This window comes from Myotis nattereri (assembly GCF_964212035.1).
Source record: "Myotis nattereri genome assembly, chromosome: 3".
Lineage (NCBI taxonomy): Eukaryota > Metazoa > Chordata > Mammalia > Chiroptera > Vespertilionidae > Myotis > Myotis nattereri.
In genome coordinates, this window is record NC_138077.1 from 117676858 (window position 1) to 117748677 (window position 71820).

The 71820-nt window shown below is 46.8% G+C and overlaps 1 protein-coding gene across 1 annotated transcript; it reads left to right on the forward strand.

Moving 5' to 3' along the window:
* The first annotated feature begins 11674 nt into the window (after positions 1–11674).
* SPMIP9 (sperm microtubule inner protein 9) lies at positions 11675–56609 on the forward strand. The gene is made up of 5 exons (XM_081088190.1): positions 11675–11853; positions 51480–51606; positions 53074–53110; positions 53706–53798; positions 55141–56609. The coding sequence occupies exons 1-5, from the start codon at positions 11820–11822 to the stop codon at positions 55561–55563; spliced, it is 714 nt and encodes a 237-aa protein (XP_080944316.1). The 5' UTR covers positions 11675–11819; the 3' UTR covers positions 55564–56609.
* The last annotated feature ends 15211 nt before the right edge of the window (positions 56610–71820 follow it).

Here is a 71820-nt window from a genome sequence, read left to right on the forward strand (position 1 = left end):
AGTCCACAGGCTGACACTCTATCCACTGAGCCAAACCAGCTAGGGCTCCCACTGCTCTTAAGATAAAGTCCAGCCTGGCCAGCGTGGCTCAGTGGTTGAGATCCAAGCAATGAACCAGAAGGTCATGGTTAGATTCCTGGTCAGGGCACATACTCAGCTTGTGGGCTGATCCCTGGTGTGGGGCATGCAGGAAGCAGCTGATCAATGATTCTCCTCATCTCTACCCATCTCCCTATCTCTATCTCTATCTCTACCCATCTCCCTATCTCTATCTCTATCTCTATCTCTATCTCTATCTCTATCTCTATCTCTATCTCTGTCTATCTCTCTATCTCTCTCCCTTCCTCCCTCCTCTCTGAAATAAATAAAAGAAAAGAATAAAGTCCAAACTCTGTAAGTGATCCTGGGAGAGGCAGCTCATTTTGTAAGCTGATCCAAAACTGAAAATAAATTCCTCAACTAATGATCAGCTTAGTAACAGTGATGCTCAGCTTAATGGTGCTTATTTTAAAATTAAGATGAAGACAAATTTCTACATTAGTAAAACAGTTTTAACCATCATGACAAATTGCAACTTACATGGGAATGGAAAAAGGCACATAATTGCCCCATTTATAGGTTTGGCTGTTATTCACAAAGGTTGATTCAAGAAGCCATCTGAAGTAATCCTTAGGATCTGTCGTAAATTTGTGAAGACATAATCCAAGATTACATTCAAAACGGAACAGAGCAAGGATTCTTGTGCCCTGACTACTGCCGCTGGATGCTGCCTGTGAAATCCTGACCCCAATCCTGTCAAGTGTTTTTCACCCTCTTCAAAATATTTCCGGCAAATATTTCAGGTGAGTTTATAACCCGGTTCGCTTATAAATTCAAGAAATAGTTATTGAGAAGGACAGACCCTGTCCCTGGCTCCAAACAGGATAAACCATGAGTCCCTACTCCCACATAGCCTCAGACAAGGAGGAATTTCCACCCAAAATGGCCCAGAGGACCAAGGGACCTAGGCTACAGGTTTACAGTTGTCAAGGTCACTGTATCTGGCTTGAGAATACTGAAATAATCTTGTCTTTTAAGGGTAAGTTGGGCTTTCAGAGGAGGAAGACTTATCTGTAAAATATGCTAACTTGCAAATCCTCACCAATCATGCAGATGATGTCCATGGAGACAGAAGTTTTCTTATAAAGATTTAATTCTTCTCCTATCTCAAAAAGACAGACCTGGCGCTGCATATGAAGCAGTAGTCACTGCCCAACACTTCATAAAGTTGAAAAGATTGAGAAGACAGTGACCTATGGCTAACATAACTTGACAATTTAACTGCCTGGTGGATCCTCTGGCCTCTCTGCTGTGCCAAGACTTCCCCAGTGCACACAGTGGATCGTGTTGGCTCTCCAGCCTGAATGAAGGGCGTTCATTCCTTTACTGAACCAGCCACAACCCCAGCACCCTCCGTGCTTTTCCTAATGCATTGTTCCCATGTCTTCTCATGTTTTGCTATGAATGAATCAATAAATTAAAAAAATTACTGCCGTGGACAGTGTGTCTCAGTTGGCTGAGCTTTGTCCTGTGCACAGAGCTTTTGATTCCTGTTCAGGGCACATGCCTGGGTTTCGGGCTGGATCCCCAGGACAGGGCATACAGGAGGCAGCCAATTGATTCTCACATTGATAATTCTCTTTGAAATCAATAAAAACATATAAATATTTTTAAGTTAAAAAGTCAGTTCTCTTCCTCAGATGTAGTGGGCAGGTCAAGATATATCTATGAGCCCTAGCTGGTTTGGCTCAGTGGATAGAGTGTCAGCCTGAAGACTGAAGGGTCCCAGGTTCAATTCCGGTCAAGAGCACATGCCTGAGTTTCAGCTCGATCTCCAGTAGGGGGCATGCAGGAGGCAGATGATCAATGATTCTCTCTCATCATTGATGTTCCTCTCTCTCCCTCTCCCTTCCTCTCTGAAATCAATAAATATATATATATGATATGTCAAAGATATATCTATGATCCTAATTCGGCCTGTCTGACACACAGATGAGCTGATTTTATAATATTCATGGCTTCGGCAGTTTGCTAGCCTCCGTTACATATAAAACCTTCGTATAAGCTTCAGATGCATTTTACTGGTTTACTGCCCCTCTTTTTAGCCAACCTCCAGTGGAACCCAGATTCATTCTTCTAATTTCAGCCCCCACAGCCTTTCTGTCCTGGAGCCCTTTACTTTTTTTCCTACTTTTTAAGATTGGTAATTGCCTTTCATATAATAGGTACCCCATAGATAGTTTTTGATGATGATGATGATGATAAACTTGACCTTATGGCTGCTTCCTGACTCTATGATTACTTGGGTCAACCCCACTCAGCCAGGCTGAAATTGAAGCTGGATTGACCTAATTTTTCAATCAGTATTTCCCAGTCTGTGGTAGAGCTTGTTAAAATACAGATTCCTGTCCTAGCCGGTTTGGCTCAGTGGATAGAGCATCAGCCTCCAGACTGAAGGGGTCCCAGGTTTGATTCCGGTCAAGGACACATTCCGGGTTGTGGGCTCGATCCCCAACAGGGGGTGTGCAGGAGGCAGTCATTCAATGATTCTCACTCATCATTGATGTTTCTATCTCTCTGTCCCTCTCCCTTCCTCTCTGAAATCAATAAAAATATATTTTTAAAAAAATACAGATTCCTTGGTCCCACCCCCATGTAGTCTGACTCTCTAGGGTGGGGTACCTCAGGCTGTATAACCTCCATTCTCCCCCTCTCCCCATTACCCTGACACTTGAGTTTGGGAGCATAATTACCTACTCAAAACTTTTAAAATGAGAGAAAATATTGCTTTATAGATACACATAAATGATAAAGCAGTGATTCTCAAGTTGGGGAGATTAGAGAGAACCATCAAAAATCAAAGTGTTGCCCTGGCTGGGTGGCTCAGTTGATTGGGACGTCCTCCTATACACCAAAAGATGGTGGTTCCATCCCAGGGCAGGGCACATATTTAGATTGCAGGTTTGATCCCCAGTCAGGGCAAGTACAGGAGGCAACCTGATCATTATTTCTCTCTCACATTGATTTTTTTTTTCTTACTCTCTTTCTTTCCTCTCTCTCTAAAAATCAATGAAAATATATCCTCAGTTTGAGGATTAAAACAAAAATATCAAAATCTTTTTCAAGTCATAAGTCCTGCTCCTTGTCCTTGTCTCTTTTGGAGAGGACTGCCATGCGGGCCTGGACCAGTAGGTGTGTGCCTGTAGCACCCCCCAGAAAGTCAGGGGCAGCGGGAGACAGCTGACAGCCATGCTGAGGAGCAAAGAGCATACAAGGGGCAGAAATAATCAAGGAACACTTCTTATAAATGTGTTTGTATACATTATTTTTTTTTTTTAAAGAAGGGAAGTGTTTTGGGGGGAGGGGGAATTTTTTAATCCATAATAGAGAGTTGGAAGGTGAAAATGGAGTGAACTTGAATGCATAGAAAAATCATCGTGGGAAGCTAGTTAGATCTACCCTCCTAAAGCAGATCCCCCCGCAGACCGAGAATGCAGCCTCAGAAGCATTTGGGCCCTAGAGCAGCATGTCCCAGGTGTCTGGTTTCTGCAATTGAAGAGACCTGGGCTCAGGTCTCAGTTTTGCTGCTTATGAAGCTTAGGGAATAGAACCACCAGTAAGAATCTGAGTCTTGATTTTCTCATGAGTAAGATGGCAGCTGAAATTGTTAAAAAGATTAAAAGTGATCATGTGCATAAAGCACTAAGTGATAGCTTTTATTATTGACTATTTTTAATTTTTTAAATTGATAACCTGAGAATGAAGTGTACTGCCTTTGATCATAGTTAAAGCATGGACTAAAGACTTATTAATAATTACTAGTAGTAAAGTTACTAGTAATTATTAGTAAACTAGAGGCCCATTGCACGAAGAGATTCGTGCAATAGGCCTTCCTTCCCCTGGCTGCCGGCACCGGTTTTCCTCCGGCACCTGGGACCCAGGCCTTCGCTCCAGCCGCAGTGGAGAAGCCAAGCCTCTTCAGTCTTCAGTCGTCTTCAGTCTTCAGTCTTCACTTGGCAGAGCCTTCAGTCTTCTCTCCATGCCTGCATATGCAAATTAACTGCCATCTTTGTTGGGTTAATTTGCATACTCATCCTGATTGACTGGTGAGTGTAGCAGAGTGACACCAATTTGCATGTTTCTCTTTTATTAGTGTAGATAGTTATTAGTAACAAAATTAGCAATTTCATTATTTTCTAGAGCTCCTTATATTTGGGGGAGATTGAGTCTGTAATGTGAGTTATAATTTTTCCCAATATTCTCTTATGACTTTGTAGTGTTATGTTTTATTTTTACTCTGCAGATGTCATTTTACATCATCTTATTTAAGGGCTTCTGGGTGTTGCATCATACTTGTCAGGCTTCCGCATTCTGAAATTAGGAAGCAGTTCTCCCATGCTTCCTTCTAGTTCTTTTGCAGTTTCTTTTATTACATTCAAATCTCTGTTCCACTGTGACTCATCTGGGTGTGAGATAAGGCTTCAGTTTTATTTTTCCAGAAGGCCACCCGGATGTCCTAACACCATCTCTTGATTAGTCCCCTTAGGTTGTTTGGGCTTGTAGATCAGATAAAACAGTTTGGTGTTGAGTTCTGATGGCAGAGTGACTGATATTCAATAACGATGAACCTGAGTCTTCAATAAAAATTAAATCATGTTGTTGTGTAGCCTCTTTTAAGAGGGAAAGGAGTGAATGATTTATATAGAATGATTTTAAATACTCATTTACCATTTTGTTATTGTTGTTTAAAGGCATTTATTTGAAAGTTTACATCTCATCGCCCAATAGCCAAAATAAATCTTATACAAAGTAGAAAATGAAGCACTCTTTTTCTTATTTTTAAGCTCTGAGATGGTAAAAATTCCTTGGTAACTAAAATGAATATGAAAACCTCAGAGAAAACCTGTCCTCAGTGATGAACCACTGACAGCTGAGGCTGCGTGGGGCCTGGCCAGCAGGCCTCACACACCAGTGTTCTGAGATCAGAGCCCTGAGATTCAAGAATTCTGAAACTCTCAGTAGAAAGAAGCCTGGGGCCAATATATAGGCCAATCAACAGTGTGATTTTTCTCCCAGCCCTTATCAAGACTGAATATAAACAAAGTTTGCTAACATGATAAATAAAAAATATCTTATTTATTATTTTACCTTGCTGCTTTAAATTTTAGTAATCTATGTATATAAAACTCTAAAATGCAAATAGACCGAACAGCAGAACAACCGAACAACTGAACAACCAAACAACTGATTGCTATAATGTGCACTAACTACCAGGGGGCACACACAAAACATGGCAGGCGTCAGCCATGACAGGATGGTGGAGCAGGTGAGTGGGGGTGCCAGACCAAGGCGGGGCACCAATCGCTGTCATTGGGGTGAGTCTCTGGTGGTTATTGAAAATTCTTTGCTCCTGTGCGCACTGCAGTCCCACCTGGAGCTTGCACCTGCTGCCAGTGCTGGCCCTGCTCACACCTGCTGCTGGTCCTGATAGTTTGGCGCCATCAGCAGGTGTGAGCAGCAGCTGCTGGCCCTGATCACCCCTGAGGGCTTCTCCACCTCCCCCTGCTCCTGAGGGGTGATCAGGGCAGCACTGTCTGCTCACACTTGCTGCTGGCACTGGCCCCAATCATTCCGCACCATAAGCGGGTGCAAGGAGGACCCGGACCATCAGCATGTGGGAGCGGCAGCAGCAGGAGTGGGGCTGCCGACAGACAGGGGACCAGGGGCTGCGGTGGGAGGGGCCAGGTGGGGTGCAGAGGATGGGTCGAGACCTACCCCTGTGCCTACTGCAGCCTCATGGCCCACAGTTCCTTTCAAGGTGCATGAATTCATGCACTGGGCCCCTAGTTTCATATATGTTTTGATGTGTGTTCTTTTTCTATGAATAATGTCCTTTGTGCATTATTATTGAACTGCTTGACTTTTGTTATCTATACTAATAATAGGGTAATATACAAATTGGTTGAAATGCTGCCACATAACGACTGATCAGCAGGCTGCATGCACAAGAGGTGCAGGTGGGCTGGGACTTGCTGCGTCGGGTCGGGGGCAGGGGTAGGGCTGCAGCGGGGGCCTCCGTGCACCTGCACCGGGGTTCCACAGGCCTCTGCTGTGGCCTGGTCCCAGAGGTTCGCAGGCCTCCCCAGGCTCTGGCCTACCATCGAGGAACCCCAGATGGGTGGGCGGGGCCTACCTCTTTGGGGCGATGGATCGCAGGGTTCCGCACTGTGACAGGGCACAGACCAGGCTGGGGGACCCCCCTCCAAGTGCATGAATTTTGTGCACCGGGCCACCAGTGTGTTTATAGGAATCTTTGCATTAAGTCCATGATAGACAAATCACTTAGCTTCTCTAAGCCTCAATTTTCTCATTTGGAGAATGAGAACAATAATGCTAAATGTGGATTTTAATTGTTAACCTGCATTGAGCACTTGGTGCAGGCACTTTGCTAAGCAGTTATCCTGGTTCAGGATACTAGTCCATAAGGTCCCTCTGTAAAAATTAGGAAAGGTGCCCCCTCCTCATGGGGGCACCACCCTGCACTAGGGCACAGGGCTTGTAGAGCAGGCAGTGGATTTCAGCCCTACTTATCGTCTTAGTTACTTGCCCTCATCCAGGGCTCACCTGCCCAGCTACTCATGGAGCAAGTCACAGAGCAAGTCAGTGGTGACGTTGTGGCCCTCACCGCACTCCGCATGGTGCCTGACAGATAATATACGCTTATGAAATGTACTAATGGGAGCCTTCAGTCTGCTGTGTACTGCAAGGATTGCTTCCAGTGTTGGCATTTGGCATTTGATTTTGCTTGTGGTGTTTGCTAACCTATCCAATTTTTATGCAATCAGATTTCTTTAGGTTGCCATTATGAGTTAGGTTATGACTTTTGTTTCGGTTAGCATTATAACAACAAAACAATTAAGATAACCACTCCAGTGTTAATTAGGGAGCAGGCTAGCTTAAAGAGACCCCAAAATACAAGATTGTGCTGTGTATGTCTCTCACAGAACAGCCTGAGCTTGGGAAGCGGCTCTGCGCCAAGGCTTCCGGTGACCCCATGTTCTGTTAGAACATGGAAAGGCCAAGGGAGCGGAAATAGAAAACAAGCAATTTTCTTTAAAAGAACAGACATTCATTTCCACTTAAATCCCACTGGAACATAGTCATTTGGACACGCCTGACTACAAAGAAAGCTGGAAAATTTAGTCCCCAGTTGGGTGGCCTGTGCCCTGCTCAAGCCGGTTGCCTGGCAGTCAGAGGCCTGGCTCCCGTGCTAAAAGAAGAAAGGAAAGCACACCAATCCACACCACACCTCCCAGACCCTGTGTTCTCAGGTGTGACAGTGCTCGCTTGCTGAACTCACTTCTGGATAACTTTTGCTCAAGCTGCAAGAATTTCAGTTCTTGTAGATGAAGTTTTTTTGGTGTGTGTGTGTGTGTGTGTGTGTGTGTGTGTGTATGTGTGTGTGTGTTTCCTCCCCAACACTCCCCTTCCCCCCGCCCAAGCTCTTTTGTTGGGGTTAGTTATAAGAGGTAAGTCAGAGTTAGGAAAAGAAAAGAGAAATAATACTCCTTGCCTTCCGAGGGTCATGGCAAATTCTCCTTCCTGGGCCTGGACCACTTCCCAGTCTGTCAGCCAGTTAATTGCTACCTGCTCTTCAGATGCCAGTTCAAAACCCCATCCTCAAAACAGTGCCCAGCTCCTTCCCTCCTCTGTCTCCCAAAGTAAATGAGAGCCCCGTTACCATCAGCTCATGTTACGTTTATTCACAGCACTCTCACACAGAGTAGGTGCTCAATGAATGTTTGCTGGATGAATGAACGAGTGAATGTTGAGAGAGAAAGACAGAGGAGCTTTGAGAGAAGGAGGCTGAGATAAACATAACTGATACCTTAGCATGGCCATGGGTGGCCTGTCACAGGGTCAGGTGGGCTGGACGTGGGGAGGGGCAAGCAGAGCCGGACAGGCCTGTTGGGCGCTGCTGAGCTCCACGTGCTCTGCACTGCAGTCCCAAGTTGTCCACGGGTGGGGCCTAGAAGGTGACACCCCTCTCAGGACAGAGGGGTGCTGCGAGAAGTGCTTGCTCCAAGTCCAGTGCCAGCTCGAGACCTCTGTCCCTTTAGAAGGGGCATGGACACTTAGCAATTGATTGTTAAATTAGTGAAATGTTCTGTGTTGGAATTTTCCCAACCTTTGCTGTGAAATAAAATTACTTGTTCCTTTACTTCATCCGTTTTTCTTGAATGAAGCTAAATCCTCTGTCAGAGAGTCACATAGACAATTTGGTTGTTGACCTACAAGTGACATTGACATTTAAGGAAAAACTACACAGTCGTCCACCTTATCTGCGGAGGCGACATTCCAGACCCCAGAGGAAGCCTAAAGCTGCGGACAGCACTGACTCCATGTAGCCTGTGCCTCTTCCTATACACACACCTGTGATAAAGTTTAATTTATAAATTAGGCACAATAAGAGCTTGACAATAACTAACAATAAATAGCACAACTGCAGCAATACACTGTAATAAAAGTTAGTGAATGTGCACGCGCTCTCTCTCATGCCCGCTCCCCCACCCCATCTTCCCAGTAATTTTTATATATTTCATTGCAAACCTATTTCCGAACTTGTGTGGCCGCCCCTTGTTACAGTAAATGTCTTGCTGCCTTGCTTCAGCGGTTCCTTTCTGAAGTCTTCGTATATGCTCGGTGCTTTCTTGAACATCACGTTGACTGAAACACATTTTCTGTTCATATTTTCCACCCACATGTTTAATGCCTTTTCCATCGGAACTGAGCTCTTATCACGCACTGTGGTGTGACTTCTGACAGAGTAGGAAGGCACTCTTGCCTGCAATTTAAAACCTATGAATTGTTTATTTCTGGAACTTTTCATTTAATATTTTCGGACCTCAGCCAATTTCCTGCATGTGGAAAGTGAAATTGCAGATAAGGGGTTACTGCTGTATCAGGGCCCCATCGTTTCCTATTGACAGTGCACCTTTTGACATTGCCACTGGCATTTGGCAAGTGTCCTAGTCAGTAAGGTGCATAGCATGTTGACTGTCAAACTGCTGAGATGCTCTCATTTTGCACAGATGTAAACTACATTACATGTAATGTATCTATCTTTTTTTAAAACTTAGAGATTACTCAAAGTTTCTGCCTTTTTTATAGGGATAGGAAGTCAACTATGAGCAAATATTTTAATTAATGATAAGAGAAAAAAAAAACACTTTGGAAAGCATACAGAGAAAAGTAGTCCATATGGAATCACTTATAAGATGGAACTTCAGGGAGTCTAACAGAAACGCACCTACAATCAACTTTTGCTTTTATAACTTCCTGATCTGACTTCATGTCCCAATGTATATGGAAACAACAGCTGCTGAGAGGGGTATGGAGTTGGAGAAAAACCCTGGAGAATCAAAGGGTTTGGGCTATAGCCTGGAAGTTTCTTAATCTTCTCTTTCTGAGTGTCCCTTTCCTCTCTCACTGTCGCCAAGGAGTGAGTAGTCCATGGCAACCTGCTGGGAGAAAACACCCTTTAATGTTTTCACTTTTTGAGCTGCATCTACACATCTGTTATTGACCAATGATGAATTTTGCACTTCTTCAATTTGGAACATTAAAGCCCTTTGCAATAGGCCATCTCCCTGCTTGCTCTTAAGGTGAGATGAGCTCAGCTTCTAGGACAGTGGTTCTCAACCTTTCTAATGCCGCGACCCTTTAATACAGTTCCTCATGTTGTGGTGACCCCCAACCATAAAATTATTTTCGTTGCTACTTCATAACTGTAATTTTGCTACTATTATGAATCACAATGTAAATATCTGATATGCAGGATGTATTTTCATTGTTATAAATTGAACATAATTAAAACATAGTGATTAATCACAAAAACAATATGCAATTATATATGTATTTTCCGATGGTCTTAGGCGACCCCTGTGAAAGGGTCGTTCGGACCCCCAAAGGGGTCTCGACCCACAGGTTGAGAACTGCTGAGCTAGGAGATAAAAGAAAACAAAAGCCAGAATGGATGAGTCAGCAGTTCCTTTATCCTAGCTATTACACAGCACAAACAATGCATCGTTGGCTCTTGCAAAAATTATTATATGATGTGATTCTAACTTTCTCTTAAAGAGAAAGTTAGATTTTTATTGCCTGAATTAGTCCATTTTTATTGTTGACATTATGGAGAGTACTCCTGGGAGGAAAGCCATTTGAAACTAACGCTGATAACATCCAGCTGATGCACCTGAGGCTGGAGGAGCCAGTCTCTGCCCGAGGTGTGAATTGCAGCCACTTCAAAACAGGCGGTGTCTCTCCTGCACAGCGTGAATGCATCTCCGTGTCACTGAGTTTTCAAATCTCGTCTGGCCAAAGATTAGGTCTGAAAGAGAAACGATTTCAAGTCTAAGGAAAGCATTAGGACGAAGGCCAGGAGGAGGGAGCTGGAAGCACCGGCCTCGGACGCTTTACACCTGAAAGCCATCATTCCCTGGGCAGCTTTTTGCCTTAAAGCGGGGCTTGGCTTAATCTGCACCTGCAGACTCACAGGAAGCGGAGATGAAGTTTCCCACTGGGCTCTTCACAAAACCAAGAGCAGCCTTGGAGTCAGCCCCAACCTCTGTCAGCCTAGTTCTCTCTCATTCCCCAAATGCTGAGAGATTAAGATGAGGGGGTCAGAGTGGCAATTTTTTATGATTCCTCCTAAGTCGGAAGAGACGCTTTTCTTGGAGAGCTGCGGAAAGGAATGCGGACGGTCGAGTGCTTTGGGAAACTTGTTTTAAAACACCTGTGGTGACTTCTGCTTCCTCAAAGCCACCCCCTCCCCCCGCCCAGCCCCAGGCCCTGCCCTTGCCCTTGCACACTGCGGCTCCTCTGGCTGCCAAAGCCTCGCTCCTTCAACGTGAGGACCGCAAGGGGTCCCGCACCCCGGCCGCAGCAGGGTGCAGTCGTCGTTATTGGCGGAGCGGAAAGCGCTGTGACACAGGCCGTCTGTGCCGGCCTCCCCCTGCCGCCCTCAGGGCTGCCCACGCGCACGGGCCGGGCTTCTGGGAAGTGAGGAGACGTGTGCCCGGGTTGGTGCTCCTCTTCGGGATGGGGGCGCTCAGAGAGTTCTGTGAAACACAGGGCACCGAAGCGGCTCCTGCGCCCTTTGCCGCTCAGTTTACTCCCTGAGGTCGGGGAGCCCGAGAGCGAGAGCGGGGACTGACACAAGCATCTGCCACCTTAGCAGATGGGCAGGACTCGGGACTCCCCTCCTCTCCGCTCGGGCAGTGCGCTGGGCACGCAGCTAGACCCACGTCTGGCTGCCTCTCTCTAAACGCAGAAAACAAGAGCTGCCAACAGGGATGCTCAGAGATTTAAAGCTGCGTTTCTAAAAAATGCTGTAAACTCCTCAGCACAAAGCTGGTTCTGTAGCTACCTACCTACGTAAAGAGTTGAAATCAGTCCTGCCTGAGAGAGGCGGTAAAGGAAGCGAGCTGCCTGCCACTGGCCAGCACTCTGTCCGGGGTGCAAAGAACCGCGGGTGTCCGTGGCGTTAGAAGTTCCCTTTTCGGAGAGATGCTCGGGCGCGGGCCGCCGCGCGGACCGCCCGCAGCCCTCCCTCCCTGGTCCTCGTGCTCACGGCGGGGAAGGGCCGGGCTGCTGTGCCCCGCTCACACGCTGACACCAGGCTCTCTCAGGCGGCGCAGCGCTGGCTGATTGAGTGCTGGCTGGAGTGCTGTTGTTAATCAGTTAGCGGGTGACAGCGCCCTACCGCCTCAGGTGTGTTCATGCAGCTTTCAAAAATATCCGCTTCTCTGAAAGGTAAGGGGTGTTTATTTTTCATTTCCAGCGTATCCTTGAAGGAGCCTGTAATTGATGATGGTACTGAAGGTTGCAGTTTGCTTTTATTCAACTGTTTTCACCTACAAAATATGCATCATGGCTTAGTTGATAATGACCCTTCTGCTGCAGATCGCGGTCCTTCTGTAGAAAAAGGGCATTTTCAGATGTGTGTCAAAATTTCATGTTATCAACCATTTCTCTACTCTTGCTCATTCCTACTAATCCTGCCATTTTACTATAAAGACTTTATATAAAATGGGGAATATTGAAGCCATTTTTCCTGCTTAGATCATTCCAGGTTTAAATTTTAAAGTTGATTTCTAAATAAATACTTTCAACAAAGTGAATAAGCAGTACTCAGTTAACTTTGTAACATATTCCAGTGATAAATAAGATTAGTTTCAGATAATAATTTGCAAATGCACAGGAAGAAATTACTTGAGTCTAAGTAAGCAGGGCTCTGCCATACATAGTTTAAATGTGGAGCCCAGGAATCCAAGTCTGCATGCAGTTGGTTTACAGAATTAAAATCTAATTATTAATTGGAGAAAAGACTACTGTACCTGAATCTCCACTACAAAGAAAAAGAAAATGTCGTTGCTAGAAATAATAACACGCAGAGACTATGAAAATACAATTGAGTAGTTCTCTCTTACCAAGCAGATATATTAAGAGTATATCTCAATTATTTTTTTTTAATTAAATCTTTATTGTTCAGATTATTACATTTGTTCCTCTTTTTTCCCCCCATAACTCCCCTCCTCCCAGTTCCCACCCCACCCTCCGCCCTCACTCCCCACCCACTGTCCTCTTCCATAGGTGCACGATTTTTGTCCAGTCTCTTCCCGCATCTCCCACACCCCTTTCCCCCCCAAGAATAGTCAGTCCATTCCCTTTCTATGTCCCTGATTCTATTATAATCACCAGTTCATTCTGTTCATCAGATTATTTATTCACTTGATTCTTAGATTCACTTGTTGATAGATGCATATTTGTTGTTCATAATTTGTATCTTTACCTTTTTCTTCCTCTTCCTCTTCTTAAAGGATACCTTTCAGCATTTCATATAATCCTGGTTTGGTGGTGATGAACTCCTTTAGCTTTTCCTTATCTGTGAAGCTCTTTATCTGACCTTCAGTTCTGAATGATAGCTTTGCTGGATAAAGTAATCTTGGTTGTAGGTTCTTGGTATTCATCACTTTGAATATTTCTTGCCACTCCCTTCTGGCCTGCAAAGTTTCTGTTGAGAAATCAGCTGACAGTCGTATGGGTATTCCCTTGTAGGTAACTGAGTTTCTTTCTCTTGCTGTTTTTAAGATTCTCTCTTTGTCTTTTGCTCTTGGCATTTTAATTATGATGTGTCTTGGTGTGGTCCTCTTTGGATTCCTTTTGTTTGGGGTTCTCCGTGCTTCTTGGACCTGTAAGTCCATTTCTTTCACCAGGTGAGGGAAGTTTTCTGTCATTATTTTTTCAAATAGGTTTTCAATATCTTGCTCTCTCTCATCTTCTGGCACCCCTATAATTCTGATGTTGGTACGCCTGAAGCTGTCCCAGAGGCTCTTTACACTATCCTCGCATTTTTGGATTCTTTTTTCATTTTGCTTTTCCGGTTGGGTCTTTTTTGCTTCCTCGCATTTCAAATCATTGACTTGATTCTTGCGCTCCTCTGTTCTGCTGTCGGGAGTCTGTATAATATTCTTTATTTCAGTCAGTGTATGCTTAATTTCTAGTTGGTTCCCCAATATAACATCGAGGGTTTCATTAGTTTTCTTGTAGATCTCATTAAGTTTATCGGCGGCTTCTAAACAGTTCTTGAGAGACCTTAAAAGTGTGGTTCTGAACTCTAGATCTTCCATTGACAATTTTGTCCTGTTTCTTTGTCTCCGCATTTTGTTATGCTTCCTTGGTGCACCCCCTAGTGGTCTTTGTTCGTGGTCTTATATTTAAATCTTGATTGTTGTAGCTAATTCCAGGGAGGGTTTGACCTCCAGGCCAAGTGGCTATGAGAATCAGCTGTGTCAGCAGTGAGAGAACTTCTGTCCTCTAGGGAGTTGCTAATCTGGCGTTTGCCTGAGGCTATCCGGCAAATGCCTGTGTGCAGGGCTTGGGCGGGGCGGGTCGAACAGGATCAACAGGGTGGGCCGGAGAGAGCAGTTATGGCGGCTCTCAGTCCTGTCCCCAGGGGCTCTGCCTCTCTGAGTCCCAGCAGCCGCTGCAAAGCTCGGAGAGAAAGCTGCACTCGCTCTGACCGAAGCCAGACAGTCGCGCTTCTCCCGTTTGAGTCTGGGTCCCTAAAGACTCGCCCGGATCTGGAGCTCAGAGTCTGCAACTCCCTCCCGATTGAAAACGCCAACCGCGCCCTCCGCCGCCAGCCCGCTCCGCGCACTCCGCACCTCAGAATTTGACTTCAGCACTGCGCCTCCTCTGAGTGTCCGTATGCGTTTCTCTTTCCTCCTAGTTGTAGGACTTCCACTCAGCCAGCGTTCTAGTGGTTCTGGGTGATGTCCGTTCTGTCTTTTAGTTTCACTTTTGAAGTAGTTGTTCAAAGCAGCAAACTCCGGCGTTAACCTATGCCGCCATCTTGGTTCTCCGAGTATATCTCAATTATACAGTACCTCCAGACTACAGAGAAATTCAGAGTTTTCAGAGATAATAACTAGTTTGTTATTTAATCAAAGCCTGGACTATAGCTCTAATGGTCCTGATACCCCTACCTGAGTTGGGAGGAAGAGGGAGAGGGAGAGGGAGGAAGGGAAGGGGAGCGGAGGGGAGGGGAGGGAGGCCAGACTGGCTTCTTCTGTAAGGGCAAGAGCATTTCTTTAGAGATGTCTGAAAAAAGAGACAACTTTGAGAAGAACCATCTCCAAATCACAAAGAAAAAAAAAGCAAACTGAGAAAATTAACAATTGTAGGTCTGCATCTTTCAGTAGAAATGCTCATCTCTTAAAAATGTTCATCTCTTGCCCAGCCTGGGTGGCTCAGTGGTTGAGCATTGACCTGTGAACCAGGAGGTCACTGTTCCATTCCCGGTCAGGGTATATGCCTGGGTTGCAGGTTCAATCCCCAGTGGAGGGCGTGCAGGAGGCAGCCCATCACTGATTCTCTCTCATCATTGATGTTTCTATCTCTCTCTCCTCCCTTCCTCTCTGAAATCAATAAAACAATATTTTTTTAAATGTCTATCTCTTAAAAATGCTGATGGGAAAAATATTGATGAGAAGTCTCTTTTAAGGGACTCGGGCTCTGTGAATTGTAACTGGCCAGTATTTGAGTTTAGTATTGTCATGGGCTGTGTTAGTAGACTGGGAGCAGATTTGGATTTGATGTAGGGCACACCTTTTATTACTGGAATGCACTAATATATCACATTCTTTATTTTATAGTACACATAATTATGACAAAAAGTGAAACAAGCTGGCAGTCCTAATAGCAAATCTGAAACATGTAAAACAACTGGCGGTTCTGGGTTATCGCATCTCAGCAGTGAGCGATGCAGAACACTGACACCTACTGTATCAGCTTCTCTCTCTTTCCCTGTGAGAGTTTGTGGTAGGGGATGCCCCAGGTCCCCGAAATGCTGTAGTGTCTGTACATCCGTGGTCAAATCCACGTGGCAAGCGAAAACGGCCGGATTCTTGCTGCAGCAGTCCCAGGGAGGAGCCCTGGCGGAGTGGGAGTTTAATTTCCGAAAAGCATAGACCCAGAATCTCTGTACAGGTGGTCAGGGGACCTGGGACAAGACTGTCCTATGTCACCATGAAGCTGGAGTCCACTAATTAGCATAACATCTAGGACAGGTTCCACCACTACCCCTGTCCCTGCTGCAAACATTCATATGGGTTTTTACAGAAGAAAATGTTCCCATCCATCCCCTTTGAACCTCCAAACAGCCCTAAGTACATGATTTGCCTATGGGATCAGGGCCAGTGACCAGCAGAGCTGGGCCTCAGAGTGCGGCCTCCTGACTGCAGGCCCAGTGGCAGCTGCTGGACAGGCTGCTTTTGGGAGACTAGATTTTATGTGTTGTATTTGCATCTGCTTTTGTTATTCCTCCTGCCACTGTCTCTCCCATTGTTCCCCCTCTCCTCTGATTTTTTCTCTCTTTTCCCTTCTTTTTCTTTTCTTTTCAAAATTTTCAGATATAACTGATATCAACTGCATATATTGAAAGGGTACAATTTGGTAAGTTGGGCATAAGTATGCAATGAACTGTCACCACAATCAAGAACTGTCACCACAATCAAGAGAGTGACTTATCTATCCTCCCCTCACACAATGACCCCTCCTGCTTCTCTAGCCCCTCCCTCCTGCCTGCCCCCCCAACACCCCTCCCCGCCTGCTAACCCCTCTGGAGCTTTATAGACATTGAGTCAGATAGTATGTACACTTTTTAATTCTGGCTTCTTTCACTCAGCATAATTGTTTCTAAATTTGTTTGTGTTAATGTGTTTCAGTAGCTCCATAGTTGACTCCTTTTTATTATTTTATTGCTGAGTAGTGTCCAGTTCAATGGATTTACCACAATTTGTTTATCTATTCACTTGTTGATGGACATTGGTGCTGTTTCGAGTTTGGGGTATTACAAATATAGCTTCTATGAGCATTCATGTAGGAATAGAATGGCAGGTGGATGTTTAAATTTAAGAAACTTATCAATTCTTCCAAAGTGGGCTACAGCTCACATCCCTGGTGCGGGTGAGAGAGTTCCCGTTGCTGGCATCCTCACCAGCACTGTGATGGTCTTCATTGTAACCACTCTCATGTGTGCATAGTGGTATCTGGTGCTTTTAATTTGCATTTTTCTGATGACTAATGATGCTGAGTCCTCTTTTTTGTTGTTGTTGGTCAATTTTCAAGACACCTGCAAACTTGTATTAAAAAATTTTTAAGTCCTGGCTGGGTAGCTCAGTTAGTTAGACTGTCATCAAACCCTAACAAGCCTGGCGATAGTGATGCACAATGTGATTGCGAAAGTCTTGCTATTAAAAAGGATAATAATTACACCACACACACACACACACACACACACACTCACACGTTCACACTCACACACTCACACACTCATACTGGATGAACTAGAGGGAGTGCTTAGTGCCTGGTGGATTTACAGTCTAGTATAAGCTCCTAGGCTATCTCCTTGGAAACTAGAAAAAACAGGCTGCAGACTGCCCTGGTCCACAGACCCACTTTGGTGACTTCATTCTAGAGAGGCACCAGCAGCTTTTGGGTTGAGCACAGAAGGGTGAGTGATTAATTCTGAAAAGTATGTTTTCACTCTCTGGCATACGCAGCATGAGTTCATTGGCTTTAAGGCAAGCCAGTATATTTCAGGAAACAGCAAAGATCAAAGCTCTTTAAATTACATGTTCATTTTAAAATTAAACAAACATTACAGTTGACTACATGTTGTAAACAATAGGAAATTAATATTTGACAAATGAAATAAGTGTGTAATAAGCATAATAGTATTTTTACTTATCAGCCTTTGAAGACTAAATGACATTCTAACCAACCTGGCTTACATCAGTGAGACATTTCGTCAACATCATCGCCCTATCACTGTGAGCACTGTGTTCACCAAGCACTAAAGTGTCATCTCATACTGTACAACTCGGGCACAGGTTCCCGTCAAGCTGTCAAGAGACCTTGGCAGGTAAAGCAATGTTCCCCAGGGATGCCCACAGACCCCAGAACTGGGCACCATGCTCCCTTACTTGGTGAAAGGGAATTTGCAGAGGTCATAAATTAAGGTCCTTGGATGGGAGACGACCCTGGATCGTCCAGGTGGGTATGATGTAACAGCCACAGGGCCCGCGTGAGCGGGAGGCTGGGGGGTCAGTCGGGTGTGAGGAAACTGGAGTCATGTGCTTTGAAGACGGAGGAAGGAGTCCAGGGGACTTGTAGGCGCTGGAAGAGGCAGGAGACAGGTTAGTGTCTCCCCTGAAGCCTTCTGAAGGAATGGAGCCTGCGGAGACCTTCACTTTAAGACTTCTGTCCCCATCACTGTAAGACAATAGGTTGGTGTTGGTCGCAGGGGTGGGCAAACTTTTTGACTCGAGGGCCACAATGGGTTCTTAAACTGGACCGGAGGGCCGGAACAAAAGCATGGATGGAGTGTTTGTGTGAACTAATATAAATTCAAAGTAAACATCATTACATAAAAGGGTACGGTCTTTTTTTTTTTTTTTTTAGTTTTATTCATTTCAAACGGGCCTTTAAAAAAAAAAAAGACCGTACCCTTTTATGTAATGATGTTTACTTTGAATTTATATTAGTTCACACAAACACTCCATCCATGCTTTTGTTCCGGCCCTCCGGTCCAGTTTAAGAACCCATTGTGGCCCTCGAGTCAAAAAGTTTGCCCACCCTTGGCCTAGACTCTAGGCTGCTGGAGAGATGTTTGCGGCCACATCAGAAAGGAACCCGGAGAGCGGGGATAACAGCAGTGCTGTTGGCTGCTCAGCTGGCCCTGCTCCACGAGCTTCCCACCTAGTAACTCATCAGACTGTCTCAGCCAAAGGGTGGCTTCTGTTATCAACTGCAGGTTACAGATGAGGGAACTGAGACGGAGGCATTATGGTCAGGGTCCCTGCAGCTTCGGAATGTGTGCACTAACTCACCACAGCTTATCGCGTCCTCAATCCAGAGAAAGGCTCAGCAGTGGTCAGTGAGAGGCAGAGTTACCAGCCGCTTCTCCCTACTAAAGGACATTTTACTCTGTAGCTTCACCACCATTCCCTGCAAGATATTGTGTAAGACAAGACAAAAGTGATAGCTCCTCTCTGTCTTTCTGTCCTCTGCTCCCTTACTTGGTGAAAGGGAATTTGCAGAGGTCATAAATTAAGGTCCGTGTAAATGCGGGCATGGGAGGGGCTGCTAGTGAGTTTGAAGTTCCTTGTGGGGGTGAAAAAAGTGTTTTCAACTGTGTCTTGGGGACATTTGCTGTTCTGAGCTATCACTTCCACTCGTTTGACCATTGGGACATTCTTGAATTATGTGCTAAAATCTCTTGTTTTCAGTCATCAGAATAGCCCTGGCCAGTGTGTTGGTAGGTTGAGTGTCCTCCAGTGCTCCAAGAGGTCATGGTTTGATTCCTGATCACAGGACTCAATCCCTGGTAGGGGACGTGCAGGAGGCAGCTGTCAATGTTTCTCCCTCTCCCTTCCTCCCTCTCTCTCTCTCTCTCTCTCTCTCTCTCTCTCTCTCTCTCTCAAATCAATTTAAAAATATTTAAATGAAAAGAATCATCAGACTAAAGAGAAATGTCTTTTGGAATGGGTATATTTTATTTCCTAACACATCAGTTACCAGTTAATAACTTAGTAGAGTTTCGCTGTGGATGGAATGTGGGAGTTTCCCAGACCCCAGGCAGCCAGGGTGCTGGCCTGCTCACCTACCCTTCAGAGGCCAACAAGAGCGGTGGGAATGAGTCTTTAAAAACCGACTTGGTTCCTTGATCTCCCTGTCATTTGCTTCCCTCCATCTGCCTCAGGCCCTCTGTGAGATGCAGGGACGCAGAGGTGATCAAGCCACTGCCTGGCCCACGGAGCCCTCTACATTTTTCTCTTGAGCAAAGAAGGAGAATGCTTGACACACATCCTCATATTTTTGTTCCTGACTGCCTTTTTGTTCCACGCTACCTTTAGTGCTATCGGGGCAACTTCTCTCTTCCTAATAAAACGTGTGGGATGGGAGGGTGTGTGGCTGTGATGTGTGCCCCTCTGACTGACGGGTGGCACAGCCATCGGGCCTCCCCCTGCATCTTTCAACAGGTACTATGCAGCTGCTTCTGTGAGCCAGGCCCATGGCCCACCCAGACCAGGCCCCTTCTCTGTGTGAAGAGCAGGAGTGAGGGCTGCCTTGGGTAGAGTGGGCAAGGGCAGGCCGCTCTGCAGGATGAGAGTGAGACGGCCAGGCAATGAGTCGGAGGCAAAACACTTTCCACTGCACTGCTCTGGAGGCAGGCGTTACCGACCCCACTTCACAGGGACGGAGTCCGGCTCCCCGAGGTGGAGACTGTCTCAGACCCTGTAGCTTTCAGTTGGCAAAGAAGACATTGACCGCCCGCCCTCTGCCTGTGCCCACCCTGGCCATGCTCTACCACCCCACCGTGTCAGCTGGAAGCAGAACAGCAGAAGACCCTGAAATCAGACTGGGGAGGAGAGGGATCCAAGCTGAAGGCTGAAGGGCGAGGAGGGAGAGGAGGTCCAGAGGAGCAGGGGAGCTTGAGCAGGGTCTCCCCTTCCCTGCTCCTCTCCGGCCACCTCTCCCTCAGCACTGCACTTGGGTGGGGAAGATAACCTGTCCAAAGAATAGGGACTTATTCTTGGGCCAAGAGAAGGCTTGACTCAAACATGTTACTGATTTTTGAGCATTTGAGGAGTGTGTGGGAAACATCACCTAGCACGCCTGCTGTCAGGGATGCTTTATCTCCTTACCTGTCCGGCAAGGCCAGCGACTGGTGGTCAAGGAGGGGGTGGGGAGGAGGGAACACACAGCTCTCTGCACAGGAGGCCACAGGACGGGCCTCATGTTGTGCCTGCAAACTTCACTGCTCATTCATTAAGAGCGGGCTTCCACAAAGCTCGAGGCCCTCAGTCCATCATCAGCCGCTGGGAACCCGGTCCCACCTGAGCCATCCTTCTTCTTCAGGACAAGTCTCCAACCAGGCCTCTGAGAACCATAAATAAAGACCTCTGCGAATGGCTTTTCTGTCTGACCTTTTCACCTGAAATAAAAATAAAGCTTGGAGAAGGTAATCCTGACTCCAGGCTCCTTCATGGACTCCTCCTTCCCTTACCTGTTGACAGGTGCCTGCCAGACCTCACAGTTACCTTTGATTTAGCTGTAATGGCATCCCCACACCTTAGCAGGTCTGCCCTGAAACCCTCTCTTGAAGCTTAAGTCAATCTTCACAGTAACCTGAGAACCATTCCTCCTTCCAGATGATGTCACTGTCTGTTAACACACTGGACTGATCACCAAACCCACGCTCGGGGGCAAGGACAGCAGAGCACTCTCAAAGCCAGAGATGGGAGGGAACAGATGTTCAACAAATTTTCAAAGTAGAAAGGAAGCTTTATTCCCATATACCTTTTTGTAAATTCCTAAGATATTTCAACACTTGTTTTCAAAGAAGTGAGCATGTTTTTTTCTGAATCAAAATCTGTTGTTGCCCCAGCAACAACATAACCCACTGCTGAAGGTGGAATCATGCAGCCCAGCGAGGAATCGGGCTCCCTCCTCTCTGGTTTTGGGTGTGTCACCTGAGAACTGCCGCTGCCAAGTCACTGTAGCTCCGCAGCTCCTTCATTGAGCATCTGCCCCCTGGTGGTCAGTGTACATCATAGGGACCAGTTGGATGGTCAGACACTTAGTATATTAGCCTTTATATATATGGATTTGCTTTTATGGTGTTTCTGAAAAAATAATCAGTTTTAAGGTGTGTGGGAGTGGGTGTGGGTGGGTGATTTAAAGGTTTATGTTTTCTGAATTTTATTTTGTAATTTGGGGAGGGATAATTTGGGAGGATACTTAAAGCCAGTAGGCTTTGCACATTTCTAAAGCTGAGCCTGATGGAGGGGCTGAGGAGAGAGTAGCCTGGCCTGGGGATGGTGGGGAGCGGTGCAGTGGCGGGGGGAGGGGGCCTCTGAGGAGGAGGATGCAGGGAAGTTTCAGAGCAGGACCTGACTGAGAGGTCCCTGGTCACAAGGACAGCACAAGGAGGATTGGGCACCTCACAGAATTACACCAACCTGGCTCACTTCCACTTGCTGGGCACCTTTGAAGGGGTGCCCCGTGGGCAGCAGGGTTGTGGGTGGACAGGGCGATCAGGAGCTGGTGACGCTTGGCCTCTCTGAAGGCTGCCAGCTCCCTGGCAGTGGTGGGCAGACTGCAGCTAGGTGATGTACTGGGGAAGTTGTCAGAAAGCACGGTTGGCAAGGCCCACACATCCCTGTGGGGCTTGGCAGGGGGACACAGCAGGGTCCAGAGGATCAGGTTGCAGCTGCAGGAGCAGCACTCTTTCAGGAGGCCACCACAGCCTGCTGAAGTGCAAGTGGGTCCCCACAGACAAACTGGGGTGTCACTGGGGCGGCAAGCAGCAAGCTGTGCCAGAAAGGCCGAGGCAGCCAGCGGCACCAGCATCTGCTTACCCACCAGAAGCTCCATCGGGCTCTGCAGCTATGCAGGAGGTTCATGGGGTGCAGAAGGAGAAGGTTGCTGTCCATTTCTGTGCCTTTACATTTAAAGTGGGGATTTTGTAGGCAACATATAGTTGTTTTCTTATTCAATCTGATAGTGTCTGACTTTTAATTGTGAAGTATGGGCATTTATATGTATTCACATTTCAGACATTTAAAGTAGCTCTTTTGGCCTTGGCTGGTGTGACTCCATGGTTAGTGACGCCTGCACACTGAAGGTTGTGGGTTTGATTCCTATCAAGGGCACTACCTGGGTTGCAGGTTGGTCCCCAGCCCTTTGGGGGACGGGGGAGGAGGCAACCAATTTGTGTGTGTGTGTGTGTGTGTGTGTGTGTGTGTGTGTCCCCTTCCCTCATTCCCTTCCATTCTCTCTAAAAATCAATGGAAAAAATATCCGTGGGTAAGGATTAACAACAACAACAAAAAAGTAGCTCTTGCCCAGCCAGCATGGTTCAGTGGTTGAGCATCAACCTATGAACCAGGAGGTCATGGTTCGATTCCTGGTTAGGGCACATGCCTGGGTTCCAGGCTCTGGGCTCAATTCCCCTCTCCCTTCCTCTTTGAAATCAATAAAAATATATTAAAAAATAAAAAATGTAGCTCTTGCCTGAAAGAAGAAATACCAAAATACATAGATTGGGTAAAAGGGCTTGCACTGAGTATCATAAAATACAATGTTTTCAACCTTAGAAGGCAGATGTCAAATGAAGAGGATAAATTACAAATGAAGAGGACAAATTACATCCAAGGCTCAGAGAGGAGAAAAAACATTTTCCAGAACCGGTTCCCCGGATGCTAGGATGGATGAGAAGTCCCACCTGTCAGAGCAGATGCTGAGAAGGAGCAATTGGTGTGAGGAGAGGGTACTGCCAAATGCAGAGCACTAAGGATATTTAAAATTTTTCTTGTGCTAGTAAATACATGTACATAAATTCAATAAGCTTTCATTTAACATCCCAGCAGCAAGGACTCGTTTGGCATCGCCAGTGCCAGCAGGTCCCTGATAGAGTCTCAGCCTACATGGGACAGGAGCCAGGCACATAGACAATGCAGTGACAGGCTGGCCAATCAGAGGCGGCTTCCAGGGAGGTGCCCTGAGCAGGGTGGCCTCTAAAGAAGGAAGGGTGGGCGTGGGGACAGAATGAATAGCACAGAGGTTTACAAAAAGATGGCAGCTGGCAGGGAAAAAGAACCATTTAGTGGGATGAATGGAAGTAGTAGATGAGCCTGCGAAGGTGGGAAGCTGAGTTGGGACCAGACCAAGATGAGCCTTATGCGTCAGAGGGTTAGAAGCTGTAAGAAGGCAGGGTCTTTCTGTTTGTTTGTGAGACCTTGTCAGCTCATCTGGAATCTATCGGGAGCCATACGAAGACACAGAGACAATATCTTGCATTGTATAGCAATTAAATTAGCACTTGATTTTTTTTTTTTTTTTAATGCCTGTTGAAGTTTCTGGGCCAGATTTCTGGGCCATTTCACGAGCAATCGGCAGTAATCTGTGCACAAACCAAACAGTGAAAGAAGGTAGATGACCAGAGGAGGGGCTGTGTTTACCCACAGAATACGTTGACAGCTTGCAGCGAGGGAGAGGAAAAACAGTCGCACTGTCTGGGGGCAGGCAGCCGTCAGCGCTTCTCCATGCTCAGCTGAGCTTGTCCTTTCTTGGGGTGTTTCGGCAGCTTCTGACTGCTGCTGTTCTATGCGAGTGCCACTAATGCAGAGATCTTTCTAAGTATTATGTTGAGCAGATGTTATATGCTACTGAATACATACTGGGCAGCTTCAAATCCAGGAACAAGCCCAGCAGGAGAACGGGATTTGGGAGCTCCAGGAGTGGTCTGCATGGCATCTTCTCAGCTGTCATTTAAAGCTGGGCCAAGTCCTTTTTGGGCCTCATATAATGCAATATGTCTCACAAATAGTAAAGATACGATATTCAATTGAAAAAAGAACTTCTCGTGGTGGTTATTTGAGTCTATACCTGATATTAGGATGCTGCTCATGGAAATGGAGCAGGAGAGTCTGTGGGAGAGAGTTCTGGACAGAATGGAGGCTTGTGTATTTTAAATACTTAACACTGATTCAAATCATCAGTGAACTGCTTCTTTAAAAATAAAGTCTATAAAGTGAAATATTATAAATGAATTTGCATTTATTATAGAAAACTCTAAAAAATACTCAAAATGTTGAAAGAAAAACAACACATAGTTCCATCCTAATACAACTTTTAATATTTTGGTGATTTCTTTCAGATGTTTTTCCTACACATAGTTTTGAAATCTTTCTTAAATAAAAAGAAAATAAGCTTTTATAAAAAATGTCAGGGAAACAGTTGGGATCTCAAGAATCACGTTTTAAATGAGGGAAACTCTAAGCCAGATGTCCTCCAACATCTGTATGTGCCCACAGAAACACCCAACACCAGTCTTAAAATGGAAACGAATGTGGATCTGTGTTTCCCTCTCCAACACTGAGCTGTGGTCTGACCAGTGCTAGGGACCAGGTAGCTTAAAAGCGACAAATTCTCCAGTTGGCTACTGTGACAAGAGGGTGCATTGAGCCAGAGCTCGTAAGCACTGAACTCAGGAGCGCGCTTGAGGCAGAGTCTCGGGTGGACCGAGGATTTGGGTGAGGACAGGACAGTGACGATCTTAAGATCAATGGAAACCATGAAGAGAAAAGAAATGTTTTCCTCAATTAAAACACAAAGAAACTGTGGTTGAGATATACTGTAACATGCTGTAATGGCACAACCAAATTGCCCCTCCAGGTGGACTTACCCAGCTCCTGGGTAAAGGAGTGGCAGAGGGAGCCCCTAGGAGCCAGTCTCTTTCCCCAGAGCCCTGCCGCTTCCCAGAGAGCTACTCCCCCCCCAAGTGCCCCCCCCCCCCCGCCCCGCCACCCCCTTCCTCCCGTCCTGCCACCCTGGAGAGGAATGCCATCTCCCACATTTATCGATGGCAACTATTGTCCAGAGAGATCCAGGAGCCGCTGCAAGCCCAGGAGATTCAAACAGTCTTTTCTACTCTTGAAAACAAAGCCTCATCTCTGAGCAGAGGCGCTCACTGTGGGCAGGGCGGGATGACTCAGAGCAGCCGCCCCAGGCCCACTGCTTTTGTCTACACTGCTTCCAGGGTGCTCGTCGCCTCTCTTGCTGCCAGGATTTCTGATCTGAAAAGTACTTTCGACTTAATCAAACTGACAAGGGTGAGGTTGGAATTTCTGGGGGAGTGGCTCTGGTTCCCAGTGCTTATCTCTGCTCCGGCTAATCACTTTGAAATTAACTGGGCCTTAGGGCCTTGCAATTGGGGGCACAAAGACATTCAGAGAGAATGTTACATTTTTCTGCATTGCCAATGGTCTGCAGTCATAGGAGGGAGACCAAAGAAAAGATAAGGAGGAAGCGTTAAGACTAGAAAAACTCCATTAGCCTTTCCCCTGGGTCTCTGGTTAGGCAAAGCCCTCTTTTGCCAGGTGTGTCCGTGGGGTCGGTTTATGCTAATATTCACAAGGAAGGGACAGAGGAGGGATGTGTAATTGAGGGTTAAACAGAAGCTGTGATGATGACGATGAGTTTCAGTGGTACAGAGCTATTGCATTTTGCTTCTGGTACCAAAAGATTGAAACTTTACTACAGAGAAGCCTGCAAACTTCACAACTGTTTCAGAACCACAGATGTCTCATTTCAGAGAGCACTGACTCGCTTCGAGCTTCTTGAAGTTTGGGAAAGCAGCTGAGGAATGCCAGCCAGCTTCCTAAGTGTATGAGGGTCAGTTTTCACTAGGAAGGAAGTGAGACGAGATGTCTGGGGAAAAGCAAACACTTCGCATTTCAAGGTGGATTGAAATTTCTCTCTTGCCCTGCCCCTCTTCTCCCATGACCCCTGAGACAGCGTGCACCTTAGCTGAGTCCAGATCAAAGGGAAAGTGTGACTCTCAGCACAAACTGAAACCATCCTGTTGCTTAATTATCTCTTGATGGGAAAGGCCAGGTCTGGCTTTGCTTTTCCTTCAGTGTAGGCAGGTGGCTGGTGAGTACCATGGTGTCTAAGTTCCGGACAGGTTTATGCCACCTAACAGAGCAAAAGTGGGCCAACGGTAGAAAATCTTGGACTTCATTATCCATTTTGGAATGATTCTTATAGACAAAAATAATCTAAGGCATGTGGAATGTATGCTGTATACTTTCAATTTGGAATCTGACACTAATCACATGCTGAGGTTTTTTTTAAAAAAGTTCTACAATTGCTAAATTCCTTACTGATTCTAACATTAAATAAAATATTCTCTACTAGTTCGGCTGTAGCTTCAAGTTTAAGAAGAGAGGAGTTTTAGTGAATCCCCTTCATTAGCTTCAAGTTTAAGAAGAGAGGAGCTTTAGTGAATGCAGTCCTTATCAAGGGTGAAGTGGACACTTTCACCTGCCGATGGAGATACACTGTAAACATGGGTCTGAGTCCAAACTGAAAGCAAAGCCAGAGGGGCGGCGCAGCAGCCGGCAAAGAGCAGACGCTTAAATCAGACAAATCCTGGGCCACTTCCTAGCCGCATAATCCCAGGCGAGGGACTTAAATTCTCCAGCATGCGGTTTTCTCATCTGTAAAATTAGCGCTTTGGCACATTACAGGACTGTTGTGAGAATTAGTGATGACATCCATGGAGCCCGCGGCACATAAGGGACCTTGGGTAAAGATCATACCAGTGGAGAAACTAAGATGGCGGCATAGATAAACACCAGGAAATTGCTGCTTCCCGCAACAATTGATAAATGCATCAAAAACACAAGGTGGACATCATCCAGAACTACAGGGGGGCTGGCTGAGTGTAAATTCTACAACTAGAAGGAAAGAAAAGCACACTGAGAGCCAGAGGAGCTGCGGAGGTGGAGTGCAGAGGTACGGGGGCTCGCGCGCGCGCGCAGAAAGGGTCTGGCACCTGAGGGCGCGGCTGTCTTTTTGAATCCGGAGGGAGACACAAGCTCCCGACGGCTCTGAAATCCGGTTCCAGGAAGTCTCTGGGAACCCAGGACTCATACGGGGAGAAACTGGACTGTCTGGCAGCGGGCGAGCTTGAGAGCGGCTTTCCCTCAGAGGTGCTTGCAACCATTGCCGGGACACTGGGACTCGCGACTCCTTAGGGCGGGGCTGAGGCTCCGCCATAGCTGCTCTTTCCGCCCTTTGATTCCTTGAGACCCTGCCCCGCCCAGGCTGTGGCAGAGGCTTTTGCATATGAATGCCCTGACCATTTGCAACCTGTAATTACCTAAAAAACTGCAGCTGGGCAAGACAGACCTAGAACTTCCAAGAGAAGGCCCAAGGCCCCACAGCGGCTTGCATTGCTTCACAGCTGAGCCTCATCAGGGCACCTCCAAACTCCAAAAAAAAGGAAGGGGAAGCTGCAGTTCTCTTCATAGCTCCTGCTGTGTAACCTCAGGCCGAGGCTAAATTAGCACCTCCTTAGATCCAAGAGCCACTGTGCCCAGTGGTCAGAGGGGGGCCATCCAGATCACAACTCCTCAGATCCATAAGGGACACACTCAGGGTGCAGTCTCAGTGAGCACCAAAGCCCCACTGAAGCAAGTCTTGCCCCAGAAGGGTGTCTTCAGCACAGAAGTTCTCCCACTGCAGACACAGCTGATTCTTACTGCCAATTGGCCTGGAGGTCAATTCCACCCAGTGATCCTGCAACAACCAAGGCATAGCTACAACAAGACTGTGCACAAAGCCCACAAGGGGGTGCACCAAGAGTGTCCACCTCAGGTAACTGGGGAGGCTGAGCCACTGGGCCCTACAGGACACCTAGCACACAAAGCCACTCTATCAACACAGGGAAGCAGCCAAAATTCGGAGACAAAGAAACAGGTCACAAATGGCAGAAATGGAGGAAAGCAAACGACTGGATATAGAGTTCAAGGCCACGTTTATAAGGTTTTTCAAGAATTTTATGGAAACCGCCGATAAATTTAATGAGTCCCTCAATAAGTATAGTGAGACCATGGAGGACATGAAAAAGGACCAACTAGAAATTAAGCATACACTGACTGAAATAAAGAATAATCTACAGAGATCCAACAGCAGACAAGAGGATCCCAAGAATCAAGTCAAAGATTTGAAATACAAAGAAACAAAAAATACCCAACTGAAAAAGAAAAAAGAAAAGAGATTCCAAAAATATGAAGATAGTGTAAGGAGCCTCTGGGACAACTTCAAGCGTACCAACTTCAGAATTATAGGGGTACCAGAAGAAGAGAGAGGGCAAGATATTGAAAACCTATTTGAAGAAATAATGACAGAAAACTTCCCCTACCTGGTGAAAGAAATAGACTTACAAGTCCAGGAAGCGCAGAGAACCCCAAACAAAAGGAATCCAAAGAGGACCACACCAAGACACATCATAATTAAAATGCCAAGAGCAAAAGACAAAGAGAGAATCTTAAAAGCAGCAAGAGAAAGATAGTCAGTTACCTACAAGGGAGTACCCATCCGACTGTCAGCTGATTTCTCAACAGAAACCATGCAGGCCAGAAGGGAGTGGCAAGAAATATTCAAAGTGATGAATAGCAAGAACCTACAACCAAGATTACTTTATCCAGCAAAGCTATCATTCAGAATAGAAGGTCAGATAAAGAGCTTCACGGATAAGAAAAAGCTAAAGGAGTTCATCTCCACCAAACCAGCATTATATGAAATGCTGAAAGGTATTCTTTAAGAAGAGGAAGAAGAAAGGAACTCTTACCATTTGCCACAGCATGGATGGAACTGGAGAGTGGATAAATACCACATGATCTCACTCATTTGTGGAATACAATGAACAACATAAACTGATGAACAAGGACTGATCCAGAGACAGAGAGGCATTGATTGGACTGTCAGGCCTTGGAGGGAAGGTAGGGGAGGGTGGGGGTAAGGGGGAAAGATCAACCAAAGGACTTACATGCAGGCATATAGGCCTAACCAATGGACACAGACAACGGGGGGGGGGGGTAGAGGGTAACGTGGGGACAAGGACACATATGTAATATCTTAATCAATAAAAATATATTAAAAAAAAAAAGATCATACCAGTGGCAAATTCTCAGAGCTATAGCTCATCAATTAGCGCCTCAATTTTAAATACAGGCCCAGCAAATTTGGGGATCATAGCATTCTGTTTTGACATTCAATTTGGACCCACCAATTAGATATTATGCTGTAAGTGAAATATGTGAAAAGCACTTTTATTCAGTTACTTATTTCTTGGGAAGCACTTTTAAATCCAAATCCCCTGGAAACAGTAACCAAGAAAGATGACTATAGTGTCAACAATTTGTAGTTCTATTAGGGAAACAAGTCAATTACTTTTGTAGCAAGGGCATTCGGACCAGGTTTGATAGCTGGAGAACTATAGCGATGCTGACCATTCTGCAGGAAATCTACAAGTCAGTTCAAAGGCAAGTTCAGTTTGAAAATTAAATGTCTGCAAATTTAGCTGTGGCATCAGTTTAGCCAAATGATGTAGCTAATGTTTTGTTTAATTTATGTTTTGTGAGATTGAGTGGTTTGTTATGGTAACATTGACTTGAGACACAGAATATACGAAAGGGACTAGTACTCTGATGACAAGAAACAAAGATGGATGAGAGTTTATGAGACTGTATGTGGTATATGTGTGCACGAGGGAGAGACACAGAGAGAGTTATAAAATGCAAGTCAGAGGAAGGGGGGGAGAGAGAGGAAACTTTTAAAAACATTGCCAATGAGTTGTTACCTATTAAGGGGAAATGTTCAAAATGACTGCTAATAGCCCTCGGATTATGGTTCATCAATGAGCACCGTAGTTTTAAATGCAAGTCCAGTGAGTTTTGGGATCACAAGAATTGTGCTTTCACACCAAATGTGACCCACGAGTAGGATATAACGCAGTAAGTGAAAGAAAGAAAAAGAAAGTAATCGTGGTTTCTATAGTTGCTGATGAGATGTGAGGCGACGTGCCCAGAGCACACATGTTTCTTGGGGCCATGCTGCAGGGTCATGATCAAGACCTGGGGAGCCAGAGTGGTCCTGCCGCTGCGGATGCTGCGTGACTGGACAATGGCTTCACCTGCCGGAATAGCGATGCTGGTTCTCATGTCAGAACAGTGAGGGTTGAACAGATCGTGCGTGTGCGTTCTTAGGACGGTTTCTGGCTTGGAGAAATGCTCGTAGATACCGGCTGTGTCCCCCGTGAAGCAGGAGACGGACAACCATGCACAGGAAGCGCCTGGGAGAGACTGCAGTCTCTTCCTCTCGCCTCCTGTGGGCATCAAGGTCTAGTAAGGGGCATTATCCGCTGTTTTAGGTTAAACAAGCAAAGTCAGTAAGTGGTCTGTGAAATGTACTTTTCCCTCTAGAATGGGCACTGCCATCAGCAACCTTCGCTTTCTCAGCTGCAGCTCGAATTGGATTCTGACCAAGCAGGGGGTGGGGACAGTGCCCTGGCCACACAGAGCTGGTTACCGACCCCACTAGCAGAGCCCAGCACTGAACTCGGCAGTGGTGTTTGGGGGCACACGGCACAGTGCTGGAGTCAACTTGGTCTGACTCTCAGGACGGCACTTCATGAGCTTTGCAACTCAGGGTAAGTTGACTTCATTCTCTGAGCCTCGGTGTCCTCATGTGCAGGGTGGGCTGGGTAATGGGATCTTTTTCGTGCCTGTGTGAGGAGGGTCATGAGGTGGGGAGCCTTGCAGGGTGTTTGCAGCGTCTGGCACCTGGTACTCAATGCTACATATTAAGTAGCACGCGTGGACAGGTGCTCACTGCCTGCCCGGCCCCGCCCTGAAGTCTTCATCTGAACTAGCGCTTGTGCAGCCCCTGGGAAGTAGGTGCGGAAATGCCCTCCTTCACAGCTGTGGCCACCGGAGGGAAGCTGCCCACGGTCAGCCGTTAGGGAAGGCAGAGGCAGACTCATTTCCAAGGATCTCCCTGTACCCACTGCACTCCCTGGCAGGTCCTCAGGATGTGCCCACACCAGTGTTCCCCAGACCCTCTATACTCAGGGGGTGGGGAAGGGAGGAGCAAACTCCCTGGCCCAGGAAACCTTCTGTAGATCACTCAGCTCTCCCAAAATGTCTGACATGGACCCAGAACAGAGATCTCTTAGGTTTGTCTGGCACATAGAAAGCCGTGGGTACGTGTGTGTGCTGGAGGAACCCGAGGGGGGGAAGCTTTAGCAGCTGTGCGGGGAGAGGGTCAGAGCACTTCAAGGAGGAAGCTAACCTTCAGCATTTGGGGGGGGGCTCACATCAGGGGATGGTTTGTTTGAAGGAAATTTTAATGAAGTTGCCTTGGAGTTGCAGGACGGACTCCCCACACTGCTGTACAGGCCCCGCTTTGCCTCTGCCCAATCAGCATCCTGAGTTAGCAGTAGGGCCCTGGACTCCGTGAGTCTTCCCAGCTCAGCAATGCTCTCTCTGCAGTCTTAGTGGCACTATCGTTTGGCCGCGGGGGTGGGCCTTGCAATTCCTATGAGGCTAGTGCTGTGGGAACTGGAGAGAGGGCTCCCATCCCGGGGTAGCCAGGGTGGAAACAACATTTCATTTTAGCTGTTTGTCATCTCCTGGTCCTAGAAACGAAGAGAACATATTCGTCAGCAGAAATTGATGTTCTGTGCCCCCATTGATCTATTGAATTATTTCAAGTTATTTTTCTGGAAATACATATAGAAATGAATTTGATATTTAAACCTTCAAAAGTAGTCAAATGAAGCAAAGGAAACAGCAAGGCAAGCAGGTTATCTTTGCAGCAAGTTCTGAAGCCTTTACCATCTACTTCACATTTTTTTAAAAAATATTTTTTATTGATTTCAGAGAGAGGAAGAGAGAAGGAGAGAGAAAAACATCAATGAGGAGAAACCTGCATGCCCCCTACCGGGGACCAAGCCTGCAACCCAAGCATGTGCCCTGACCAGGAATCGAACCCTGACCTCCTGTTTCATGAGTTGACAATCAAGCATTGAGCCATACCGCTGGGTGACTTTGAATATTTATATCACAGTGTGCATGATGCTGTCATAGATGCCTCTCCTTCCGGCCTCCAGAAGGAATGGCTTTGAACTACATGAAGAATGGGCCATGCTCACAAGCCTGCCCTGGGTTAGAAGGGACTTTAGAGTTCTTTGAATTCATTCACTTGGATGTCGCATGGCATCTCAAGCTGAACGTAACCAGTGCATACTTGGAGGGATAGACCTGAAATGAGGTCCAGGAGGCAGTACTCTGAAAACCAGGCTCTCCCGACCTCTGTGAGGAGGGACATTTGCAATCTGGAAGGAGCCTGCAGGGGCCTGATCTGGGTACAGTTATACACATACAATGCATTAGACTCAGTCATTAAACTGCATGTGAATAGTTTAAGGATTTTTTAAATGTAAACTTTTTACAATGAACAACAAGGAAAAAGGATGTGTTACCCACACAATCTAGCTCTCCCTACCCTCTGCGATTTCAGTAAATGGTGGCACCTCCATCCATCCAGTTACTAAGGTCTAAGACCTTGTATACTTGACTCTCTTTTACTCCCTCTCCTTGTAACCCTCCATCAATTCCATCAGTAGCCCCCAAAGTTCACCGCTCCCTTCAGTACTCACCTCACCTCACCTCACCCACTGCACACTGTCCAACCTCCATCACGTCTTAGGATAGCTGAGCTCCTCACGTCTACTCTTCCTCCCACAAAACAGGGAACTTTTTTAAAAAGGTTCTACTTGAAATAATTATAGATTGACAGGAAGTTACAAATACAGTACAACAAGGTCCCATATATCTCTAGTTGCCTCGATGTTAACATCTTATATGTCTATATCACACGATCAATACCAGGAAATTGACCGTCACAGAGCTTATCCAGATCCACCAGTTTCACCAGCACTCATTTGTTGGTGGAGTGTGTGTGTGAGTGGGAGGGTGGGTGGATGGGGGTCAGTCTGTGTGACTTATGACAGATCCAGATGTGTGTAGCCACCACCATGATCAAGACACAGGACTGCTCCTTTCCCTATTAAGACTGGCCTCAGGCGCACTCCCATCCCTAATCCCTGGCAACCACTATTCTGCTCTCCATCTCTATAATTTTGTTATTTTGAGGATATTGTATAACTGGAATCATGCAGCATGTGACCCTTTGAAATCAGCTTTTCTTCTTCACGCACACCCAGCGACAGTGTACTCTCTTTCCTGGCTTACCTGTTCCACATCTGCTGCACGCCCCAGCACAGCGACCGTGCGTCACAGACACTAACAAAAGAATGAGTTGAAGAAAGAAGCGAATTGGTCTCTGAAAGAGGATGCTGATGATTATAATGTACTTGTTGGTACCTGACCTTGTTCCAGAGAGGGATTCAGGTGGCTTGCAAGAACACGGATAAGGCAACAAGATAACAAGCAAGGTAAGGATGGCTGGCCGTGGGTGAGAGGTGAGCCACGCGGGAGGTGCAGGAGAACCCTTCCTGCTCACTGTGGAGCCAGGCTTTTGGGCACCGTGGTGGCAAACCCAACCCAGCTGGACAACCAGCAAATAAATACACGAGTGGGGAAATTTCAGGCTGTGATGAGGGATAAAAGAAAGTAAAAGTTGCCCTGCCAGCATAGCTCAGTGGTTGAGTTTTGACCTACAAACCAAGAAGTCACAGTTCGATTCAGGTTGTGGGCTCGATCCCCAGTGTGGGGCATGTAAGAGGCACCGATCAATGATTCTCTCTCATCATTGATGTTTTTATCTCTCTCTCCTTCTCCCTTCCTTTCTGAATCAATAAAAAATATTTTTTGAAAAGAAAGTAAAAGTTAAACGTTTAATTTTTATGCCCTCACCATCCCTGCTGCACGAGATCACTCTGCATTCCGAGCCCCTCCCATGGTCCCACAAGACCTGGCCAGCCTTCTTCCCCTTAGATCAAGCATGTCAAACTCGCAGCCCGCGGGCGGCATGTGGCCCACAATGAATATTTTTGTGGCCCAGCCAATATAACGATATGTAAGAAATGTTTTAATAAAAATTTTGTTAAATAGACACCTTTCAAAAGAGGACATTCAGAAAGCCAAGAGACATATGAAAACATGCTCAAAGTCACTAATCATCCGAGAGATGCAAATCAAAACAACAATGAGGTACCATCTCACACCTGTCAGACTGGCTATCAGCAACAAATCAACAAACGACAAGTGCTGGAGAGGATGTGGAGAAAAAGGAACTATCATGCAGTGCTGGTGGGAATGCAGACTGGTGCAGCCACTATGGAAGACAGTATGGAGTTTCCTTAAAAAACTGAAAATGGAACTCCCATTTGACCCTGTGATCCCACTTCTAGGAATATATCCCAAGAAACCAGAAACACCAATCAGAAAGGATATATGCACCCCTATGTTCATAGCAGCACAATTCACCATAGCTAAGATTTGGAAACAGCCTAAGTGCCCATCAGCAGATGAATGGATTAGAAAACTGTGGTACATCTACACGATGGAATACTATGCTGCTCTAAAAAGGAAGGAACTCTTACCATTTGCAACGTCATGGATGGAACTGGAGAGCATTATGATAAGTGAAATAAGCCAGTCAATGAAGGAAAAATACCACATGATCTCACTCATTCATGGATAATAGAGACCATTATAAACTTTTGAACAATAATAGATACAGAGGCAGAGCTGCCTCAAACAGATTGTCAAACTGCAGCAGGAAGGCCAGGGAGGGTTGGGGGGCAGGAGGTAGGGGGGTAAGAGATCAACTAAAGAACTTGTATGCATGCATATAAGCATAACCAATGGACATAAGACACTGGGGGATAGGGGAGGCTAGGGGACTGTCTAGGGCGGGGGGATAAAATGGACACATATGTAATACCCTTTGTAATACTTTAAGCAATAAATAATAATAATAATAAAAGAACAATAAACCTCTGTCAAAAACCAAAAAAAAAAAATTCTGTGTGTTTTTTTAAAATATATTTTATTGATTTTTTACACAGAGGAAGGGAGAGGGATAGAGAGTTAGAAACATCAATGAGAGGGAAACATCGATCAGCTGCCTCCTGCACACTCCCTACTGGGTATGTGCGCGCAACCAAGGTACATGCCCTTGACTGGAACCAAACCTGGAACCCTTCAGTCCGCAGGCCAACGCTCTATCCACTGAGCCAAACTGGTTAGGGCTTAATAAAAAAATTTTTTAAATATATTTTTTATTGATTAAGATATTACATATGTGTCCTTATCCCCACGATACCCCCTACCCGCCCCCCCCTCACTCATGCCCTCACACACCCCCACCCCCCGTTGTCCATGTCCATTGGTTAGGCCTATATGCTTGCATATAAGTCCTTTGGTTGATCTTTCCCCCTTACCCCCACCCTCCCCTACCTTCCCTCCAAGGCCTGACAGTCCAATCAATGCCTCTCTGTCTCTGGATCAGTCCTTGTTCATCAGTTTATGTTGTTCATTGTATTCCACAAATGAGTGAGATCATGTGGTATTTATCCACTCTCCAGTTCCATCCATGCTGTGGCAAATGGTAAGAGTTCCTTTTTCTTCTTCCTCTTCTTAAAGGATACCTTTCAGCATTTCATATAATGCTGGTTGGTGGTGATGAACTCCTTTAGCTTTTTCTTATCCGTGAAGCTCTTTATCTGACCTTCTATTCTGAATGATAGCTTTGCTGGATAAAGTAATCTTGGTTGTAGGTTCTTGCTATTCATCACTTTGAATATTTCTTGCCACTCTCTTCTGGCCTGCATGGTTTCTGTTGAGAAATCAGCTGACAGTCGGATGGGTACTCCCTTGTAGGTAACTGACTGTCTTTCTCTTGCTGCTTTTAAGATTCTCTCTTTGTCTTTTGCTCTTGGCATTTTAATTATGATGTGTCTTGGTGTGGTCCTCTTTGGGTTCCTTTTGTTTGGGGTTCTCTGCGCTTCCTGGACTTGTAAGTCTATTTCTTTCACCAGGTAGGGGAAGTTTTCTGTCATTATTTCTTCAAATAGGTTTTCAATATCTTGCCCTCTCTCTTCTTCTGGTACCCCTATAATTCTGAAGTTGGTACGCTTGAAGTTGTCCCAGAAGCTCCTCACACTATCTTCATATTTTTGGAATCTTTTTTCTTTTTTCTTTTTCAGTTGGGTATTTTTTGTTTCTTTGTATTTCAAATCTTTGACTTGATTCTTGGGATCCTCTTGTCTGCTGTTGGATCTCTGTATATTATTCTTTATTTCAGTCAGTGTATGCTTAATTTCTAGTTGGTCTTTTTTCATATCCTCCAGGGTCTCACTAAATTTATCGGCGGTTTCCATAAAATTCTTGAAAAACCTTATAAACGTGGTTTTGAACTCTATATCCAGTCGTTTGCTTTCCTCCATTTCTGTCATTTGTGACCTGTTTCTTTGTCTCCGCATTTTTTATGCTTCCCTGTGTTGGTAGAGTGGTTTTGTGTGCTAGGTGTCCTGTAGGGCCCAGCGGCTCAGCCTCCCCAGTTACCTGAGGTGGACACTCTTGGTGCACCCCCTTGTGGGCTTTGTGCACAATTTTGTTGTAGTTATGCCTTGATTGTTGTAGGATCACTGGGAGGAATTGACCTCCACGCCAATTGGCAGTGAGAATCAGCTGTGCCTGCAGTGGGAGAACTTCTGTGCTGAAGACACCCTTCTGGGGCAAGACTTGCTTCAGTGGGGCTTTGGTGCTCACTGAGTCTGCCCCCTGAGTGTGTCCCTTATGGATCTGAGGAGTTGTAATCTGGGTGGTCCCCCTCTGACAACTGGGTACACTGGCTCTTGGATCTAAGGAGGTGCTAATTTAGCCTAGGCCTGAGGTTACCCGGCAGGAGCTACGAAGAGAACTGCAGATTCCTCTTCCTTTTTTGGAGGTGCCCAGATGAGGTCCAGCTGTGAAGCAATGCAAGCTGCTGTGGGGCCTTGGGCCTTCTCTTGGAAGTTCTGGGTCTGTCTGGCCCAGCTGCAATTTTTTAGGTAATTTTCAGGTTGCAAAGGGCTGGGGCATTAATATGCAAAAGCCTCTGCCGCAGCCTGGGTGGGACGGGGTCTCAGGGAATCAAAGGGTGGAGCACGCACCTATGGCGAATCCTCAGCCCTGCCCTAAGGGGCCGCGCATCTCAGTGTCCCAGTAATTGCTGCAAGCACCTCTGAGGGAAAGCTGCCCTCAAGTTCAGAGTTCTGCCTGCTGCCAGAGAGTCCAGTTTCTCCCCGTATGAGTCCTGGGTCCCCAGAGACTTCCCGGAACCAGAGTTCAGAGCAGTCGGGAGCTTGTGCCTCTCCGGATTCAAAAAGACAGCCGCGTCCTCAGGTGCCAGCCCCTTTCCGCACGCGGGAGCCTCCGTACCTCTGCACTTTACTTCCGCAGCTCCTCTGGCTCTCAGTGTGCTTTTCTTTCCTTCTAGTTGTAGAATTTCCACTCAGCCAGCCTTCCTGTAGTTCTGGATGATGTCTGTTTTGTCTTTTCGTTGTATTTTTGAAGTTGTTGTGGGAGGCAGCAATTTCCCGGTATTTACCTATGCCACCATCTTAGTTTCTCCAATAAAAATTTTGTAACTTAATTTTTACAATATCCTGTTATACATAATTAGCAATAATGAACTACAACATTCGCTAATGACTGATTACTATCATCCTGTTGCATTCATTTCCCTTAGGCGACTTACACACAGGTGCACCATTTCTCTCCACTAATACTAGCAGCGAATATTTTAGCAGTTGATTGCCACGTCATTAGTCTTGTACTGACTTGTTTGTACAAGCCAGGAAATATTTCGCTTTCGGAGAACAAGAAAAATAGGTTTATTTGCATTACGCTTATTAATTTGTGCAGTTATTCAGTGTCTGGTAAGTTAATGTTCAAGAAAAATATTAATTTTTATTAAAATGTTCTATTATTTTATGTTAATGATTACTCATTTATTTCAGCCCTTTGTATTCAGCATGTCTCTATTGAAATAAACCTATGTTTCTATGAAAATTGAAGCTTTTGTTTTTTTGCAGCCCACATAGACTTAAACCTGGTTTATTTGGCCGGTGTTATCCTTTGGGTTTGACATGCTTGCCTTAGATGCTGCAACCAGCATTGGCATCCTGTTAATGGCACCCGCACCCTTGGACTCAGCCATCTCTATAGATGAAGTGACCGAGGCTCAGAGGACTTGGCATTGCTTCCTGAGGACGACCCTTCGATGTCACTGTGTCAGAAATACAGTTCAGGGAGCACCGGCTGGGCTGGGCGCCTGTTCACAATGCAGACCCCTGCCCTCTCCAGTCTTACGGAGTCAGGTCCTCTGGGGCGAGGCTCAGGCATCAGAGCTGCTAAGAAGCTCACAGGGCAATTCTTAGAAACTGTGTGTTGGACTCTATTTTATTCTCGGGTCTGATTACACCCTCTGCAGTCTCTTCATACATATTTGTCAATTCATTGATTAGCAATAAATAAGTGTGTCTGGGGTGTTACCTCCATGGACAGTGGGCCTCAGGGTGTCATAGCTCCTTCAGTGCCAGGCAGAGTCTGGCCTATCGTAATCGTCCTTTGCCAAGATACCTGTCCCAAAGCGCGCAGGCGGAGGCTTCAGGAAGGTCCTGGGACAGCAGGCGGAGAGGGGCTGGCAGAGAGAGAGATGAGCAGTTTCTTCAGCAATCCGAGGGAGAAGGGCTAGTGATGAGAACCAGGGAGCATTATGAGGATGAAGAGAGATGGTAAGATGGGGGTGGGGGGGGGGATGAGGTAGAAGCGTTGAGTCTAGTGACATGGGAGAGAGGAAGGAGGAGGCAGCAGACCAACTCCTCCTGGGTTTCTGGCTCCCAGGGCCAGTGAGGCCTCTTGTGGAGCTCCGGTGAGCCAGGTTTGAGTCACTCATGTGAGCCTGGTAACGTGGACCAGTCCTCTGAGCCTCGGTCACCTCGTCTACAGGGAGCGCTGGTCGAAAGGGTGAACGTGCCATTAATAGGGTTGCAATGCCTGTTGCAGCATCCGAGAAATGTGTAGCTATAAATGCAGGTGCCATCACTCCCACTATTACTACCAAAGTGGTGCTGGAGGTGGCGGGGCTGGCTGGCGGGAGTGCCCACAGTTTGGACATGCTGTGTTCCACATGTCTGTGAGGCAGCCTAACACAGATATTTGGAAGTTCTGGATGGGGGTGTTGAGAAGACAACAGTTGCATGATCTAAATTTGGATTTGGTCGAGTTGTTGCAACCCGTGGAGACTGTGGTAAGGGACCTTGAGGATAAGAGAGCAGCTGAGGTTGGGAGGGAAGAGACTGAACCAGGAGATTGGAAATGAAATGACCAAGGGGCTAGAGTGGACTTGATGAACGTACAGTGTTTTTAAAAGAGTTACAAAGCTCAAAGGAATTGAGTTTGTGGCTGGGGCTGTGCAGAGTTGGTGTTTAAGGTTCAGAGGGAATGAGGGGATGAGAGGTGACCCTGAAGCTACTGTGCAGAGGAGAAGAACTGAGGCATGGAGGAGGTTATGGGCCTTGCAGTGACCTGCACTTGCACCTGACTGGGATGGAGAGGGACAGAGAAGAAAACCTGTGCTCAAGTCTCATAGAAATCAGGAGGCGAGCAGATACCTGGGACGTGCTCAGGTTTTGAGGGGTAGAGCCAGGGCCATCCACCGGGCCAATGAGGAGTGGCTCCGCCTCGCTCTCCAGGATCTGGAGAGGGAAGGCTTCCCTGTCTGGACATTCTAGAAGAATAAAAAGGCATCACTCAAGTGGGGGGCTTCACAGCATCTCCAGAGTCCTGCCTGGGCTGCATCTCTAGGACGGAGGGCAGGGACAAAGAGAACAGGGCACTGCATTGCGGATGTGTGAAAGTTGGAAGGTGCAAGTATGAAGAAGAAGACAGGCGGTAGCGGGGCAGCTGAGGTTGCATTGCAGCTCACTATCACTCGCAGCCCAGCCCAGAGCCCCTCGGGACTGCCAGGCAGTGCTTCATGGTGTTGCTGAGGCAGGGGGGATTTTTCCTTTTAAAGCAAGGCCCCTGATCTAAAGGGATGTGGTTAAATAGGGCCCCCAAGATTCATGTCTACCTGGGACTTTAGAATGTACCTTATTTGGATATGGGGTTCTTGCAGCTATAATTACAATAAGGACCAAGATGAGATCCTACTGGATTAGGGTGAGCCCTAAATCCAGTGAGAGTATCCTTATAAGAGATACACAGAGACACATAGAGCAGGTGGCCACGTGAAGACTGAGCAGGCAGAGACGGGAGTGATGCTGCCACAAGTCAAGGAACACCCGGGGACACCAGGAGCTGGAAGAGCCTTCTGAAGGAGCAAAGCCCTGCTGACACTTTGACTTCGGACGTCTAGCCTCCAGAACTGTGAATGAATCAATTTCTGTTGTGTTAAGCCAACAAGTTTGCAGTAGTTTGTTCTGGCAGCCCTAGGAAACCATACAAGGGACTTCTCACTGAGGGCAGTGTGAACTGCTTGGGCCGCTGCCACCATGCACAGAAAGCAGCTTACGGCAGAAGAAATCAATACAGTGGGCAGCTCAGAGACAGCGAGTGCCAGGTCCTATAGCACACACTGTGTACCCATCCATTAGCATCTAAGCCTCATTCTGCAAAGCTTATGGGAAGAAAGCAGAATTTTCTATGAAAATCAGATGATCAAAACTCATCACTAAAAGCAGAATCAGAGCATTCGCGAGGCAGGAAGTAGCCTGGAAGGAGCCAGGCAGTGTCAGCCCAGGGGAGACCAGGCAGAAGAGGAGCCAGGCCAGCTCCAGGGCTGCTCCCTAGCCATGCGGGTAAGGACCACCAGGGCCTCTGTGATGGATGGACGCATTTATTGAGCACCTACTTTGCACCAGGCTCAGGCCCAGCAGGGAGTATTGGGGGGTGGGGGTGGGGACAAATGCAGTTTTCAGTCTCAAAGAGCACATAATGTGTCTCACTTGAGAAGATTTTGGTTGCAAGTAACAGAAAACTCAACAGAAATGGATTTAAGCAATGAGAGGAACTTATTAACTCCAGGAATGAAGGGGTCTGGGGCTTGAAGTTCCATTCAGCCAAGATTCTGCTTTGTTCCTATGATTCCGTGTGTATCACTTCTAGCCTAGTAACTTCCCTTTTGCTCAAAAGAGCAAAACATCTTGCACAGTTGCAAGATAGCTACTAGCAACATCTGCAGTTACTTGCTTTGCGTTCAGGGACGGGGAGAGCTGCTCTCCTGCAATCATTAGAACATCATAAATCTAAGTGTTCATCCCTGGCTCAGTCATAAGGCAAAGGAAATAAGATACCCTGATTGACTTAGACCAGTGCTTCTCAAAGTATGGTTGCCAGCCTCTCTTGGGAATTTGCCAGAAATGCAAATGTTTGGGATCAGAAACTGAATCTAAATTCTGGGGGTGAGGCCCAGGACTCTGTTTAACATGCCCTCCCGCAGGCTCTGATGCACTGAAGTTCAAGAACTGCGCTTGACTGAATCAGATCCCATCTATGCAGCTGGTGGTCCAAGTAAATCTACCCAAACTGCATCGCTGCTGTGCAATGCAGAAGGATGGAGTGAATGTTGGGTAGGCAACCATCGTGTCCACTACCCTTAGTGATGACAGCTATTGTCATTGCCAGCATTTATCCTTATTATGTGCCAGGTCACTGCTGAACACTTTACATGCATGATCTCATTTCGTCCTCACCACAATCTGAGGAAACTGAGGCCAGTGCAGCTTAGTAAATTCATTTAGGGCTTTAGGGCTAAGCATCAGGATGGAGTTTGAACTCCACAAATGACCCCAGAGGCAGTGTGCTCATAAGCAGCCAGCCGCCAGGACGTGTGACGAGCATCATGATGGGAAGTTCAGGTGCACTGGAGCACCTTGGAGGCACCTTACATGCTCTAGTTGCCGGCAAGGGGGGCTTCCTGGAGAAAGTGACAAGCTGGAAAGGAATTTACTAGCTGGGTGAGGAGGAGGAGAAAAAGTGTGCAAAGGTCTGGAGCCCAGAGATGGCTTGGCACGTCAGAGAGACTGGCTTCAGTGTGATGCTGGGAAGGAAGGAAGGGAGGAAGGAAGGAAGGAAGGAAGGAAGGAAGGAAGGAAGGAAGGAAGGAAGGGAGGGAGGGAGGGAGGGAGGGAGGGAGGGAGGGAGGGAGGGAGGAAGGGAGGAAGGAAGGAAGGAAGGAAGGAAGGAAGGAAGGAAGGAAGGGAGGGAGGGAGGAAGGGAGGGAGGAAGGGAGGAAGGAAGGAAGGAAGGAAGGAAGGAAGGAAGGAAGGAAGGAAGGAAGGGAGGAAGGGAGGAAGGGAGGAAGGGAGAAAGGAAGGAGTGAGTGGTGGGCGGAGCTGGAAGGTGCTGTCCACTAGGGAAGAGGTTCAGTTTATCCTGAGGATCGTAGGGAGCACAGGGACTTGTCTGGGAGGGAGTATGTTGGGCTTGGCCTTTAGGAAGAAGTCCCTGTTTCCAGGGTGAGAATCGAGCAGAGGTGGACCCCATTGCAGGGTCCATCTCATGAAATTGGTGGTGGCTGGAAAAGGGCATGGAAAAAAACAGACACACTGAGGGCTTGGTGGCTCTTGAGTCCCTGGCCTGGGCTGATGTGTGACCTCTGGAGAGAGATGAGGAACAGCAAGTTTTGGGGAGTGAAACTCAATTTTGATCTGATAGGTTTACCAATAATTATAACAAATTGTAAATGTGATTGTCTTTTTAAATATAGGGCTGGGTTTCTTTGGAGGGGGAGAGTGGCTATCATTTGTTGAGCTTTTACTGTCTACCAGGTGCTTTATATACATTATTATGATTATATACTGTATTATTATATGTCTAATAATCCTGTGCATATTAGTATATATATTATTTCTAATTTATTCAACTACTCTGCGCAGTAGGCATCTTATCTGCATCTTCTGTAAGAGGGCGTAGAGCTAAATAGCCTGTCCAAGAGTCACACTAACACATGGCCTGTGCTCCCTGCAGGGATGCATGCTATTTGCCCTGCCACAGCCACCAGTGGATGGCCGTGTTCAGGCATTATTTCTAATCATTTCTAGAGCTATATTCATGTGCTGAGTATAAAACTCATTCCAGAGAGTGGAATCACAAAGGGTAAGACATGTTCTTTGTCCACTAATATATTCCAATGCCTAGAACATTGCAGGTGCTCAATGAACATTTGGAGGGAGGGAAGAAAGGAGGGAGGGAGGGAGGGAGGGAGGGAGGGAGGGAGGGAGGGAACTGGTGAAAGTTTCCAGGTGTTGTTACACATAGGTGGGTCGTTGATTTTAACCAATGAAACAGCTCCATGAAGAATTTGGTATAAAGAGTAGGAAAACACTAAATTTTACTTGTTATACTACAGGTTACAAAAGAATATAAATGGGGAGGAAAATTTTTCCCTCAAATTTTAAAACTTTATTTTTTTACAAATGCTTATATATGGATCTGAGCCATTTAATAAATGTTTGCTAACTGAGTCAGTACACATTGTGTGTCTTCACCATATGTCTTGAAGTTGTCTTTTTTACAATATACAAAATAAATCTATTGCCAGATTGTAGATACAAAATAATTAGCCATTTACAGGCAATAAACGAAGTTGTCTTATTTTCTTTCTAATGCTATTGGTTTTGGTTTATCTTGTGTCTGATATTGCTAGAGTGTACACAGAGGAATCCACTTAAATCAAGCTTTATTTATTTCTAGTTATTCTCTACACCAGGGTCCTGCCAAAATGCTTCACACAAAGATATAATCAGTCATAATGGGGTCCTGAAAGACCCACCCATCGGCAAAATATCAGTGAGGTCTCCCTCAGGTGTGCCCAGACTTCAGGGTTCAGGAGGATCCCTTTTAGAACTGCTTTTACATGCTGACTGCATGCCTGACTCCAGTCTGCCCATGGAATCCTGATTCAGAGGGTGTGGAGTGGGGTCTTGAGACTCTGCGTTCTTCATAGTCTCTCTCGGAGGCCCAAGGACCACACTCTGAGATCCACCAGCCCATTTGGAAAGTGTCTGTGACCAAAAGGGTCAATCTAAGCCTCTGCTGCCATGTTTGCCGTATGAGGTATGAGGAGAGCTGACCTCGAAGTGACTGACCCATCTGTCAGCGAGATTCCTGGGAAGATGCTGCTCTCAGCACTTCCCTCCAGTGTGCTGGCTGAGGAGATCCTCTGCCAGATTACGGGCCAGTGCCAGGTCAGGCTGGGAGGGAACAGAGCTGTGACTTACTGATCACCTTGCCCTTTCAACATCTAAATGGCCCGACCCACTACTGACCCCGCACTCATGGCCCAGAAAGCATTTGAAGGAATGTAGGAAAGTTGACAGAGGTAAAGGGGACAAAATAAGCACGGCTAACATGCTGCAGTTCTTTTAGGGACAATTTTTTTTCTACTTATTTTGAGCAAAGACTCTTCACCATTACCATCTCCATCATTATCAACAGTAATCCTAACAACCAACAGTTACTGAGCACTCAAAGAGTGCATCTTAGATTTATCAGGAGAAAGAGACCCTGAGGGTAATAATTTCCATTCCCTTTCCAGGCCTTTTGGCAAAAGAGATGCTGACAATCTAGATGAATGTTTTTATTCATTTTTTATTTTATTTATTTATTTTTTTTAGAGAGACGGAGGGAAAGGGATAGAGAAATGGAAACATAGATGAGAGAAAAACATCATTGATCGCCTGCTTCCTACACACCCCCTATTGGGAATTGAGACCGCAACCCAGGCATGTGCGGTCTTTTAGGGACAATTTTTTTTCTACTTACTTTGGACTGGAGTCAGGCGTGACTGACAGGGAATCAAAGCAGTGACCCCTTCCCACTTTAACACTTACAAAGAAACTGAGCAGAGAATATATAAGGCCTCCAAGGACAGGTGGTTTGCAAGTGGCAGAGCTGGGTTCAAATGAGACATCATCTGACTCTCATATTCTTCTCTTTGCACTCAGCTTCCCTCTGAAAGTCCCCACTCCTTAGCCCAGCATGAGGGCCTTCAGTGTCCAGCCCCCGCTTGGCCCTCCAGCCTGTCCTTAAAAATCCCCCAAACAACCAAAGAACAGACTTGAGGAGCCAGAAGGCCTAGTCTGGCAGGCTCTGGGAGATGGAGAGGCAAAGGCAGTTCAAATCTTTTGGCGAAGTAAAGCATGCATAACTACATGCAGACATGGAAAAGGCATCAACTTAGTGACAACTACCTGCTGGAGTGTCATGCACAGTCAGAGAACGGGAGTGGCAGGAAGTGACTCCCCGAAGTCAGGGGTGCTGGACCTTCACTGACAGGCCAGGTTTGGACACAGAGAAGCTCCTGGTTGAAGACTTAATTCCATCACTGCGTCTCCAGTCCCTCTGCACCTCATCGCCCTCCATGCTGCACTCCCCATCTGCTTGCCCGTTCCTCTCTGGGCACTTCCTCCTCCCTCCCCTCACCAGTTTATAAAGTGCTAGATGACAGGAGCCTCATGTTTTTCATCTTTTATAATCACCCCAACACACCCTTCCTACTTCCACACTCACAGGTGCACACACCTAGCACCACACCTTGCTCACCTAAGGCAGCCAGTACTTGCGAGTTGAACCAATGAAGCAAAGGCCCCAAGTGCTTATCCCAGCTTAACAACTTCATGAGCTCTTTTGGTACTTTTGGTACCATTATTCATGAAATGTGCACATCCGCCATGCTACCCCATCCCAGCCTGGGCCCTGCTTGTCCGAACACATCCCTGGAAGATTCTGGAACATAGCTCCCTCCCCTGTGAAGAACAGGGGTGGCCCAGCCACAGTTCCCTCCTGTGCCTGCAGGAGAGTCACAGGAATCACCAATGAAGCTTGTTACCAGGTACCAAGGGCTTGGGTCCTTCTCCCCGAGGCTCTGACACACAAGGCGGCAGCAGAAGCCTGGGTTTCATATGTATCCCAGGGCACTCTGAAGCAGACAGTCCCTGGGGACTCCTGGAGGAGCCCTGTCCTGTGTGACCCAGCTGCTCTCTGTGAATCTGAAATGGAAACGGTGGCCACTATGTTGGGTGCACCTCCATGTGAGGACCTCTCTGACGCACAAACGATGTCTTGATTTTCAGAGCCTCCACTTGCAAGCTAACGGCTGCGGGACAATCCAGCGTCAGGCGGTGCTTCCCGGGCCTCCTGCCCGCTGTGACCCTGGGCTGAGTCCCATTAACTCTGCTGCTGCTTTTGTTTGTTTGTTCTTCATGGGAAGGGGTTTCTATTTCTGCAGAGGGCCCTCCAGGCGAAGGCACCCGCTTTGGGGAAGGTGGCCTTGCTTGCTAAACCCAAACCCTGGGAGGCTCCTGGCTCCAGGAGAGGGATCAATATCCCGGTCTGCGAGGAGGCCTTTGTAGTGCAGACTTGCTGTTTGTGTTTCAGGCTCTAAGGGGAGGTTCGCTCCTAATTAAAGGCGTAAATGCTTTAATTCCTGGCCTGAGGGCTTCCCATGGCGCATTAGCGTATTAGGGAGGAAATGGATTGTAATCCCTTTAATATAAACTTGGAGGAACTCAAGGGCTTCTGGTTTGGGAGAAGAATTTCCTCCTGTGATTTAACAATATTAACCCGCTGAATTTGCATAGACAGAAACGGGGCCTAGCTTTTCCTCCAGAGAAGACCAAGGGGAATCTCTCTCCAATGAATGGAGGTTGCAATAAGGAAACTCCTGCAGCATACCAAGCCATATGCCAAGTCATTGTACATGTTTTTCCTCTTCCTTTATGTGTTCCCATCTAACTGTGAATATGTATTGAGCCAACTATTTTATCAGTAAAAAAAGAGAAGGTTTAGAGGTGACCATCCTCCTGGGGGAGGGAGCCTCGGGTGAGCCCTGTGCTTTGGACACATCACATTGAGTCCTGTCCACACCGCCTTCTTTTGTGTGCTTTTTAGCAACGTTTGCATCACGCAGGCCATGCTTTTACACATACACGCATATCAGTTTCTATTACACAATTTAGTTTCTCTTATTCCAGACAATTTGAACCCAACTCTTGTGTGTAAATTTAGACTTAAAAAAAAAGCGCAGGATTTGCTTTCTTGTTTATTTTCATTCTTTTTAAAAGTTGAAAATATCTGCCCTCACATGTTGCTGAAGAGACATCCAGAACCATGGGCAACTCCCCTGTGTCTTGTACTTTGGGAAAATAATTTGTATCACACTGTAAAAACTTAAAAGTCGTAGGTTGGACATGACATTTTGCAGTGTTAAAGTGCAAGTTTACAAAAGTTGAAAGCTACACTGTCTGGACGGAGGAAGTATTCCAATTGTCCGTGAAAATCCAGGGACCTGAGGCCCCGAGGAGACCTGCGGGCCTGCTGAGTGAGTGCCTGCAGGCATTTGGGTAAATATTGCATGTTGATTCTGAAGCCAAGAGGTTCAGCAGAGACTTCACCACAGCGCAGGCAGCAAGCACAGGGGACTCAAAAGAGGCCTGAGTACATGGACCCCCTGACCTTTCACTCCTCTGGCCTGATTTCCCTCCTGCTGCCCTTGACCGCTCTTTATGGAGGCAAAGGAAGGATGCTCGCAGGGCAGCAGGGCAGCACAGGGCTGTGCGGGAGGTACAGTGCCCAAATATGGTAACACTTCTCTGTTAACTTCAAATGCCATCCCTATCACCAGCAGCTCCAGAGTGTGTTACACAGGTCCAGAGTGTTCTTCCCTGACCTACAGATCCTCTTATCCAGGTGTCAACTCACCTTCTCCCCTCGGAAGCCACACAGGCTGCACAACCACAACCCCAAGGTCTTACCCCCCAGGTTGGCTCCTCCCCCAGCATATCTCACTTCCCCAAAGGACCGTCACTGCCCAGTGACTCATTCCAAATATCCTTGATTCCTCTGACTTGCCCCTGCTGCTTTCTAATATTGATCAAATTCTATAACTTTTACTTCCAAAACGGCTCTTGAATCCATCACACTTTCCATACCCACTGCACCGTTCCCAGTCTGCCCAGCCACCATCGTCATGCAGTGGCCTGCAAACTCCTATCCCTATATCCTCTGTTCCCTCCATACAGACCATTGTCCAACAGTGAGCTTTTTTATATGCACCTCCCATGCGTCATTCTTCTGCTTCACCTGCCCAGTACATCCTGCTATTCTCAGGACAAAGTCAACATGCTGGATGATGCCTGGCTCCCTGTCCAGCCTCGCTGGAAGTCGCCCTTGTCTCACCTCACTTTGCTGGAGCAGACCAGTCTCTCTTCCACCCAAGACCAGCCTCCCTCCAGCCTGGCAGCAGCCACAAAGCCCATAAAATTCTCCTTCCTGTTTAGGACTGAATGAAAATGTCCCTCCTTGAGGCAAGTCCTCCTAGACCAGGCCCAAGACTGGATCAGGTCCCCACATCCTATATACATCTTTCATGGCACTTGTCACAATTGTAATTAAAGACTCATTTGTGTGATTATTTATATAACTAGAGGCCTGGTGCACAAAAATTTGTGCACTGGGGGCAGGGAGTCCCTCAGCCCGCCTGCGCCCTCTTGCAGTCTGGGACCCCTCAGGAGATCTCCACCTGCTGGCTTAGGCCTGCTCCCCAGGGGATTGGGCCGAAGCTGGCAGTCAGACATCCCTCTGGCAGCCCGGGAGCCCTTGGGGGATGTCCACTTGCCAGGGAGCAGGCCTAAGCTGCAGTCTGACATCCTTAGTGCTGCTGAGGAGGCGGGAGAGGCTCCCACCACCACCGCTATACTGGCAGCCATCAGCCTGGCTTGTGGCTGAACAGAGCTCCCCCTGTGGGAGCACACTGACCACCAGGGGGCAGCTCCTGCATTGAGCATCTGCCCCCTGGTGGTCAGTGTGTGTCCTAGTGACCAGTTATTCCCAGTCATTCTGCTGTTAGGGTCCATTTGCATATTACTCTTTTATTATATAGTATAGAGGCCTGGTGCATGGGTAGGGACCATCTGGTTTGCTCTGAAGGGTGTCCCGGATCAGGGTGGGGGTCCCGCTGGGGTGCCTGACCAGCCTGGGTGAGGAGCTGACGGACGTTTTCAGACTGGCCACATCCCATTCAGGGTGGTGGTCCCCCCTGGGGTGCCTGACCAGCCTGGGTGAGGGGCTGATGACTGTTTGCAGGCTGGCCACAGCCCCTTTAGGGTGGGAGTCCCTGCTGGGGTACCTGACCAGCCTCAGTAAGGGGCTGATGGCTGTTTGTAGGCTTGCCACAGCCCCTTCAGGGTGAGGGTCCCTGCTGGGGTGCCTGGCCAGCCTGGGTGAGGGGCTGATGGCTGTTTGCAGGTTGGCCATGGCCCCCAGCCACCTAAGCTCCCAGTGAAGGCTGGCTAGAAGCAGGTATCTGGGATTTATTTGTCTTCTATAATTGAAACTTTGTTGCCTTGAGCGGAGGGGCCAAGGCCTCCTGCTCGCTCCAGTTCCCTGACTACTGGCTGTCATCTTGGTTGGGTTAATTTGCATATAGTCACTCTGATTGGTTGGTGGGCGTGGCTTGTGGGCGTGGCTTGTGGATGTAGCAGAGGTATGGTCAATTTGCATGTTTCTCTTTCATTAGATAAGATATATTTGTCCCCAGTTATACCGTAACTTCATTAAGACTGAGACTGTCCGTTTTATCTCATTCTTATAATTGTAGACCCTTGCACAATATCTGGCATAGCATAGAAACTCAGAAAGTATGGGTGATTATTGCCATGGAGAACACCAAGTACCTTCACAAACATCCATGTGACATCCTACTTTCATTCTAAGTGGACATTAGAATGTTTTACAGATGGTCCAACTGACTTCTTTTGAACTTATATCATTTACCAAAAACATGAAGATAATGTCTCGGGATTTTAAGAAAGGACTCCAAGTCTACTTGGTAATAGTTTCTTGAAAAATATATTCTTAAGGCACAAAAATCACTTATGATCTAGCCATCCCTCTACTGCTGTCTCAGCAGCCATTCTGTTTCTACCCTCTTCTTTGCCATTTCCTTCAGTTTTATTAAATTCACAAGCACTTTTTAACCCCTAAGTGTGACAGTGCACTGAGGGGCGTGAAAGTGAGTAAGACCTTTACCGAAAGGACCCCCCAGTCAGTTATGCGGAATAACTACTTAGCTCCCCAACCTTGAATTTGTGGAGACTGCTTTAGCTGTAAGTTACATAAACTCAACTAAAATTGCCTTTAGCAAGAAAAGAAATATATTGGCTCACACAAACTGCAAAATCCAGATGTAGTCAAGCTTCAGGCATGGCTGTATCCAAGGACTCAGTGTCCTCATGATGCAGTCACTTTCTCTCCCACACATCACCTCACCGATTTGCTGAAGGCTCACTGCTTAGCACTTTTACTTTGAGTTTTGCTCTCACCAGAATATGAGCTTTGTGCACCCCAGGATTTCCACCTATTTCGTTCATCTGCAAGGTTCAGAACAGCGCCCGATACACAATAAGGGCCCAATGAATATTGATTGAATAAGTGAAAGGGGACATCTGGTGAGAGACCATGGAGAAAGTAGCCCTTAAACAGCGTGGCCTTTAAGCAGCCCTGGCCAGTGTGGCTCAGTCATTAGAGTCAGCGCATGGACCCATGAGTCACAGGTTTGGTTCCTGGGTCAAGGGCACACACCTCTGTTGCAGGTTCCCCAGCCCCAGTAGGGGCATGTTCAGGAGGCAACCAGTTGATGTGTATGTATCTCTCTTCCCCTCCTCCCTCCCTTCCACTCTCTCCAGAAATCAATGGAAAAAATATCCTCGGGTGAGGATTAAAAAAAACCCAAACACAAACATTGTAAATAGCATACAATTTACCATTTTGGGAGAGTTTTTACAAGAGTTTATTTGAGCCAAAACTGACAATTGCAGGGAAGCAAGTTCTCTAATGCTTCCCTCATTTTTAACCTTTTAAAAAAATCCTCACCCGAGGACATATTTTCATCGATTTTAGAGAGAGGGGGAAGAGAGAGAGAAACATCGCTGTGAGAGAGAACATCAATTGATTGCCTCGCACACGTGCCCTGACCAGTGATTGAATCTACAACCTGGGCATCTGCCCTGATCAGAAATCGAACCCACAACGTTTAGGGTGCATGGGCTGATGCTCCAACCAACTGAGCCACACAGCCGGGGCTCATTTTAACAATTTTTAAGTGTACAGTTTATTGGTATCAAGTACATTTATGATGTTGTGCAATCATCAGCACCATCCATTTCCAGAACTTTTTCTTCTCAAATTGAAACTCCATATTCATTAAACATTAACTCTCCATTCCTCCCTCATCTCAGTGCCTGGTAACGACTAGTCTACATTCTGTCTCTATCAATTTGATGACACTAGGCACCTCATATAAGTGAAATCATACAATATTTGTCCTTTATGGCTGACTTATGTCACTTAGAATAATGGTTTTCATGGTTTATCTATGTTGTGACATGTGTCAGTATTTCATTACTTTTTAAGGCTGAAACATATTCTATTGCCTGTAAGGTCTTGTTTGTCCATTCATCTGTGGATGGACACTTGGGTGCTTCCACCCTTTGGCTATTGTGAGCGATGCTGCTGTGAACACGGGTGTGCACGCATCTCCTCGAGCCCCTGCTTTCAGTCCTTCTGGGTAAGTACTGAAGTGGAATAGCTGGATCAATCGGTAACTCTGTTAACGTTTGAAGGACTGCCATGCTCTTTCCACAACTGTTGCACCATTTTACATTCCCACCAGCAATGCTGGTCCCAATTTCAAGGGTTCCAATTACTCCACCTCCTGGCCAGTACTCCCAATGAGTGTGAAAGAGGGTGGAGTTTTAAAGAATGGAAGTGGGAGCCTTTCAGGCAACAGAGGCCTGGAGGGGTGATGGTATCAGAAGGATCCAGTCACATACAGTCTGATGTCATAATTCTCATGGGAATCTGTTTGTCCCCCTCTCCTGAAAATAGACTGATTCTGCAGATGCTGGAAAGCTCTCCTCCTGGGTCCCTCCCGAAGCTGCCAGGTTCATGGTGGCTCAGGTGTGCTGGGACACAGTGGCTCGCTGCGAGGCAAGGTGGCCAGGGACAGGGGCACTGACATGCAGAAGGTTAGCCAGTCACCTAATCACAATGCCCAGGGTCTGTGACCCAAACAGCCTGCACCATGTAGGTCAGGGTTCATCTCAAAGACAGGCGTGGCCCTGGGCGGAGCTTTTCTGTGCAGCGGTGTCCTGCAGTCAGCAGGGCAGGAGCAGCATCTCCCCCTCCGCAGCAAGACGGGCAGGGGCTGGTCTCAGCCCCAAGAGGGGGACTGTCTATACACAAAAGGAAGGGGCAAGGAGCCAGGTGATGTCTGGCACCCAGAGCCCGCTGAGTGGAGTGAGGTGCAGGGCAGGACTCCTTGAGAATGAAGTGGAGGACCAATCGAGAACCTCGGGGTCCATGAACACAAGCAAGGGTGGGTTCAGGGAGCTCCCCAGTGCCAGGTATAAGGCCTCCCCACAGAACTTCAGGGCTGGGGACAAGGGCCAAGGTTGGACCCACACATGCTCTTGTTTAGCTGGAATACCAAGCCTCACAACTGTCCTCCACTGGACACCCCTGTCTCTACTAGATAACACGGTGTGTGCTTCTGAATCGGCTGCCTGCATCTCGGCAGCTCAGAGCCTCCGTTCAGTGGGGCCTGTGCTGGAGGCAGCGCCTTCCAGCTCTGAGTGCCCAGTCTGGGTACCTCTGCAAAACTCCCCCTCAGTGACAATGTGCTCCAAGCTCGACATAGCCACAGTGGAGCCTGTGCCCATAGAAACTGGCCAGCGCTGTAGCCGGGCTTACTTGTCCCCAGAGCAGCTGTTAAACATGACCAGGCTGCACTTGCCCTTCATATGAGGCAAACCTGATGTTCTCACAGCTGGAATTCCTTCTCAGTTCTGCTTCAGCCCCTTTGTCCCAGGGCCCCTGTCCACCAGCCCCTTTATCCCTGCTGCCAGCCAACCCCTGATGACTGAATAATGTACAGGGTGGGGCGAGGCCTGTGTCTGCTCAGCACAACTTGTGAAGAGTGGCTGCTTTCCCTGCCTGCGGTAGAAGCAGGGCTAACCCACATGTCTGTGCCTAGGTTGTCTGCGATGGCGCGTGTGGTGTGCCCCCTGAAGGTGAGTGCCTGGGTTTCTGTTTCTGTCCCCTGTGACCACCTTCAATGTCGGCAGCAAAGCCGGGTTCTTAGGCTCTGAGGCTCCCTCAGGTCATGACTCTGGAATGTTTGTTGTTGTCAACGGGCAGAGGAAAGCTAAGGGTTTACAATTTTCTGGAGGTTCATTTATTTACTGGGTATGCGTTTAGTAGGCACCCTCGGTGTGTGGGGCACTGTGCTGGGATTTGGGGCCTCAGGGAATGCCTATGGTGAGGTCCTAACCCAGTGCACTCATCAAGTCAGTGCAGTGCACACAAGTGCAGGTGAGCAGAAGAGAGAGGCCGACTCTTGGAGAGATGCTGTGGGGGAGAGAGTTAATTTGGGTCTTGGAGGAATGTATGAGTTTGTCAGTCGGTGAGACGAGCAACTAGTGTTTCCAGCAGGAGATAAGCGTATGTGCCAGGCACCTGTGAAGAGAGGAAAGACGTGAGGCTGGAGGAAGATGGCATTGAGGGGAGCGGGGTGCGTGGGAAAGGCCAGCAGAAGCCAGGTCACGCTCAGCCTGAGCTCCCAATGCCGGGCATTAGCGCCTTGTTTGTACTCGCCCTTGCCCTCAGGCCCCTGTGGATTTAGACATCTACCAAAGCTCCTACATGGTCGACTATCAGCACTACGGGAAGCACAAGTACTCCAGCATCTCACCGCAAGTGGTAAGACGCGCTCTGCACTGTCTTCTATTCAACTGCTCAATAACATCTTTATTTCATTTCTATACGCATGTGGACCTCGGAGGCACTTGTTTAGGACAATCCCTGATGCCAGGAGGTCTAAGAGGTCTTTTCTGCATAGGTGTGTGTGGAAATGTATACAGGTCATGCATGCAGAAGAGTGTAAAATAACATACACCAATGGGTGAGACAGCACTGACAGAGCAAACACGCTGCGCCCTCCTGCTCAGCCTCGCCACCTTCAGAATAGCTACTGTGCTGAGTGTGGGGCTAGTCATTTCCTTGTGTGAATGTGTTTTTAAGAAGAAATCGTTCCACCTGTACGTATGTGTACTTCTAGATAGGGTGTTCAGGTTGACCTATAGGAACTTTATTATATGCTGGGTCATATTGCATCTTCTGTGACCTTCACTTTTTGCTGCACATGTGGATGGTCTTCATGTCCTGGATGGCATGGTATGCCACACAGGCTGCCCTTCTCCTGGTGGCAGACATTTGGGGTTTTTACTTTTTGTTAGCCTCCTGCCCACAGACACTGCGGTGAAGATGCGGCACAGCCTCACGTGCGAGAGGCCACCCATTCCTGGAGTGGCACTGGTTGTCCCTGGGGACATCACTGGCTTCCACAGTGGTAGCATCATTGACTTTCTCCCCAGCAGAGGCAGCCACACCTGCGACTCTCTAATCTTGCCATTACTTGGTAATACCAGACATTTAAAAATTTTACCAATTTGGTGGCTTTGAAATATTTTCCCAATATCTTTTCACTTGTTATGAGTATTTACTACTCTGTAAAATGTCTGTTCATGTCTTTTGACCATTTTTCTTTTGAATTGCTTATCTTTTTTTATTAATTTGTAGGAGTCCTTTAAATTCTGGACAGCTTTCATTTATCAGTTATATGTAAGACATCCTGTTCTGCCTAGAGGTACTGCACTAAAAATAATGTCTACACAGAGGTGGAACAACGTCTGAGCTACGTTATTTAGTAGAATCAAAGTGCAGAATTCAATTATAATGTGCATTGTTTATACACCAACCAAGGAGTGGATACACACACATGTCTACATGTACAGATGATATTTCTAGAAAGTTACAAAAAACACTAGTGACTGTGGTTGCCTCTGGAGATGGGAGGATGGGAGAGACATTTCATGATTAACCCTTCTGTATTATTTCAGCATTTCCCTCTGTTGTTTATATCACCATTCAAGAACTAATTTAAATTGTTTACTAAAGTGTGCTCTGTCATAGATACTTCCAAGGAAGCCACCTGTCCTCCATCTCGCTCTGCCCTCCATTCATGTGTGATTTGTTCCCACAGCAAATGAAGGTGGACACCCAGCTCAGGGAAAAAGAATTTTATAAGCTCACCCCCAGCCTCAACCCCAAGCTAGAGGATGGATACCCTGCCTTCCAAAGACCTTACATGACTGCCAGAGACCTGGGACGGCCCGGCTTCTTCCCACCACTGGACCGCATGAGCACCGAGGAGCACAAATGCAGGTGCACCAGCATCGGCCCCTCCGTGTACGCAGCTCCCCATGCTTGGTCCCTGGCCCAGGGCGATCCGAACTGGGCCCACCAGAGAGCTGACTTCCCGTGCCTCCTGGAGTCAGAGCGCCAGCCTGCTGCAGAGGAAGGCACAGGCTACCTGCTGCTGCCCGGCTGCCTCTGTCCTCACTGCCTTACAACCAAGGTCCCCATCTTGAACCGATGGGGGCCCCTGCTGCCGTTCTACCAGTAGGAAGGTCACCATGGAAGTCCCTCCCTCTCACAAGGAAACCCCTGCTCTGGCCTCAGATTCCAGAGAGGAGAACTGAAAATAAAACCTCGGAAAGATGTTCCGGCACCATTGGTACTGTGCCATTCACCTTGCTCCCTGGCCTGCCTGGGACACAACATCCCGCCAAGGAGAGAGGGAGGAGGAAAAGAAAGAAAACTGTGTATGGAGGGCTGCAATCTGTGTGGGGTTTCATTATCATTAAGAAAACTGATGTAAGGATTCGTACTGTTTTAGGCATTTACTTACAGAATAGGAACAGTTATGCTTCCCATAGTTACCTGGATGTTAGGTCTGACCATAAAACTTGACACGCTGCGGGATAGCTTTCCCCTCACTATTCTATTTTCAGTTTACTCACCACTTCCACCCTGTAGCAGTTAGGAGTGACTGTTTAGAAGCTGTCACTTTATACTCTTCTTCTTGCTCAGTAGAGACATTGTGAACACTTATATGTATGAGCCTAGGAAATAGGCTAAACTGCTGTAACAAAGAGAACCACACACCTGGGCAGTCAAGGAGGGTTGGCTCCCATCCCTGGGTCTAAGGTGGCTGCTATGACTACATTGTGTCCACCCAAAATTCATATGTTGAAACCCTAACCCCCAATGTATTTGGAGATAGGACCTTTAGGAGATAAGTAAGGTTAAATGAGGTCATAAGGGTGGACCCCTAATCCAATAGGGTTGGTGGCCTTCTGAACAGAGGAAATTTCCTTTAAAATGCTCTAGCACTTTATAATAGGGGAATAAGGAAACAATGCCAGCGACAAAATAAAAGTTGTAACTGAGTGATGGGTACATGGAAGTTCATTATCTTACCTTTCCTACTTTTGGGGGGTTTGAAATTTTCCATAATAAAATATTTAAAAAGGAATGGAGTGAAGGAGGAGGAGAAAACGGAAGAAAGGAGAGGAGGGAAAAAGAAAGATATGCCCCTTTAGATTACTATTAGCCATTTCTACGTGTGTCTAATTTATAATATTCTTCTCATCCTTGCTATGCATTTTTAGAAAAAAAGGAAGAAGAAAGGAGGGAAGGAAGGAGGGAGGGGAGGAAGGAAGTAGGAAAGACGGAAGGGGACAGGAGAGAGAGAGAAAGAAAAATCTGATAGCTTGATAGTATAGTTTTTTTCATCTCTGGTGAGATGGAATAATTTCGCAGATGATCTTTATTTCTTTTTCTGTTATAAAATGTTTCCTCATTAGTGTGTTTCCTTCTTCCTTACCAGTACAATCTTTAGAGTAGCGGTTCTCAACCTGTGGGTCGCAAACAATGAAAATACATCCTGAATATCAGATATTTACATTACGATTCATAACAGTAGCAAAAATTACAGATGAGAAAACTGAAGTGAGATTTCATGGAAGGAAGTAACGAAGCTTCAAATCCATGACATTTGGCCAAATCAGCTGAGCCTCAGTTTCGTCAGATATAAAGTGGGGTAGCGCTGTGCGAGGTTGGTGGTTATGACGGGTGCGCAGTAAGAAAACGTGTGTGCCGTGCCGGGCATGGCTGGTGCATCCTAAGGGTACCCAGGGTCACAGCACTATCCAGGTTCCCTGCTCTCACCTCCACGTTGAGGGGCCTCAAAAACTGTGAGAGGAACAAAGACAATGAGGGTGGCTGCTGGCACCCAGCCATGTCTGCCCCAGAAAGAAACTGAGCAAGGAGCTAAGTCTTCTTTTGAGAATATTAACATGTCTGTCACCCAAAGCAGGTGTCTCCTGGATCCACTGACTAAACCCAGAGTTAGACTGGGCCAGGGCTGAGCTAGGAAGGCACTTGGGGGCGGGGGCAAACCCAATTTGGAGTTCCCACCAGCCTGCTGTGTTCCCGCAGATGACTCCAGTTGGTAGAGAGTAGAAATCAGTGGGCACAGTTGTGGGCCAGCCTTGGAGATATCTTCCCAGGCGCCTCCACCTGACACTGCCAGGTACTGAGAGCTTTCACGGCTGATGGTGGACACAGCCCTGGCGGGAGGCTGAAGCTACGGAGGGAAGAACGTGGAGAGCTGCTACAGAAGACGCCTGGTGCTTAGGACTGGGCCACCTTGTCCTGTGCCTTCCCCGGAAAGCCCTCTCTCACATCCCCATGAATTCCTTCAGTACTGTTTTGAGGACCTGCTGTATACTAGGTTCCAGGAGCAGCAAAGATACATGAAACAGTCTCTGAGATAAACAAAACAGTAATAATTCTAAAGATAATAGAAATTTTAAAGATTTAACAATTGTTGAGCCCTCACTCTGCACCAGACTCTGGGTGTTCATTCATGTAATCCTCACAGCACCCACTGAGAGACAGGAAGGAAGAGCCTTGGGAACACAGAGTTGTGGGCTGGCGGGACAGGAGCTTGTAGGGAAGTAGCAGTGATTCAGCGGGGGAAGCAGAACAAGGGCTTTCTAGCAGACAGAACCCAACCGCAGTGCGAAGGGAGAGGTGGGATCGTGGAGCGTGCGTGCAGGGGAGGATGGGAGGTGAGGCTGGAAGGCTTGTGCCGCATCTGAAGGGCCCTAGTGGGTGGTGATGGAGGGAGATGAGAACTAGTCAGATGTGAAGCCTGCTGCAGGGCGGCCTGGATGGAGACTTCTGAAGTGGAATCTCAGAGCCTCAGTGGCTGTGTCCAGAGTCCAAGCCTCTGGGTGGGGAGGTGCAGCAAGTGCCTGAACTGCAGCATGTTGGGGTTTTAGCTCACGCTACCCTCTTGAGTGGATTTTTCTGGGCTCCCTGACACCGTCCTCTCCTACTCCAAAGGGCCCAGGTCGCAGTCAGCCTTCTTGCTCTGCCCAGTCCCGGGGCGTGTCCATCTCATAGGGCACACATAAGAATGTATGTAAATGCACTAAAACTTTTGTTGAGGTTAATGAAGTGTTCCTTTTGCTGATTCACGTAAAGCAGGGAGAGCTGACGCCTGCGCCTGCACCTGCTTGTCCATTTGCCAGCACTGTGCTACCCTTGAAGGTGCTTTGTCGGTCCTTGGCCGGGGCGGGGGGGGTGGGGGGGGAGAAGCTGCTGACCAGGCTGCAGATACGGGACTAGGAAGCTCTAAGATAAGGCTGACAGCCCTTACATATTCTCAGAGTTTACAAAACAAAGCCATGGGGTATCTCCCTAATTCTTGTTTCGTCTCTGTGACACCGAAATTCTTACCCCATTTCACAGAGGGGTAAATAACCAAGGCTGAGTGGGGATGCAGACCCCAGGCTTGTACTTCTGGTCAAGCTGCCTCCCACTGTGGACCCCTAACTTGCAAAGTGTGTCCAGCAGGGGGTGACATGAGAGCATCAACCCCTGGACCACCCAGTCCTTACCATCTGGTCCCCCAGCCTCTAACTGACCTCCCTGCTTTGTGTCTGAGCTCTTTAACCACAAAATAAAGGGGCTGGATCAGAACTAGCCTCTCCAGTGCCTTTCAAAGGCTGACATGACACCCCAGGGCTCCAAACTGTCCACCCATCAATTCACCAAACAGAGGAGTGTCTATGTCCCCTGCGGCAGGCCGTTTCACCCTCCGCCTCCTGGTTTCTCAAACTCTGTGGTGAGGCCTATAAGACCAGCCCAGGGGCAACTGCTGTGCCCATACTGGTGTGCATCAGGCAGCCGGCAACGTTCCTCTTCCCACGCTCCCGCGGGAGGAGCCTGTGTGGCAGGGAGAGAGCACGTGCGTGTCCACCCTGGAGTGCTGGGCACTGCACTTGGGCAGCAGAGCAGGACCCTCTCCTGCCTCGCCCCTCCATCCTGCACAACCAACCCTCCTCCCCCCTGTGCCAGCCTCCATCCCCTTCGCATGCACAGCCCCTGAGATGTGGCCCAGGGTGGGCCTAGGAGCTGCATTTTCATACCCCTGTGCCATTCAGGGCAGGGAGTCTGCAGACCTGGCTGGAAAATGCCACTTCCGACCCCTCCCTGGTCTACCCCTCTCTGGGCCAGCACTGAGGCAAGAGGAAGGCACCTGCAGCCACCCTGGGCCCAGTTAGGAAGGGAGGAGACTACACATCTCGCAAACAGCCCATCGAGGTCCTTTAAGCTCCTTTCCCCATTCTAGCCACAGACACACAGGCCGCACGAGCAGCCATAGAGGTCAGCAGGGACTTGGGGGCCAGCACAGACATAGGCGATGGAGAGTCACAGGCGGGAAGGAGAAGGAAGACAAGGTTGGGGGCTGGAAGTACACACGAAAGGCTTAGATGAAGAACCAGAGGCCCATCTCTCAGCTGGAGGATCTGTAGGGTGTGTCAGCTACTTCCCCCACACTCAGATGCGCACGCACCCCCTGCTGGAAAGGCTGATGCCCCAGTTCCTCAGGTCTGATGGAGGGTGACGAGTCCAAGCCAATCTGAGGATCTGCACCTACCAGTTCACCTGGAGGTTGGCACTCCGGATCACACTTTGAGAAGCAACAGAAGAGGATCTGGTGTTCCTGAAAATCCTGAGCAGGTGCCAGTCAGTCTCTGGGGGGCGGACGGGTGGGCGTAGGGTAGAGTATGCATAGAGTGAAATATCTCAAGAATGTTTTGACCAAGCAACATGTCAGAATGTGTACATTAATTTCCATACTTCAAAAACTGTATCTACTGTCTACTTATATAAAGTACCTAGAGTACTGAAACCCATAGAGACAGGAAGTAGAATGGTGGCTGCCCAGGATTGAGAGGAGGGGGAAATGAGATGATAAAAAAAATCTGGAAATGGATGGTGATGATGGTTGTATGCACAATGTGGATGCACTTAATGCCACTGAACTATATACAAAAAAAAATGGTTAAAATAATAAATTCTATATTATGTGTATATTTCATCAATTATATATATGCACACACACATGCAAAAGGAGTCTTCTCTAACGTAAAACCTCGAAACTATAAATTTAAAAATGAATACATTGCCTACATAATAATAAAAATGTCTTCGTGGGAAATAATACCATAAACAAAATCAAAACACAAAGAATAAACTGCAAAAATATTTGCAACACAAATGACAAAAGCATCAGAATCCCTTATGCACCAAGAAGGAAAAAGACCAACAATGCAGGAGAGAAACTATTTTAAATTTAATCATTGGCTATTTAGTAATTGTTTGTTTTACTACTTATGTGCCAGGCACAAATTTTAGTGCTGGGAATATAGCAACAATGAAAGTAACACAAGGAGATTCCATACCAGTTAGGGAAAATAATAATAAACTAAATAGAAAAGTATATAATAAGGTGGAAAGTAATAAGTGATACAGAAAAGTAAAGCAGGTGTGGAAGGAAAGAGGACTGGACGCAGGCATAGGTTCGGTAGGTTCCTCAGAGCAGGTCTCCTGAGAAAGTCACATTGAAGCAAATCCCTGAAGAGGAGAGAGATCTTCTCAAAGGGATGAGTAGGGCCTAGTCACCAGAGGCAAAGATCCTTAGGGAGATGGGCCTGGGAGGCCGAGTCAGGGAAGCAGATACAGTCAAAAAGCCGCAGAGGAACTGCAGGACGGCCCACGGACTGGTGAGCCCTGGCAAAACTCCGGGTCTTGCCCCAGATGCGATGGGATCCACTGAAAGCCATGAGTCAAGGGGTGGCATAACCTGATTTCTACTTTTTTTTTTCTTTTTTCTTTTTTTTTTTAATTAAATCTTTATTGTTCAGATTATTACATTTGTTCCTCTTTTTTCCCCGCCATAACTCCCCTCCTCCCAGTTCCCGCCCCACCCTCCGCCCTCACTCCCCACCCACTGTCCTCATCCATAGGTGCACGATTTTTGTCCAGTCTCTTCCCGAATCTCCCACACCCCTTTCCCCCCCAAGAATAGTCAGTCCATTCCCTTTCTATGTCCCTGATTCTATTCTGATCACCAGATTATTTATTCACTTGATTCTTAGATTCACTTGTTGATAGATGCATGTTTGTTGTTCATAATTTGTATCTTTACCTTTTTCTTCTTCTTCCTCTTCTTAAAGGATACCTTTCAGCATTTCATATAATACTGGTTTGGTGGTGATGAACTCCTTTAGCTTTTCCTTATCTGTGAAGCTCTTTATCTGACCTTCAGTTCTGAATGATAGCTTTGCTGGATAAAGTAATCTTGGTTGTAGGTTCTTGGTATTCATCACTTTGAATATTTCTTGCCATTCCCTTCTGGCCTGCAAAGTTTCTGTTGAGAAATCAGCTGACAGTCGTATGGGTATTCCCTTGTAGGTAACTGAGTTTCTTTCTCTTGCTGCTTTTAAGATTCTCTCTTTGTCTTTTGCTCTTGGCATTTTAATTATGATGTGTCTTGGTGTGGTCCTCTTTGGATTCCTTCTGTTTGGGGTTCTCTGCGCTTCCTGGACCTGTAAGTCTATTTCTTTCATCAGGTGGGGGAAGTTTTCTGTCATTATTTCTTCAAATAGGTTTTCAATATCTTGCTCTCGCTCATCTTCTGGCACCCCTATAATTCTGAAGTTGGTACGCTTGAAGCTGTCCCAGAGGCTCCTTACACTATCTTCGTATTTTTGGATTCTTTTTTCATTTTGCTTTTCTGGTTGGGTGTTTTTTGCTTCTTCGCATTTCAAATCTTTGCCTTGATTCTTGCGCTCCTCTGGTCTGCTGTTGGGAGTCTGTATAGTATTCGTTATTTCAGTCTGTGTATGCTTAATTTCTAATTGGTTCTTTATCATAACATCGAGGGTCTCATTAGATTTCTTGAGGATCTCACTGCATTTATCGGCGGCTTCTAGACAGTTCTTAAGAGACCTTAAAAGTGTGGTTCTGAACTCAATATCCTCCATTGACAGTTTAGTCCTGTTTCTTTGTCTCCGCATTTTTTATGCTTTCTTGGTGCACCCCCTAGTGGTCTTTGTACGCAGTCTTGTTGTAGTTAAGCCTTGATTGTTGTTGGCAATACCGGGGGTGATTTGACCTCCAGGCTAACTGGCTATGAGAGTCCGCTGTGTCTGCAGTGGGAGAGCTTCTGTGCTGGATCTCTAGGGCGGTGCTAATCTAGCCTTTGCCTGAGGCTATCTGGCAAATGGATCTGCGCAGGGCTTGGGCGGGGCGGGTCCCCGGGGATCTACAGGGCTGGCCGGAGCGAGCAGTTATGGCTGCTCTCAGTCCCGTCCCTAGGGGCTCTGCCTCACAGAGTCCCAGCAACCGCTGCAAACCTCGGAGAGAAAGCTACCTTCGAGTTCTGACCGAAGCCAGACAGTCCCGCTTCTCCCGTTTGAGTCTGGATCCCTAGAGACTCGCCCGGATCTGGAGCTCAGAGTCTGAAACTCCCTCCCGATTGAAAACAACAACCTCGCCCTCCGCCTCCAGCCCGCTTGGCGTGCACTCCGCACCTTAGTATTTCACTTCAGCACTGCGCCTCCTCTGAGTCTGGGTATGATATTCTCTTTCCTCCTAGTTGTAGAATTTCCACTCAGCCAGCCTTCCTGTGGTTCTGGATGATGTCCGTTCTGTCTTTTAGTTGTTTTTTGAAGTGGTTGTTCGAGGCAGCAAACTCCGGCGTTAACCTATGCCGCCATCTTGGTTTCATCTCTGATTTCTACTTTTAAAGGAAGCCTCTGGCCACCTGCTTACAAAAGAACTGAAAGGGCAAAGGTCAAAGCAGAGAAGTGGATTAGGATAATGTGGGCGGGAGCCTGTGGTGACCTGGACCAGAGTGGCAGCTGTGGAGGCAGAGCCTGGGGAAGTGGTTGGCTTTGAGTGTATGGAGAAGCACAGCCCTGGGAGACCCCACAGGTGGGGGGACACCTGAGGAAGGACCCAGGAGGTGTGGATTGATGGCCTGTGCAAACTGGGAGGCGAACCGTTGTCAGCTAGGAGTGGCTGACAGTCAGAATGATTTTTGAGGGAAGATCGGTTTTGTTTTGAAAATGTTTCATTGGAGACGTGTCCAGGACATGTAAGTGATGATTTGTGAAAGCTGCTGCTACACAGGGGAGAGGTCTGGAGAGGTTGGCTGGTGGGAGCTGGAGACTTGGCAAGTTAGCAGCCTGTGGGTGATACCAAAAACCAGGAGACCTGACCCCATTCCAAGGCTTGGAAGTGGTCCAAGGACTGATGTCTAGGGCAAGTCAAGGAGAAGTCATGGAAATGGGGAGGAGCTGCAAGGTAAGAGGAAAACTAGGGGTGCTCTAGAGACCAGTGGGAGATGTCAGGGAGGAGGGAGCTATCAGCGATGAGCAGGGTCCGATACTTCCCGGCCAGGAAGCATGAAGACTAAGCACTTACCTCTGGATGCAGCAACAAAGTTACCAGTGACCTGCAAGGAGCCGGGGGTAAATGGGGGAGAGGGCATCAAGAGAAAATGAGACAGAAGAAATGAAAACACTGAGTATGGATGGATAATTGTTGAGAAGCTTTGTAGTAAAGCGAGTGCATAAAAATGGGCAAAGATATGGAACGTTCACAGAAAAGAAATACATATTGGGAACATCTTCCCAATACCATGGGAAGATGCTGAACTTCACAGTCTAATAAGTGTGCATGTAAACAACAAAGAGGTGTTGTTTACGCCCATCACAGCGGGGAGATTAGAATGTTGGAACCACACTGCCGGAAGGGAGAGAACCAGCTGTGGCCACTGTGCCTAGCACTTTACTCACAAGCCTTTCTGGTCATAAAAATGCGTTTACACTTCAGCCCAGGAATTCTAGTCCTAGGAATTTGTCCCAATGGACAGAGGCACACTCGTAATCAATGACCACACGCAGGACATTCATAGCATTCTTGTGTGTAACGGCAAAGTCCTGGAAGAAGTCCATGTGTCCACTAGGGTGCAGCCAAAAATGGAACAAAGCCACTGCAGGGACAGACGTGGCATAAATGGGCAGACTGGTAAACAAAGAAAGCAAGTGCATACCCTCTCTCCTCGTTTGCTACGAGAAGGGACACCCATGTGCATACCTGGATAGGTCTGGGGGTTTCTGGGAGCACACACTAGCCACTTAAAACAGGCATGACCTGGCAGGAAGGACTGAGGTTCAAGGTGGGAAGCACATTTTATTTCTTAGCCTTTGCAAAATTTTAACCATGAACATGTAAGGAACATGTAATGTTAAATTTAAAATAAAAACTTACGCAGGGCTGTCATACCATGGAGAGTTGGAGGGGACTTTCAGGTCAACTGACCCAGTGCTCCCACAAGGACTGATGTGCAGGTTCCACCCCTGTTCCCAGTCTGGGGCGCGGACAGCAGTCCTCAGGCTGCTCTGAAACAGGGGCAGGAGGAGGCACTGGACACCGCGCTCTGCAACAGTCAAGTCCCTGGAGTGATTGAGGGCCTCTCAAGTGTCACACTGTTCGGGGCTTTCCCCACAGTGAAGAGACAAGCAAGGGGCTCTCAAGGAGCTTCCCTGCTATCAGAAGAGACGGCTGGTAACATTATTTAATAACTCAAAATAACGATTTTACAGAAAATAATTAATACTCCCAATGACCCTAAGAAAGCAGGCACCATTGTTATGGGAAACAGAGGCACAGAAAACTCAAACAGCTAGTAAGTGGTTGAGCTAAGATTTGAACAATAACAGTCTATCTCTTAAGATTAGATATACAGAACAAAAATGGTGGTGGAGTAAGTGGAAGCTACACTGACACTCTCCCAAGACCAAACTGAAAATAAAATTAAAATGCAGAAAAATCACCCTGAAAAATCACCCTTGACTAGCTGGAGAGAGCCCTGATAACCAAGGACGGAAAGTGGAGACAGCATAGAAACTGAAAGAAAGTGCGGAGGTGTGAAAGGGCTGGCCGGGCTGCCACAGACAGCAGCTGGAGTTCTGGAGAGATATCTCAGCTGTGAGTGTTCCCACTCAGAGTTCTCCCCCACCCACAGCACCTGAACTGAGAAAGGTGCCCACAGAACATCTGGCTGCAAAAAGCAGCAGGGTTGCTATCTGCCAGAGAGAGATGGTTGGAAATGCAGGCACCCTCTTAAAGGGCTAGTGCATAAAATTTGATGTGCAGCCACTCACCTTGGGCTCCAACAGACGGAGGGCAGAGTGGATTGGAGTTATGTGAGCAGAAGCCAGGTTTGGGGTCTCTGGGGTTGGAGCTTGGAGTGTAGCCACCCTGGTTTCCCGTGCTGAGACATTCCCTCACACTGCACAGGACATCTTTCTCCAATGAACCTTTGCTATACAGGCAGTTTTTGCCTAGAGAAAGGCAGTTGCCCCATGCTGTTGTAAGACCTCTCACCCCACCCTGTGGTCGATTTCCTGAGGCTAATCAAAACTGAGTGTCAATAGGACCGTAAGCAGAGGCAGATCTCTGGAGACTCTAAGTCTTTGTCTAATCTAATCCAGAGTCTGGAACTAGGAAAAGCTGACATTGGTGCAATCATGGTCCTTCCCCAAGGCACCCTGCCCCAGCAGAAGGAACCAAGCTGTGAATTGCTGATAGCGCCAACCAGGGTACTCCGAGCCTGTCACAAACAGTGTCTGATATGTTCTTGCACTAGAGTTTGGAATTCATAGCAGATCTACCTAATACACAGACATAAACCCAAACAGGCAGTCAAAATGGGGAGACAAAAAACAAGCCCTACATGCAAGAGCAAGAGAATTCTCCAGAAGAAGAGCTAAATAAAATGGAGATAAGAAATTTATCAGGCATGGAGTTCAAAATAATGATGGCAAAGATGCGCAATAGCTTGAGAAAAAAATATAGTAACTATGAAGAATGACATAGCACTAATAGAGAACACAGTGGAAGGAATACACAACAGATTAGGGAAGGCTGAGGATCAGATCAGTGAATTAGAAGACTGGTTAGAAAAAAAAATCACTCAATCAGAGAAACAAAAAACAATTTTAAAAAAATAGGAGGACAGCTTATGGGAGCTGTGGGACAACATGAAGCATAACAATAGTCACATAATAGGAAGGCCAGAAGGGGAAGAAAGGGAGCAAGGGATAAAGACTGAGTTTGAAGAAATAATGGCAGAAAACTTCCCTAAACTGATGAAGGAAAAAGTCACACAAGTTCAGGAGGCATAGAGAGTCCCAAGCAAGAAGAACCCAAACAGGCCCACACCCCAACACATCATAATTCAAATGTCAAAAATTAATGACGCCGGGCACGGTGGCATGCGCCTGTAGTCCCAGCTACTCGGGAGGCTGAGGCTGGAGGATCGCTTGAGCCCAGGAGTTCTGGGCTGTAGTGGGCTATGCCGACTGGGTGTCCGCACTAAGTTCGGCATCAATATGGTGACCTCCCGGGAGCGGGGGGCCACCAGGTTGCCTAAGGAGGGGTGAACCGGCCCAGGTCAGAGACAGAGCAGGTCAAAGCTCCCGTGCTGATCAGTAGTGGGATCGTGCCTGTGAATAGCCACTGCACTCCAGCCTGGGCAACATAGCGAGACCTCGTCTCTTAAAAAAAAAAAAAAAAAAAATTAATGACAAAGAAAGAATCTTAAAGGCAGCAAGAGAAAAGAAATTTGTTACCTATAAAGGAGTTCCCATAAGGCTTTCGGCTGATTTTTCATCAGAAACTCTACAGGCCAGAAGGAAATGGCATGAAGTATTCAAGGTAATGAAAAGCAAGGATCTGAAACAAAGATTACTATATCCAGCAAGGCTATCATTCAAAATAGATGGTGAAATAAAGAGCTTCTCAGGCAAAAAAAAAAAAAAAGGAGGCTAAAGTAATGCAAGTAATGCTAAAGGGACTGCTGTAACAAGAAGAAATAGAGAGAAACAAATGGGACTACATCAAAATAAAAAGCTTCTGCACAGCAAAAGAAACCATCAACAAAAATGAAAAGGGAGCCCACTGTATGAGAGAATATATTTGGCAATGATACATCTGATAAAGGGTTAATACCCAAACTATATAAAGAACTCATACAACTTAACAAAAGGAAGGCAAACAATTCAATTAAAAGATGGGCAAAGGACCTAAATAGACACTAATCAAAAGTGGACTTATAGACAGCCAAAAGATATATGAAAAAATGCTCAAAGTCACTGATCATCAGAGAGATGAAAATGAAAATGACAATGAGGTATTACCTCACACCTGTCAGAATGGCTACCATCAACAAATGAAAAGTGCCAGCAAGGATGTGGAGAAAAGGGAACCCTAGTACACTGCTGGTGGGAATGCAGACTGGTACAGCCATTATGGAAAACAGTATGGAATATCCTAAAAAAAATTAAATATGGAACTGCCATTTGACACAGTGATCCTACTTTTAGGTATATATCCTAAGAAACCCAAAACACCAATCAGAAAGAATGTATACACCCCTATGTTCATAGCAGCACAATTTACAATAGCTAAGATCTGGAAACAGCACAAATGCCCATCAGTGGATGAGTGGATAAAAAGCTGTGGCTCATTTATATCATGAAATACTATGCAGCAGTAAAAAAAGAGAAAGATCTCCTACCCTTTGAGATAGCAGGGAGGGACCTGGAGAGTATTATGCTAAGGGAAATTAGCCAGTCAGAGAAAGACAAGCATCACATGATCTCACTCATATGTGGAATCTAATGAACAAGATAAGCTGATAAACAAAATAGATCCAGAGACATAGAAGCATGGATTCAGACTGGCAAGTGTGATAGTGCACCTCTGGGTCTGGGGGTCCTCTCTGAGACCCGGACAACAGGGGACGCTCTAGAGTGAGAGACTCCTGGCAAGCACAAGACCATCTGATGGAGAAGACACCAGGGGTGCTCACGGAACAGGAAGAAAACCAGTGTGCTAGCTGTGGGGATGGAGAAGAAATAATTGAAGGACAGACTGAGTGGATGTCTGATCATCTAGGCTCTCATGGTGGATAAAAGACTTAAACGTAAGACGGGAAACCATAAAAATACTAGAAGAATCCAAAGGCAACAAAATCTCAGACACATGCCAAAGCAATTTCTTCACCGATACATCTCCTAGGGCATTGGAAACTAAAGAGAAAATAAACAAATGGGACTACATCAAAATAAAAAGCTTCTGCACAGCAAAAGAAACCATCAACAAAACAACAAGAAAGCCCACTGCATGGGAGAACGTATTTGCCAATGTAATCACCAATAAGGGTTTAATCTCCAACATTGATAGGGAACTCATACAACTTAACAAAAGGAAGATAAACAATCCAATCAAAAAATGGGCAAAGGACCTAAATAGACACTTTTCAAAAGAGGACATTCAGAAAGCCAAGAGACATATGAAAACATGCTCAAAGTCACTAATCATCCGAGAAATGCAAATCAAAACAACAATAAGGTACCATCTCACACCTGTCAGAATGGCTATCATCAACAAAGCAACAAATGACAAGTGCTGGAGAGGATGTGAAGAAAAAGGAACACTCATGCACTGCTGGTGGGAATGCAAACTGGTGCAGCCACATGGAAGATAGGAGTTTCCTCAAAAAGTTAAAAATGGAACTCCCATTTGACCCAGTGATCCCACTGCTAGGAATATATCCCAAGAAAACAGAAACACCAATCAGAAAGGATATATGCACCCCTATGTTCATAGCAGCACGATTCACCATAGCTAAGATCTGGAAACAGCCTAAGTGCCCATCAGCAGATGAGTGGATTAGAAAACTGTGGTACATCTACACGATGGAATACTATGCTGCTGTAAAAAAGAAGGAACTCTTACCATTTGCAACAGCATGGATGGAACTGGAGAGCATTATGCTAAGTGAAATAAGCCAGTCAATGAAAGAAAAATACCACATGATCTCACTCATTTATGGATAATAGAGACCATTATAAACTGATGAGCAAAAATAGATACAGAGGCAGAGCAGCATCGAACAGACTGTCAAACTACAGCGGGAAGTCTGGGGAGGGTTGGGGGGCAGAAAGGGGGGTAAGAGATCAACCGAAGGACTTGTATGCATGAATATAAGCATAATAATGGACATAAGACACTGGGGGGTAGGGGAGCCTGGGGGAATGCCAAGGGGAGAAAAAAAAAGGAGACCTATGTAATACTCTTTGTAATACTTTAAGCAATAATAAAAAAAAAAGATGTAAGAGTTCCCTATAAATTTTGGAGATTAAACCGTTATTGGATATAACATTGGCAAATATGTTCTCCCATGCAGTGGGTTTTCTTGTTGTTTTGTTGATGGTTTCTTTTGCTGTGCATAAGCTATATATATATATATATATATATATATATATATATATATAGACACATATATATATATTATTGATTTTTTTACAGAGAGGAAGGGAGAGGGATAGAGAGTTAGAAACATCGATGAGAGAGAAACATCGATCAGCTGCCTCCTGCACACCTCCTACAGGGATGTGCCTGCAACCAAGGTACATGCCCTTGACCAGAATCGAACCTGGGACCCTTCAGTCCCCACGCCAATGCTCTATCCACTGAGCCAAACTGGTTAGGGCATAAGTTTTTTATTTTGATGTAGTCCCATTTATTTATTTTCACCTTAGGTTTCCATTGTCCTAGGAGCTGTATCAGTAAAGATATTGCTACGACAATATCTTTGTTGTTGCCTATGAATTCTTCTAAGATTTTTATGGTTTCCCATCTTACATTTAAATCCTTTAACCATTTTGAGTTTATTTTTGTATATGGTGTAAATTGGTGGTCTAGTTTCATTCTTTTGCATGTATCTGTCCAGTTTTCCCAACACCACTTATTGAAGAGACTGTCTTGACTCCATTGTATGCTCTTATCTCCTTTGGCAAATATTAATTGATCATTATGGTGTCGATTTCTGGGTTCTCAGCTCTGTTCCATTGGTCTGAGAAGATGCTTGCTATGATTTCAATCTTCTTAAATTTGAAGAGACTTTGCCTGTGTCCTAATATGTGGTCTATCTTGGAAAATGTCCCACCAGGCAGTTTCTCTTAAAGGCCCCACGCACGGACACACTCCACTCTGAGCTCCAGCACTGGGGCAGTAGCTTGAAAGGAACCTGGGACATATGGGGAGGAACTAACTTGTCTGGAATCAGGCCAAGAGCTCGAAGGGCAGCTTTCTCCCAGAGAGAAGTTCTGGCAGAGGCCAGTGTTCCATTGCTGAGCCCTCCCTGCCACAAGAGCCAGCTGCCATGGCACCATATCTGAATTTCCATCAACCCAACTCACACTTTTCGCCTGTCCTAGTGATTCCCTGAGACTCCGCCGCTCCCTACTTATAGGCTCATCCAATCCATTTCCAATGGCTTTTCCATACAACTAACCTGTCTTGCCTCATGCTTTGGACTTTCCTAAAATCTCTCATACAAGCAGCAGCTGGCATCAGTGTGTCCCGTACTTCTCAATAAGTGGCCCCAGGCCCAGTACTAGTGGCAGCTCACCCTGGTTCACAGCTTGGCCTCTCCTTGGCACCTCCAAGCTCAACACAGGTAGCAGCCACCTACAGATCACTTTGTAGCTCCTGCTGGGTGGCCCTGGGCAAGGCTCAGGCAGAGGTTGACTACACACCTCCTGGGAAGCCCCAGAGCCAGTGCACCCATGGTCAACTTTGACCACACCAGATTACACTCTACCACCTCCATGAGTGACACACTCAAGGGGAGGATTCAGTGAGCACCAAAGCCCCACTGAAGCAGGTCCTGCTTCTTAGGGGTGTCTCCTGCACAGCAGATCTTCCCCTATAGTTGCAGCTGGTCCTCACTGCCAATTGGCCTGGGGGTTAATACCACCCAGTGATGCCAACATCAATCAAGGCTCAACTACGACAACACAGCCCAACAGGGACATGCCTAGAGTGCCCAACTCAGGTGACTGAGGAGGCTGAGCCACTGGGCCCTACAGAACACCTACTACACAAAGCCACTTTACCAATTCCAGGAGACATAGCAGTTCTACTTATATACAGAAACAAACACAGGGAAGCAGCCAAAATACAGAGACAAAGAAACATATCGCAAATAAAAGAACAGGAGAAATCTCCGGAAAAAGAACTAAATGAAATGGAAGCAAGCAAACTACTAAATACAGAGTTTAAAACAATGATTATAAGGATGCTCAAGGAACATAGTGAGAATTTCAAGGAACTTAGTGAGAACTTCAACAACATAAAAAAAGACCAGTCAGAAATGAAGCATGCACTAACTGAAATGAATAATTTACAGCAGATCAACAGCAGAGTAGAACACCAAGAAGCAAATCAATAATGTAAAATATAAGAAGCAAAAACACCCAATCAAAACAGCAAAAAGAAAAAAGAATTTTTAAAAAATGAAGATAGTATAAAGAGCCTCTGAGACAACTTCAAGCAAACCAACATTCACAAAATGGGGGTAAGAGAAGGAGAAGAGGGA

What these genes read in the sequence shown, in the direction of transcription:
- SPMIP9 (XM_081088190.1), top strand. Translation starts at nt 11,820, where the DNA reads ATGCAGCTTTCAAAAATATCCGCTTCTCTGAAAG. An exon ending in CCTGCTTTCAGTCCTTCTGG is followed by an intron (nt 51,607 to 53,073) that starts GTAAGTACTGAA and finishes GTCTGTGCCTAG; the next exon opens with GTTGTCTGCGATGGCGCGTG. An exon ending in GTGTGGTGTGCCCCCTGAAG is followed by an intron (nt 53,111 to 53,705) that starts GTGAGTGCCTGG and finishes CCTTGCCCTCAG; the next exon opens with GCCCCTGTGGATTTAGACAT.